Genomic DNA, 71,228 nt, shown 5'->3' with positions numbered 1-71,228 from the left:
GATTCTGGATCATGTGCCATAAAACAAACAATATACGCAGTGCAAAGAGTACAATATAATAAGAAAGGAGAAAGAAAGGAAGAAGAGAACAAAAATAGATGGCCAGTCCAGAAAGCAACACCCATACTCACACCTCTGAACAAAATAATAACAAAATAATAACAACAACAACAACAAAATTATTAACAAAATAATAAAATTCTTTGAACTGTACCCAATATCCTGTATGTCAACTCACCCAAGTCAGCTCAAATCAAAACTTCGTTATGGCCATTGACCAGAAGCATCCATCAGATACATTTATAGGCAGAATCAAACTTCCTAAATCTGGTGTCTACCAGATGCTTTATATCCCAAATCCCATCATCCACAACTACAACGACTGCAGTTCCAACAGTTTGGTAGCAGATGCAGAGGCTAGCTAGAGGTATCATGACTGTATTTACTTTTTAATAACAATCAGGTTCACCTAGGTTCAAATTCAGCCTCTGACATGGCAGCTTACTCAGGCAAGATAGGTGAGAGATATCACTAAGGAAATAATAGCAAAGAAATGAATAAATGTGGTGGAAACAGCAAGGACCATCTTGTTGTGGTGTTTGGAACACACGTGCTTGGTTATCCACCACTCCATAGCCTCCCATTCGAGGCTCCAATCATTAACACACAGAGGAAATGTCAGGAGGGCCTGATGTGTCTCATTTAAACACAGATATACATAAATAGTCTGACTCTTCCCTATCTAAATCTACCATCCTGTCCCCAAACCCTCTTATATCTACAGCCATCTCCACCCAAGCAAAATGATATTTTCATTTCAGGTGGTTTTCTTTTCACTTAATCTTGTACCTTTCTGATAGGGCACTGTTGCAAGCCAGACCCTTTAAAATATCTTGTTAATTTTCAGGTGTAGAACTGGAAATCCAGTGAATACGATCCAATGAGGAAGTCAAAAGACCATGAGAATCCATTCAACTTTCCTGTCAGGGCTCTGCGTTCACCTTTGGCAAGGACCCCATGCATTGGGTGAGCCAGATCATAGGAAAGGGACTGGAATGGATTACCTGGATCTACAGACATGGGAGCCAACAACCTTATGCCACCTTAGTGAAAGAACGTTTCTCCATCTTCAGAGATAACCTGTCAAGCCAGCTGTACCTGCGAATGACTAGCTTGACCCTCAGTAATATTGCAGTATATTATTATGCACGCAGCTTCATGGAGCATCCCAGTGGTCAGGCATCAAGCCAGAAGTTTTAGGTAGCTAAAAAAAAAGAAAAAAGAAAAAAGAAAAAAGAAAAAAGAAAAAAGAAAGAAAAGAAGAAAGAAGAAGAAGAAGAAGAAGAAGAAGAAGAAGAAGAAGAAGAAGAAGAAGAAGAAGAAGAAGAAGAAGAAGAAGAAGAAGAAGAAGAAGAAGAAGAAGGGAATAGAAAGAAATCAGCAAAGTGTTTTGTTAGCTTCAATGCTAAATGTCAGAATGCACGAAAGCATGAGAACACCTCTCTCTATGTCTTCCAAACTGATACGAAAGAATAATAGGCATGATCCAGAATGAATTACACTTCAGATCAACAAGGCTGAAGTTATTCTATTCATTGATTTAATTATTGGTAATGTATATCGACTGCCTCCAACCCAAGAGTGTCTAGATGGTATATAAGAGAAGATGTAATCAACAAGTTAATATATCATGAGAATACAAAAAATAAAGTCAATAAAGAGTCTCCAAAGGCTTCCAGAACAGCCAAGCTAACACTGCATTTGGGATCAGCTGAAGCTAAGTTTCACTTGCCCCATTGATTTCACTGGATCTATTCTAAGCATGACACAAAGTCTCCAACTCTCTTCAGGGGCAGGACTTTGTCTAAATACATAGAAGTTGGGGACTTAGGAGATCTCTGCCATGGAATGTTTTGGTATAAATGGGGCTTTCCTCCACCAGATTTGCAGCAGTATGAATGCTAGTCAGGATGAAACCTGGCTAAAGCTTCTTCTTGTTCTGCTTCTGTCACTTGAGGTAGGAATGCCAAGATGGGAAAATATCCATTTGTAACAGAGTCTCTCTGAATCTGCTCACTTGGGTTCCAAAAGTTATCCTTGGTTCCTGACCAGGAATGGTGTATAATAGCTTCCATAGATCTATCTCTGTAGAAACAAGATGAGGACCACAAACCAGTGAAGACTGTATACTCACTTCTCTTTATATATGAACACAAAAATATCTGCCGGAGGAAAAAAAATGAGACAAAGAGTTAAGACTGAGACTCTGTCTGTCTGTCTGTCTATTATCTATCTATCTATCTATCTATCTATCTATCTATCTATCTATCTATCTATCTATCTATCTATCTATCTATCTATCTATTTTACATGACCACTGTGAGACTAGGCTGAAGCTGCCATAACCTAAAGATGAAGCAGGCACGTAAGCAGAGAGGACAAAAGCCAGGAAACTTATCTATGAGATCCCTTCAGGGAGGTAGATAAGAAGGAAGCAAGTCGTTAAGGAAAATTAAGGAAAAAACAAAGGACCTGAACCAGAAAGAGGAAGTTGGGCCTGAGCACATGACCTGAACCAGAAAGAGGAGGTTGGGCCTGAGCACATGGAGGCCCTTGCCCCAATCCCATCAACTTGTACTTTTGGGGATAAAAGGGGTCCCAAAGCCCGCCCACTCTGAGTCGTCTGAGTCATCTGAGTCTTCTTGGTCATCTGAGTCATCCAGACTTGGCGGCTTCCGTCCCTCTAGCTAGTGCCTGGCAGCCTAGTTGGGAAGGACGTGGGTAAGTGTGTGTGTGTGTGTATTGTGAGATTTGCCCCGTTCGACAGAGAAACTCTCGTGACACGTGTGGTTCACAAAGAAGGTTTACTCATGCGTAACGTAGTAGTCACAAGCAAAGCCAGGACTGGCTTGGTACAATTGCATCACTTGTTATATTCCCCCCTTCCCGCGCTTTTTTCCGCCCCGCGATCACGTTGCTGCTGCGGATTATTGGCCCCCCCAATGATCCCCCTTGATTGTCCATGATGGCAGGTTCGGTCAGGGTCCATTGTCCTTGATGGGCAGTCCCCCCCCGGCTTGGGTTGGTCCCTCCCCGTTACGTGCAAGCCCGAGGGTTCTGTGCTGCGCGCGATCTTGTTTCGCTGCCTGCGGCCCCGTTCATTGTTGGCTCGCGCCGTTATCAGTTTATAGTTAAACGCTTCCGCTGCGGTTTTCCTGTTTGGCTGGGCGCAGGTGGCCCGTTAATTAGCGGCGCTTTCAGTTCCTCTTTTCCTCGCTAGCTACCGCCAGTGGAGTTCGCTGGCTACGAGCTTCCCCGAAGCCCCGTGCTGACCGAACCTGACATACCGCCCCCCTGAAGACAAGTCCCCCTCTTAATTGGGCTACTAGGGTGTTGCCCCCCCATCTGCCATAACGGTGTGCCTTTCCTTGGCTAAGTCACTTATAGGATGGGTCCCCGAAGGTTCTCCTTCCCCTCCTTCCCTTCCTTCGCCACTGTGCACGTCGAGCAGCTGGCCACGTACTCCCTCGTATCCCTCCGAAGAGACGGCCACCAGAACTGTTCACGCAGGAGGTGGAAAGTCCTAACAAACCCACAGTGTCCCGTAGCGTCCTCGGTGTGCCCTCTCCGGAGCACATCCACCCGGCAAGCTTCTGGAACGTAGAGCCTCCCCTTGTGCTCCCAGCCGGTCCCTTGTTTCGTCAGGGAGTCCTTGTTGTTTACTAACCAGGGGTCTCCCTCGCTCGCCTCTGCACAGCGCCGCCTCAGCTCCGGCTCGGCTCCCTTTCCCTGCTTCTCCCTTGGCGGTTGGGCTCCGCCTTTCGCCTCCAGCTGGGTCGTCCTTGTTGGGTCCCTGGATTCGAGCGGCGGCTCCCTCAGTGTCCTACAACCTTCCACGTTCCCCTGGCCGCGGCCAGGTCCCGGTCTATCGCCGGTTGCTTCACTCACGCTTGGCGCGGACCAGTCGGCTCCCGGCGCCGCTCCTGCCCCCGCTCTTGATGCCCGTGTGATCGCCGCCTGCTTTGCCACGGGGCCCTCGGGTCCCGCTGCCACCGTCTCTGCTGTAGCCGACCCCTGCGTTGCTGCAGGGCCCTTCGTCGTCGATGCCACCACCACCTTGGCGGTCTCTGACCCCTCTCGGTTGTTGGTCGCCCTCGGCGCCGTCCTCGTATTCGCCTGACGGGCGGTTGATCGCCCGGGCCCCGCTGCTGTCGCTGCTGCGGCTTGCCGGCCCTCGGCTCTCCGTCGCGCAGTCGCCACCTCGCCTAGCTCCGTGGGGTCCTCAGCTCCCGCGCCGCCTCCGCGGCTCGACCTGGCTTCCCCGGTGGTGCCTTCAAATCGCACCGTCTCTGCTGCCACACTCTCTCGTGCACTTGCCGCCTCGGCTCCTCTGCCGGTCTCCCTCGGCGCCGCCCTCTCCGCGTGTGCAGTTGGTTTCCCGGGCTCTATTGCCGCCGCTGCCGCAGCTCGCCGGCCCTCGGCTCGCTGTCGCCCAGCCGCCACCTTGCCGGGTTCTGTGGGGCCCCCTGTTCTCGTGCCACGTCCGCAGCTCGACCCCGTCTGCTCGGTGGTGCCGCCGAAACGCACCGTCTTGGCCACCCAATCGATGTGCGGGTTCTGGCGCGTAAGCCATGCCAGCCCCAGCACTAGTGCATGGCCGGCCCCCGGGGCAACTACTAAGCCTAGCTCCTCCCGGCTTGTCCCCACTGTCAAACCGACCGGCTCAGTGCGATACTGCGCCGGTTCCCCCCCTGCCGTCGATCCATCCAACTGGCTGAGTGCGAGGGGCTTCCTGAGTCTCCTCACGCTGAGCCCCAGCGCGGATGCCAGTACCGGGTGGATCAGGCAGTAGGTGCATCCCGAATCCAGCAAGGCATCGACTTTCGCCTCTGCTTCTGATCTCACCCCCTTGAGGTGGACCCTGATCCTCATGGGTGAGTAGCTTCTTCTGTCCCGCCCTTCCTCATGCTGCCACTCCGTTGGCTGCTCTGGGGTGCGCCTCAGCGTCGCCGGCCATCGCCTCCCGCTGGCTCGCTCTCCCTCCTCGCAGAGCCGGGCTTCCTCGTGAGCCAGCCGGCTCCGCTGCACACCGCTCCACTAGCTGCTGTCTCCTCCCAGGATCGGTCGGGGTCCCTTATAGCCGGGAATCGCCGGCCCCCGTCCTTTGTGCAGCTCGCCAAGACCCCCTGCCTCGAGGGGCACTGCACCATCCGATGCCCCTTGCCTCCACACCGGTAGCAGGTCCCTGCAGTCTGCCGGGCGTTTCCAACCTCGATCCTCTGCCGTCGGTTCCTGCGCCTCGCCTCCGGTGCCGCCTCACTTTGGTCCGCTGTGGCTGGTATCGGGGCTCGCGCCTCTCGCTTCCCTGGGTCTCCGGCATCCCCCGCCGTCTCCACCAGCCAGCTCCACTTCACTAGAGCCTCCAGGTCGTCCCTACTGGGTGCTCCCCCCTGGATCTCTGAGTGGAGCCTGTCCTGCACAGGGAGATAGGTTAGTGGCTTGGGGCGCCCTGAGAGCTCGCTCCTTGAGCTCCTGAATCGGGGCGCTTCTGCTGGCCGCCGACCCCCCTTCGCGCTCCCCGTCAGGCTGACCACTTCTGCTAGCCTGGTCTCCACGCCGCCCTCTGCGGCTGCCCCAGCCGGGGCCCTGGGTCCGCCACTCCATGCCTCCCGCATGCCCGGTACAGCTGTCGTCTGCTGCTGGAGGTCGCCCTCCAGCCCGTCCAGCCTCTCCTCCGGCTCCTGGCTCCCGGACCCTGCGCCGCTGCTCCCGGGAACCGCACGTCCCGTCAAGCCCTCTGGCTCCGTCCCGCTGCTGAGCGCCCGCTTGGCGCCCCGCGAACTGGCCGTGGTTGTGGGTCCCCTCTTCCTCACGCTAGGGACTGGAGTCATCTGCGCAACCTCTGGTCTAGGCTCCGTGCAGTTTCTTGAGGTCATATCCTCACTGCTGCCGTTATCGCCCGATTCCTTCTTCGCCTGCGACTCTGCCCCTGGGGCCTTGCCCCGCCGGAAGATGGTCTGCAACATCACTTGGACAGCATCCATCCGCTGCTCGATCTTGGCCTCCAGTTGGGTGAATCGTTCCTCAAGCTCTCGGGCCTCGGGTTCCGAGTCACTACTCGTCGCGACCCCCCATGCTGGCGACCCGTTGGGGCTCCTGCCCCCGCCGAACGACCACCCGTCCTCTGGCGCCCTCTTGGCTGTGTCCGTGCGCCATTCGCCCCGGACTGGTCCCGCCATCACGCCTTCGGATCTGGGCTCCTGGTAGCCCAGCTGGCACGTGGTTTCCCCATCGCTTGCCATCTCCTGGTGCCGTTAATCAATTCCTCTCCGGTCTTGGCTGCAGGGAAAGAAAGGTGAGCGCTCCTCGGTGTGTACCGGGTAGCGCTGACGGTGAGTCCTGGCTTTATGTGAGATTTGCCCCGTTCGACAGAGAAACTCTCGTGACACGTGTGGTTCACAAAGAAGGTTTACTCATGCGTAACGTAGTAGTCACAAGCAAAGCCAGGACTGGCTTGGTACAATTGCATCACTTGTTATATTCCCCCCTTCCCGCGCTTTTTTCCGCCCCGCGATCATGTTGCTGCTGCGGATTATTGGCCCCCCCAATGATCCCCCTTGATTGTCCATGATGGCAGGTTCGGTCAGGGTCCATTGTCCTTGATGGGCAGTCCCCCCCCGGCTTGGGTTGGTCCCTCCCCGTTACGTGCAAGCCCGAGGGTTCTGTGCTGCGCGCGATCTTGTTTCGCTGCCTGCGGCCCCGTTCATTGTTGGCTCGCGCCGTTATCAGTTTATAGTTAAACGCTTCCGCTGCGGTTTTCCTGTTTGGCTGGGCGCAGGTGGCCCGTTAATTAGCGGCGCTTTCAGTTCCTCTTTTCCTCGCTAGCTACCGCCGGTGGAGTTCGCTGGCTACGAGCTTCCCCGAAGCCCCGTGCTGACCGAACCTGACATGTATGAGGAAGAGCAAATATACCTTGCAACCAGTAAAGTTTTGCAGTTACTTTAAATTCACTGGGTCTCCGTGTATTACAAAGAACCTCTCGTGCCCCAGTGTTCGGTTGGAAGTGATTTGTGTGTATCTCCAATTATTTCCCGGCTGTTGACCAGGGCTGTGTGTCTGTCTGCTCCAGCCGCACCTATCTGGAAACCCAGGTAGAAAGCAAGGGGGGCTGGCAAGATCCGCGTGCCTCAACAGGCTGTGAGTGTGTGAGTGAGTGACCATAAGCTGAACCTGGGAGCAGCGTCTGTAACACCACCCATATCACAATATTAAAAAAAAAAAATGCAAGAAACCAACCAAAGTACAAAATAAATAGACAATTGGCAGGCAAGATAAAAGCAGCAGCAGCAACAACAGCAAAACAAGCATCAATACAAGAAGAACACAAATATTTCAACAAGACTAATTCACAGGTTCCAACAAACACTGTTACTTCCAAGCCCAGGAAAATAGGCATGTCTTCAGTCCCTTGTGAAAGGTCAACAGGGTCAAACCCAGTACGATCTGTGGAGGATGATGTTCCACAGGGCAGGCGCAGCAACAGAAAAGGCTTTCTTCCTGAGTCAGGTGGCACTCTTTAATGGACAAGATCCATAACATTCCTCTCCTGCCAGATCTGATGGGATGGGTAACCTGGCCCCATGGCATGAAGAGCTTTATAAATAACCATCAGCACATTGAATTGAACCCAGAAGCATATTGGCAAACAACACAGTTCATGGACCAGAGGTATAACATGTTGATTGAGAAACACCCATTGCCCACACTACTGTATATTGTACCAATTGCAGCTTTCAGATGTTCTTCAATAGCAACCCCACATATGGCACATTGTAAACAGTCCATCCAGCAGTTACTAAAGCATAAGCAACCATGAGCAGAGCCCCCAGTTCCAGGAAAGAACATAATTGGTGCATAATGAGAAGACATGCAAAGGCTGTCTTTGTCACAGTCACTACGTATTCCTCAAATAGGAGCCATGAGTTGAGGAGGACCCCAAAACTGTGCACAGGTTCTGTTTGGATCAATGCAACTCCATCCAGAGCAAAAGAAGGAGGATCCTTGGAACCACCCACTGCCAAAAATCCAGGCCATAAACTACCATTCTTTATCTGTCCCACTGTTGTCCCCAGACCAGGAAATCAACTCCACAGGAAGGCTAAAACTACTTTTCTTGAAATTAGCTATAATAACAGAATCTTGCAAGTTTGATTGTGCTGTACCTCCTTTTGCTTCATATACTGCAGTGAATCGGGGTGGTATCTGCCTGAGTTGCTTCCACATGTTATCCCATTTCTATGGACTTATGTTTACCTGATTGCAGTTCAGAAGATTACCTCCAGAAACAAGTACTGTAAGCTACACCATCACCACCACTACCCCCCAGATGTTTTTATTTATTTATTTATTTATTTATTTATTTATTTATTTATTTATTTAACTTGTCCCCGCCCATCTCCCCACAATGGGGGACTCTGGGAGGCTTACAACACACTAAAAACATAAATACAATTAAAAGTTATAAAAACCAAGCATTAAAAAATAAAAAAGCTAAAAAATCCAAGAGGGCGATGGGGGCCACACCAGGCCACTAAGGGGCCAGCCAACCCCATTTCTGATATCCTCCCTCCCCGCCCCAGGCCAGATTGCAGAGTCAGGTCTTCAAATCCCTCCGAAAGGCCTGGAGTGAGGGGGCCTGTCTCACCTCCGGGGGCAAGATGCTCCAAAGGGCGGGGGTCACAACAGAGAAGGCCCGCCTTCTGGATCCCGCTAAACGAAGTTCTTTTACCGCGGGGATCCAAAGCATGCCCTCTCTGTGAGATCGGGTGGGACGGGTTGAGATCGTGGGGGCAAGGCGGTCCTTCAGGTAGCCTGGCCCCATGCCATGTAGGGCTTTAAAGGTGTTAAGCAACACCTTGAATTGGACCCAGAAGCAAACCAGTACCCAATGCAGCTCACGGAGCAAAGGTGTTATATGGGTCCTTCTTCGGGCCCCAAAAATTGCTCGTGCGGCCGCATTCTGGACCAGCTGGAGCTTCCAGATATTCTTCAAGGGTAGCCCCATGTAGAGTGCATTGCAGTAGTCTATCTGGGAGATAACGAGGGCATGAGTGACTGTTCTTAGGGCATCCCGATCCAGGAAAGGGCGTAACTGGTGGACAACCCAAAGCTGTGCAAAAGCCCTCCTGGCCACGGCTGCCACCTGCTCTTCGAGCAGGAGTCGTGAGTCCAGGAGGACCCCCAAATTACGCACTGGGTCTGTCTGGGGCAGTGCTACCCCATCCAGAACCAATGATGACAACGTCCCGGATACAGGGGAGCCATTAACCCACAGCCACTCCATTTTGCCAGGGTTCAGCTGGAGCCTGTTGTTCCCCATCCAGAGGGCAAGAGGGTGGACACGGCATCACTTACCTCACCAGGGATGGAGATGTATAGTTGAGTATCATCAGCATACTGATGATACCTCATCCCATGGTGAGGGATGATCTCACCCAGTGGCTTCATATAGATGTTGAAAAGGAGCAAAGATGTTGAAAAGATGTTCAGGATGATATTTGGCATAGGCCAAATAGAAGCAGAACGTTCCAGAATTCAAAAAAAAAAAAGTGTATTCATGGATCATGAATTTTACATATTGTGACACAGTATTATTATCATCATTACTATCATCAACACTACTATTATGAAATATAGCACAGCCTATACCAGTGTGGCAACTAATGGGATAAATTTTATTATAAGATAGGAAATTCAAAAATAACCCTATCAACTGCACTGTGAATCTCTCTCTATTTCTCTTAATTCTTTCTCTTCATTAGTTGCTCTTTTGTGTTCAGCTCAGGCCTTAGTAAAATAATGTCACATTTAGGAAAAAAGATACTACCAAGTAGCCCAGGACTAGAGGCTAAGATGGAAAGATCTCCACAGCTACCACATATTTCCCTTTGGTGCTCAAGTAGGATGGAACAAAAGATAGCCAAACACTGCAAAATATCAGCTTGCTGAAGGTGATGAATCTGGCTTCATCATAAATGTCTGGCAACTTCCTGGCTGGGAAGGCCACCATAAAACTGATGATGGACAGAAGTCCCAGGTAGCCCAAGACGAGATAAAACATCATGGTAGATCCTTCATTGCATTTTGCTATGATCTCTCTGATTTCTGACTGCATGTCCAAATCTGGGAATGGAGGAAAAGTTCCTTGCCATGTGGCACAAATAACTACTTGAATGAGAGAGCAGAAAAGGACAATGGAATTGGCCAATCTTTTCCCCACCCATTTCCTCATGTTGGACCCTGGTTTGGTGGCCATGAAAGCCACAACCAGTGTGATGGTTTTGGCTAACACACAAGACACAGCCACAGACAAAATGATACCAAAAGTTGATTGTTGCAGAAGGCTGGTCATTTCTCCAGGTTGTCAAAGGAAGAGCAGAGAACAGATGAAGCAAAGCAGAAGTGAAATAAGGAGAATATAGGAAAGTTCCCGGTTATTGGCTTTAATTATGGGGGTATCTCTGTATTTAATAAAACTGCTTTATTATCTCAGGTGGACATGGATTCGGATTTTTGCTGTTGATAACAACAATGGAGAACATTTCTTACAGAAAATCCAGCCCTTAATTTCATGGAATGGAGTATGCTTATTGTTCATAAAAAGGCTTTCACCACTATGCCACATGGAAGACCTCACAGAACCTTATGACACAATCTCAAGAATATCTATTAATTTGATGAAGGGCAAAACAAATACATTTCTTGTCTATGGAGAATCTTTGACAATCATGGGGCTCAGAGCTGTCACGTTTATAGCAGATCCTGAAAACAAGCAAACTACATTATTTAGAACGGTGTGGATCATGAACATCTCCAGATGTTCCATAGGGCTATTTCCTTTACCATTCATTCAAGAGCAGTTGTAGGGTTCAAGGAATTTCTTCAAACCATAAAACCTTATTCAGGCTACAGACACAGGTTTCTGCAGGATAATAGATAATAGATGATAGATAGATAGATAGATAGATAGATAGATAGATAGATAGATAGATAGATAGATAGATAGATAGATAGATAGATAGAGAGCGAGAGAGACAGAGAGAGACAGAGAGAGAGACAGAGAGACAGAGAGAGAGAGATGATGATGATGATGATGATGATGATGATGATGATGATGATGATAGATAGATAGATAGATAGATAGATAGACAGACAGACAGACAGACAGACAGACAGACAGACAGATAGATAGATAGATAGATAGATTTTTTTTTTTTTAATCAACTTATAGATGCTGGAGCAGCACAGATATGAGTTTCTTATTTTTCCCTTTGGGGATCAATAATTTTCTGTTTCCACTTTCTCTTTTTGCTAGTTTCTAAAGGATTTTCACACCAAACCACCCAATCTCTACCAAACACTGGATTTTTGACCACATCCCCAACAATTTTACAGGGAGATAGTGTTCCCTGATCCTTTGATAAAATTAAACATTGGTCCTGATTTCTCAAATTAGGGCAATTTTGTAGTCTCCATGTTCCCAATTCTATTTTTCCAGGTATTTTGAAAACAAATTAAACATCAGTCACATATTATGTCACCCAAAATAGAGAGAGATGTTGATCACTTATAAGAAGAAAAATTGCCAGGTTGCCAATGGTTCAATCATAGTTATGTCCCTGATGAATTACTGAAATCACTCTATTATTCTAGTAGGCCAAAACAGCAAAGGTTCTGTGCAGAAGGGTCTAGGAAGTCAAAAACAATCTATATAAATATTTCTAGAGCCACAGAGAGGCAGGAAGGGGGAATGCTGACTCTGTGAGGTTGATCTCCACAAGTTCTCTCCCTCCTGTCTCATCTGCCAGATCCTGTCTTTGAATGATAGACCCAGATCTTGTCTTTATAAGCAGAGAGCCATGATGTTGCTGCTCCTGGTGTTCCTGGTGAACAAAAGAGCTACTCTGAGCTGTCCTGCAAGTGATGCCTTCCCTGTCCCTCATGAGTGGTACCAGCCAGGTGACCTTGTCATTGGTGGGATGGTGTCTCACCTGGCTTACCATTTTTATGAACTTCCATTCGAACAGCATCCTTTTCTAAATCTTTATGATTCACCAATGTAAGGCACTTTCTTTGAATCATGTGACCTTACCCCCCCCCCAAAGAATTGCTTATATGATTAATAACTGTTTGCATAGAAAATGTAGAGTTGTATATGAAACGGTAAGAGTTGTTTGCGTTTTGAAAGTTTTCTAATGGTGAAAGAAGATGGAATTTTCTTTATGTTTCATTATTGGATTTCTTGTAAGAAAGTACATTTGGGAAAATATGATTATCAAAAGAAGAGTGCTAAGTCTACACTACTCTTCTTCATAAAACATAAATAAAGATGAGAGTTTAGCTAAATCTATTGGCATACTATTTTTACAAAATAGATAGGGAAAGTTTGTGATAGAGTAAATGTACCTTATCATTTCTGTCTGTTGCCACTTATACTGGACACAAATCACAGAGGTTGACTCTGAGGAGCTTAGAATGAGGAATACTGGTGGGATGTTCCTTCAGAACTGAAAAGATGGAGAGGAGCAAAACTCTCTAGGGTTAGAGAGAATCTCACCATAAATCTGAAATTCTTTCGAATTCAGTAAATTTCCTAGAAATTGAAATCAAAAGAGAAAAGAATAAACAGAACATTTGCTGCCATCCCAGTCTAGTTTAAAATGAACACTGCAGTTAAAACTTTAGACATTAGCATAATATCCCCTGTGATGAGCAATTTCCTAGAAAAATGTGAAAGAAAATATTGTGTGCAAAGTATATTTTGTCTGTTTACAAAATTATACTCAAAATAGAGATTAAAATTTCTGTTAATCAGTTACAAAGAATGACCACACTGGATGCATCAGCAAAATTATTTTTGTAAAGTATGTGCTTAATGTATTTACAGAGTAATCCCAAAATTCTACCAGCATGTCCTTGCCTTGGTATTTGCTGTGCAGGAGATCAACATGAACCGCCAGGTCTTACGTAACATCACTCTCGGGTTCCACATCTATGACAGCTACTACAACCCAAGGATGACCTACCGCACCACTCTGGATCTTCTCTTCAAATCCAAGACATTTGTCCCCAACTACAAATGTGACATTCAGAAAAATCTCATGGCCATCATTGGAGGATTAGGTTCGGATACATCATTTTATATAGCAGAAATTGTAGATTTCTACAAGATTCCACAAGTAAGCATGCACGGGTGGAAGAGAAAAAATTCTGCAGCTTGTTGTTGTTATGACATAATTAATGAGTACTGTATATTAGGATTAGATTTCTATTAAAACTTTCTGCAGAGTTTAAGGTAGTGTCCTTAATGCACTTTTCTGAAACTCCAATGCCAATCATAGAAGTGACTATTCCAGAGTATCCATTGACATTCCATACCTGATGGAAGATTTGAATGTAGTGTTCCCTGCTCCCATTAAAACATTTTAACTATTATATGTGTTTGAAATAATTCCTAGAAATTCCATTCAATATTAATATTTTGAAAAAAATCCAGGAAAAAAATTCCTTCCCTATATAGTTTTTACATGAAAACTACATCACAAAAAGTCAGGTTTGATGTAAGAACTCAAGAGAATAATACTCCACTTTCTTTTAGCTGACATATGGCTCATTAGTCCAAGAGGAATTTCAGAAGAATAAACTATCATCACTTTATTTCATGGTCCCCAATGAGGACCATCAGTACATTGGGATTATCCAACTGCTTCATCATTTCAGGTGGACATGGATTGGGATTTTTGCTGTTGATAACAACAATGAAGAACATTTCTTACAGAAAATGCAACCCTTACTTTTACAGAACAGAATCTGCTCATCGTTCATACAAAGACTTTCACCACTAGTCCACTTCGAAGACTACAGAGAACTTTATGACACAGTCACAAGAATTTCTATTAATCTGATGAATAGCAAAGCAAATACATTTCTTGTCTATGGAGATTCAGGGACAATCATGTGGCTCAGAGCTGTCATGTTTTTATTAGATCTTAAAAACAAGCAAACTTCATTATTCAGAAAGGTGTGGATCATGACTAGCCAGATTGATTTCATACTACCAGCCCTTCAAATTGCATTGGATCTCAACATGTACCATGGGGCTATTTCCTTTACTGTTCATTCACGAGCCGTTGTAGGGTTCAAAGAATTTCTTCAGAGCATAAACCCTTATTCAGGCTCCAGAGATGGGTTTCTGCAGGATGTTTGGGAACAATCCTTTGATTGTTCATTTCCAAAACCAGAGTTCCAACAAATGCCCAGTAGGCAGTGCACTGGAGAGAGGAAGCTGGAGGATCTTCCTGGGCCTTTGTTTGAAATGGAAATGACTGGCCAAAGCTACAGTATCTACAATGCTGTTTATGGTGTGGCTCACACTTTGCATACACTACTCATGTTGGGGTTCAGTAAGAAAAAAAGGATGATGGGTAAAAAAACTGACTTTGCAGATCTGCAGGCTTGGCAGGTATTTCCTCTGCATTGGACATTTATTTTATTTCAATGAGCAGTTTAGTGTACAACTACCCTTTGCACCAATATTTTCTGCCAGTGGAATAAAGTTATGTATGGACATTGTGAAGCTACTATATAAATCACGATTTAGATGTCAGTATGATTTATGTAAGTAAGCATCATAGCTTGCATAGTAAGAGACAGCTAAGATGAAGTATCACTTTATACAATCACTTACCTAAATTTCCATTGTCCTGTCCATTAATCAGCAATTCTCCAAGAGACTTCTGCTTGGCTAATGAATATTTCAGGCTGAGCATTGTGTCCCTGTCAGGTTCAAGACGAATAGACTGACACATGTCCCCCTCAGCTGTGGCCTCAACACTTTGGAACAACCCTATTTTTGAAAGAATATCTATCACCTCTGTCTCCCTCTCTCATCTATCTATCTATCTATCTATCTATCTATCTATCTATCTATCTATCTATCTATCTATCTATCTATCTATCTATCCATCCATCCATCCATCCATCCATCCATCCATCCATCCATCCATCCACCCATCCATCCAGGAACATAAGTCATTTCAGAATCCTGTTTTCATTTTGCTTTTGTTTATTGACATCATTTACTATCTTTCCTGGAAATCACATCAAATTCATACTAGAACAGATCTGTACACTTCCATAGAATATATATGTAATATATGATCAATTTTTTAGGGGGCATTGTTCGATATTTGTTATAGGAATGGGAAAAATGAATGAATGAAACATAAATATACTGGTCCATTTCCCATTATTTTCCTTTCAACTTCCACTATTTCATTCTCTTTCAAGTAGCTCCATCCATTTCTCCAAGGCATTTCCTTTAACAATTCAGCTGGAGAGAGAGTCTTCCTGAATGAGAAGTGGGAAGGAACAGTTGGGTTCGACCTCATCAACTTGATCACTTTTCCAAACAGATCCCTTCAGAAAGTTAGACTTGGAAAGTTAGATCCCAGTGCTCCAAAAGGGAAAGAATTATTCATTGATGAAAACTTGATTGTCTGGCACCCAGCTTTTAACCAGGTATAGACTCATTGAAAGCACTATATCATGTCCATTATGATCCCATGAAGATTACTTTGTCTATTAAAACATGTTGAACACAGTCTGTGTAGAATCTAATTCTCTTTTTGAAAGAAAAAAATGGCATATACTGTACAAAGATTTACCATGAAGGGGCATTTACCAAATTGACAAAATGACATTATAATAAAAAAGCCAGTTTTTCATATTTGGCTTGGAATTCCATATGAAATCACCAAATTTGCAATGTTTACATAACATTCTTATAATGCACATTACTCACCCTGCCATTCTTCAAGCATGCGTTTTTGCACATCCTTGTAATTTCAATATCTTTTTAAGGTATAATATAAATCCAACTAGATAAAATGCATTATCTCTTTGGGAAGCAAAGAATTCTTTGCCCCCATAAAGGGAAGAATTAGGAACTGTTTAAAAAATCTCCCTTTGCAAAACCTTTCATGTCTATGACCAGGTTCTTCCACTTTCTCTGTGTAATGACCATTGTTCCCCTGGATACTGGAAAAAGGGGGCTGAAGGAAAAGAATTCTGTTGCTATGACTGTCTTCCGTGCCCAGAAGGGAAGATCTCAGATCAAAATGGTAGGTTAGATATTCCACCAATTTTTCATTCCACAGACTTAAGCAAACTGTAATACACGATTTTAGGATGCGTGTAATTACTAATTGTACTAGTTCTTCACGGTGAATATTCAATTCTATACCTGTGGATCCCAATCTGTGGTTCAGGTGTCACAATTTTTCCATAAGATTCCTGAAGGTAGTGTTTCCTGTACAGACACAATATATATATGCATTGAGCCATAGGTCTTATATGATCACATGATCCATATCTATTTATATATGTTTCACATTTTCAACCTCATTTGTTTTTGGTGTTCTTTCCAAAGATTAGAAAGAACACCAAAAGATTGTTCACTCAGATTGTTCACTCAGTGAACAAAATACCATGAATTTTTGTAAACTCAGGATATAGTAAATATTTTTTTTTAAAAAAAATTGTATATTGCTGTCTCTTACTTTATGATCTGACCTTCATAACTTGTGATGACAACAAACTAATCAAAACTCTACCTGAGGAATATCTGACTTAATAAGTATTTGGATGGGAGATGAGCAGCCAGACAATACTGTATTTGTAGAGCAGGCTGGGAATTAAAGAAAAAGTGTGCTGGAAAAAGACAAGGACAAACTGTTTTCTTTTTTACAATCTCTCTCTCTCTCTCTCTCTCTCTCTCTCTCTTATATATATATATATATATATATATATATATATATATGTGTGTGTGTGTGTGTGTGTGTGTGTGTGCGTGCGTGTGTGTGTGTGTGTGTATATGTAATCGTTTGAGTCAGTGGGCATTGGCATAATACAAAACTCTTTTTTTATATTTCCTTTTTCTTTTCTGCCGAAATTACAGTATAATTTGAGAACCTCTAATCTCCTATTTTATAGAGCATATAGAATTAAGAAGAATCAAGTTGAAGTTCTAATTAAAACTTAAACCAACAATGATATGTTTTACAAATGATAGTGTAACACTCAAGAACCAACCTTTTAATTGGCTCAGGTCAATGTAGCTGTGAATAAATGTAGACATTTTTTCCACTTAATCTGCTATATTCCGGGCCTTACCTTCCATGAAAACCTGAAAGTAAGTGTAAGCTTCAGCAGAAACAGGAAATTTTGTGAATGGATCAGATATTCTACCATCAAAGCAACAAAAAGTGGGTGCTTATAAAATTGACTAATGTAATCCACATAGAACACAGAAACATAATAAAAGTCAGAATAAAATACAGATTCCAGTAATATACATGCCTTATTGTGACACTAACATTAGAAGATTATTTTTGCTTCTTTGACCCCTACTCCATTTCTTTTCAAAATAAAAATACTGATCTTTCCTTAGTTTACATGCCCTATAGAAAGGCATTAACCTAAAAGAGTTTAAATGAATTATCTTGGTTTGCACTTCAGAGTCAGTACATCTGCTTCTGTTACTAAAGTTTTATATCAATCATCACAGTTTTCACCTCCATGTTTAGGAAAAATGGGAAAAGTCCAAATTGTCCATATTGTAACACATTTGAACTTTTTAGAAAGGGCTGCATTTCAAAGAATAATTTCCCTTCCCTTTGTACTTTCTTTATGCCAATCCTAAATGATACCATTGAGGAAAAACTGCATTTTCATATCAACATGATTAAACTGCTAAACAGTGGAGAGAGCTCAGAATGAATAACAACTGGCACTCACTCAGAAAGTAATTTTCCAAAATGTAGAATGCATAGATGACAAATTCCTTGACTTTTCTTCCAGATATGGATGACTGTTTTGAATGTTCAGAAGATCATTATCCAAATAAAGAAAAGAAAGGATGTATCCTGAAACCAGTGGTCTTTCTAACTTTTGAAGAAACATTAGGAATTGGGTTAGCCTCAACTGCTTTTTCTTTCTGCTTCTTGACCTCCTGGCTACTTGGAACTTTTATTAAGCACAGGAATACTCCCATTGTTAAAGCCAACAACCGCGCCCTCACCTACACCCTTCTTGTCTTTCTTCTGCTCTGTTTCCTCTCTTCTTTCTTCTTCCTCAGCCAACCTGGCCAAGTGACCTGCCTTCTCCGACAATCGACTTTTGGCATCACCTTCTCAGTGGCCATCTCTAGTGTCCTGGCCAAAACCATCACTGTGGTGGTTGCTTTCATGGCCACTAAACCAGGATCTCCAATGAAGAAATGGGTGGGGAAAAGATTGGCCTTTTCTACAGTCCTTTCCTGCTCTCTTGTCCAAGTATGTATTTGTGCTCTTTGGTTGTCAACGTCGCCCCCATTCCCCGAGTTAGACATGGACTCAGAAGCTGAAGAAATGATTTTGCAGTGCAATGAGGGCTCATCCTCCTGCTTCTACTGTGTCTTGGGCTACATGGGGATCTTGGCCATCGCCAGCTTTATTGTGGCCTTTCTTGCCCGTAAATTGCCTGACAGCTTTAATGAAGCCAAGTTCATCACCTTCAGCATGTTGGCCTTCTGCAGTGTGTGGGTCTCCTTTTTTCCAGCCTATCTGAGCACGAGAGGAAAAGCCATGGTAGCTGTGGAGGTCTTCTCCATCCTGTCCTCCAGTGCTGCATTAGTGGGATGCATATTTTTGCCAAAATGCTTCATCATTGTTTTCAGGCCTGAGCTCAATCACAGGGAGCAACTCTTAAAGAGGAATTAGTACATCACATGATCTTTCTTATTCTCAGAAAAAAAAAATTGAAAGACTGCTGTCTACAGGAAACATATAGAAGTTGTTATTTCTGTCAAAGTATTATTTATGGAGGATATAATTCCCTCAAGTGCCCCAGGCAAAGCAAACTGCAGTGGCTCAGAAGCGCAGCGATCAGCGAGCAATCAAGAATTCCCGGCTTAGCCTGCAGAAGTAAAGCCCAACGAACACAAGAACCCCATAAACAAAGGACAGCAATCAAGGGGGACAAAGAAACAGGCTGAATCTGCCATTTAGGTGAGGGGGAGAATACCGCGGACAATCAGTAACCCAGGCAATGGGGAGAAGTGCTGGAACGGGAAACCTATAAAATGCTATGTAATCTGTGCCAAGCCAACCCTGGCTTTGTTTGTATCTACCTGCATTACACCCGAGTAAACTTCTTTTGCTGAACCTGTGTTTTGTGAGAGTTTCATTCGGCGCTAAATGTGGTAACTCCTACACTGTGTATATATGAATGTATATGCAAGTTTGTATGTGTAATGAGAAGTACCTCTTCAAAATTCAGGGAGACTTTTGTTTTGCTTTCAGGAATTAGTATGACCTTTCTGAATCCAGTCAAGGTGAAGGCTTCACATGAGGTTCCAATGTTACCATTTTTTTTCCCCTGGGAAGCATGAGACTATGATTTTCCAAACATAGCTGGTAGTTTCAAATGTAGTCAGAAGCAGAGAAAACAGGTTTATTTTATTTATTTATTTATTTATTTATTTATTTATTTATTTATTTATTTTACTGATAGTAATTCAGGATGATTAAAACTCAGAAGTAATTATCTCCCCCAGCAATTACCCAAATCAGTATAATTGGCTCATGTTGACCAAGATCATAACCATAGATAGATTTTCTTCATGATGATGTATCTATAACATGTTCTTTCAAGTCTCCTAATGATGCATTGTGTCAGGTTCAGTCAGCACGGGGCTTCGGGGAAGCTCGCAGCCAGACCACGCGAACCCCACCGGCGGCAGCTAGCGAGGGGAAGAGGAACTGAAAGCGCCGCTAATTAATGGGCCACCTGCGCCCAGCCAAACAGGAAAACCGCAGCGGAAGTTTTAACTCTACACTGATAACGGCGCGAGCCAACAATGAACGGGGCCGCAGGCAGCGAAACAAGATCGCCGCGCAACACAGAACCCTCGGGCTTGCACGTAACAGGGGGGGGACCAACCCAAGCCGGGGGGGGACTGTCAATCAAGGACAATGGACCCTGACCGAACCTGCCATCATGGACAATTAAGAGGGATTATTGGGGGGCCGATAATCCGCAGCAGTAATGCGATCGCGGGGCGGAAAAAGCGCGGGAAGGGGGGAATATAACGAGTGATGCAATTGTACCAAGCCAGTCCTGGCTTTGCTTGTGACTGCTACGTTACGCATAAGTAACCCTCTTTTGTGAACCACACGTGTCACGGGAGTTTCTCTGTCGAATGGGGCAAACCTTACATAAAGCCAGGACTGAGTTGTTGCACGACCTACTCTACCGGGGCGTCCTGGTCTACCTGGACGACATCCTCATCTACACCAAAACCCTGGCGGAGCACTTGAGCCTGGTGCGCACGGTGCTCCAGAGACTGCTGAAGGCGCAGCTGTACGCGAAGCTATCAAAATGTGAGTTTCATCGGGAGCAGCTGGACTACCTCGGCTACCGGATATCCAGTCAGGGAATTGAGATGGACCCGGCGAAAGTAAAAGATGTTCTGGGCTGGGAAGCGCCGCAAACCCGGAGGCAACTTCAAAGCTTCTTGGGGTTTGCGAACTTCTACAGACAGTTCATCCTGAACTTCGCCCAAATCGCCCTTCCCCTGACAGACTTACTAAAAACCAAGGGCAGCAGAAAGCCCCCCAAGCCCAGCATGGCACTCGCGTGAACTGCGGAATGCCAGGGGGCATTTGAGGAGCTAAAACTGCGGTTCACAGCGGAGCTGATCCTGCGCCATCCCAACCCAGATCAGCGGTTTATCATACAAGTAGATGCGTCAGACGTGGCAACGGGGGCAGTCCTGCTCCAGCCCAGCCCGGAGGGGGCCATCCACCCATGCGCCTACGCCTCCCGCAAATTCACGGAGACAGAGAGAAGGTGGATGGTGTGGGAGAAAGAGGCGTACATGGTCAAGTGGGCGCTAGCCACGTGGAGGCATCTATTGGAGGGGGCAGCCAAACCATTCGAGGTGTGGACGGACCACAAGAACCTCGAGGCCCTGAAGGCCCTGCGTAAGCTATCCCCCAAACAGGCGCGGTGGTCCCAATACTTCGGGAGGTTCAGGTTCACCCTAAAACACATCCCCGGGAAGCGCAACTTCCTAGCAGACGGGTTGTCTCGCATGCTCCAGCACGCCAGCCTACGAGAGGAGATCATGGACTCCATCATCCCTGCCAGCAGGCTGGCTGCAAAGGCGGTGACCCGGAGCCAGACCAAGGGGGAGCGATGGGACGCGGCGCCTGAGGTAAAGCAAGGGTTTGCGGAGGGGGCGGAGCGGGATGCTTGGCTCAAGCAAAACTGAGAAGTGCTAACCAGCCAAGAGGGTTTGTGGTGGCATGAAGGGAAGTTGTACATGCCTGAGGGGTGCCGACGGGGGGTCATGGAAAGAGCCCACGACAGCCGGAACACGGGGCATTACGGCTTCGTGAAGACGCTCCACTTAATTCAGTGGCAGTTCTGGTGGCCAACACTTCAGAAGGACGTGGAGGCATACTCGGGGGGTTGCCCGGTGTGTGCGACAGCGAAAGGGGCCAAAGGCAAGCCTAGGGGGTTACTCCAGTCGGTAGCAGACCCCGACGGCCCATGGCAAGAGATCGCCATAGACTTCATAGTAGAGCTCCCGGAGAGTAAGGGGAAGACCGCCATTTGGGTGGTTATGGACTTATTCTCCAAACAAGCGCACTTTGTAGCATGCTGGCGAGTCCCCATGGCAGAGAGGTTGGCAAGGCTGTTCATGCAGCATGTTTACCGGCTGCACGGCATGCCCCGGCGGGTCGTCAGCGATCGGGGCGGCAACTTCATCGCGCGGTTCTGTAGGGAGTTCCTGAAGCGGGTGGGGACGAAGCAAGCCCTTTCCTCCGTGGTGCACCCGCAGACGGACGGAGCCACGGAACGCCTGAACGGGGGGCTCGAACAGTACCTGCGCTGCTACATGGGACACCAACAGGACGATTGGGTGGAGCTACTGCCATTCGCGGAAGTAGCATACAATAACGCCGTCCACAAAAGTACCGGCTTTTCTCCATTCAAAGTAGCCACTGGGAGAGACTTCGTCCCCATGCCAGAGTTGCCTCAGCCAGAATCCCAAATCAACTCCCTGGACGCCTGGTTCGCCCAAATCGATGCCACCCAGGGAGCGGCGCATGCGGCATTGCAAAGAGCCAAAGCCGACTACAAAAAACACGCGGACCGCAAGAGACTCCCCGAGGGGCAGTGGAAAGTGGGGGACCAGGTGTATTTGTCAACCAAAAACCTAAAGACACACCAGACATCGAAGAAACTCTGCCCGAGGTTTGTGGGGCCGTTCCCCATTGCAGAGGTCATCAATCCAGTAACCGTCAGGCTGACGCTCCCGAAAAGCCTCGGGAAGATCCACCCGGTGTTCCACTGCAGCCTACTAAAGCTGCACCAGCCGGGGAACGCCTGGCACAAGGCAGAGGGGGTGCCACCACCCATCATGGTCGGTGGGGAGCAGCATTTCAAGATCAACCAGATACTGGATGCCAGGAGGCACAAGGGGCAGGTCCAGCTCCTAGTGCAATGGAAACATTTTCCCAAGTCCCACAGCGAATGGGTAAGCAAAACCCACATAAGAGCGCCGGACCTAGTGCGGGACTTTTACAACAAATACCCTGGGAAACCGAAATAAAGTCAGGGGGGGATTTGTTTTCAGGGGGCGGTATGTCAGGTTCAGTCAGCACAGGGCTTCGGGGAAGCTCGCAGCCAGACCACGCGAACTCCACCGGCGGCAGCTAGCGAGGGAAAGAGGAACTGAAAGCGCTGCTAATTAATGGGCCACCTGCGCCCAGCCAAACAGGAAAACGGCAGCGGAAGTTTTAACTCTACACTGATAACGGTGTGAGCCAACAATGAACGGGGCCGCAGGCAGCGAAACAAGATCGCCGTGCAACGCAGAACCCTCGGGCTTGCACGTAACGGGGGGTACCAACCCAAGCCAGGGGGGGACTGTCAATCAAGGACAATGGACCCTGACCGAACCTGCCATCATGGACAATTAAGAGGGATTATTGGGGGGCCGATAATCCGCAGTGGTAACGTGATCGCGGGGTGGAAAAAGCGCAGGAAGGGGGGAATATAATGAGTGATGCAATTGTACCAAGCCAGTCCTGGCTTTGCTTGTGACTGCTACGTTACGCATGAGTAAACCTCTTTTGTGAACCACACGTGTCACGGGAGTTTCTCTGTCGAACGGGGCAAACCTTACACATTGATTGCCACTGTAAATGAGTCCATCAATCTTTCTGCTGGTCATCGTCTTTCTCTCTTTCCTTCCACCTTTCCAAGCATTAGAGCCTTTTCCAGAGAGCTGGTTTTTCACATAAGGTGTCCAAAGTTGGATAATTTGAGCTTGGTCATTTGTGCTTCGAGTAAGAACTCTTGGTTGAATTGTTTGAAGATCCATTGGTTTGTATTCTTGGCTCTCTACAGTATTCTCAGGAATCTTCTCCAACACCAGTGTTCAAAGGACTCAATACTGTTCCTGTCCTGCTTCTTTGAAGTCCAACTTTCACTTCCATAGAGTGTCAAAGGGAATACCATGGTTTTCCTGATTCTGATCTTTGTACATATAGACACATCACACCATTTGAATATCTTTTCCAAGGCCAATCATGGCTGCTCTACCAAGTGTTAGTCTGTGGCATATTTCTTGACTGCTTCTTCCTTTAGTGTTGACGGTTGATCTCAAAACTCAGAAGTTATCCATTTAACTTTATTTCAATGAACCAGTGAAGAAAAACTGCTTGTTTTCCCTATCACTGGAGGATATCTGGAACTTCTTTAAATGATGCCCATGGAACCATAAAATTAAAGATAGATTAGATAGATAGATAGATAGATAGATAGATAGATAGATAGATAGATAGATAGATTAAAAAAAAGTCGAAGTGGCACAGACATGAGTTCCGGGGGGGGGGGGAATTCCCCTTTACTTATTATAAAAACTACATACAAGATAAACATAAAAAAAATATTTTACTTTGCTTTTTCAAACATCCCTGTCTCCTCTAATGTTCTTAACAAGTATTTCTTCTTTTTCCCTTTGAGGATCAATGATTTTCTATTACAACTTTCTCTTTTAGCTAGTTTCTAAAGGATTCTCAAACCAAGACCTGCTAATCTATACCAGAAAGTAGATGTTTCAGCATTTCCCCAGACATTTTACAGGGAATCAGAGTTCCCTGCTTCATTGATCAAATTAAACATTGGTCCTGATTTCTAGAATTAAGGCAATTTTGTCATCTCAACCTTCCCAGTTGTATTTTTCCAGGTATTTTCAAAACCAGTTAATTGTCACTTATTATGTCACTCAAAATAGAGAAAGATGTTGATCAGATATATCAAGAAAAATTGCCCTGTTGCCAATGGTTTAATGATAATTATGTCCCTTACGAATGATTGAAATCACTCTATTATTTTAGTAAGCCAAAACATCAAAGGTTCTGTGCAGAAGGGAATCAATGTAAAATTTCTAGAGGCACAGAAAGGCAGGAAGGGGGAATGCTGACTCAGTGAGGTTCATTTCCCTCCTGTCCAGTCTGCCAGAACCTATCTTTGAATGATAGACCCAGAGCTTTTCTCCATAAGCAGAGAGTCATGCTATCACTTGTCCTGGTGTTCCTGGTGAACAAAAGAGCTCCTCTGAGCTGTCTTGCAATTGATGCCTTCCCTGTCCCTCATGAGTGGTACCAGCCAGGTGACCTTGTCATTGGTGGAATGGTGTCTCACATTGGTTACCAGGTTAATAATATTCCATTTAAGGACAATCCTTCTCAAAAACCTTATGACTTACCACAGTAAGTATTTTATTTCCTTCCCATGCATTTTCTTATCTTAGCCAGAATCCCTAAAATTGCTTATATGACTAAAAGCTTTATGAGCAGAAATGCAGGTTTTGTATATAATCTTAGCCTTCTTTGTGTTTCACATCTACATGGTTGTAAGAGAAGAAATCATTTTCTTTACATTATGTTAAAGTTTTTCAAATGAAATGTATGAAACTATAGTGTAATAAATCTTTTGAAGAACATTTTCTGAACTTAAAGCAAATTTTTACAAAAGTTCTGTGTTGTCACTCCTCACAAAACAAACACATATCAAATGAGTGATACTTGCTTAATTTGTTCATATTCTATTTTGTGCTAAATTGATAGAAAATAAATGTGGTAGCTTGAAAAAAAACTACTTTTATTTGTTGTAGTACATATTTTTTTTCAAATCATGGAAATACTTAATAAAAAGTATATTTGAACTCTGTACAAATTATCAAGTATTTTAGAAAAGCTATCATATTCCTATGTCCATAAGAGACTAAAATGTTTGTTATTCTCATAAAAATGATGCCACATTACAAGAATTAATGTAGAAAAAAGTAAAATTACTTTTTCAATGGGTGTATTTAACCAACTGGCAGGATAATCCCAAAATTCTACCAGCACGTCCTTGCCTTGGCCTTTGGTGTGAAGGAGATCAATGAGGACCCCCAGATCTTACCTAACATCACTCTCGGGTTCCACATCTATGACAGTTACTATAGTCCAAGGATGACCTATCGCACCACTCTGGACCTGCTCTTCAAATCCAAGGAATTTGTCCCAAACTACAAATGTGACAGTCAGAAAAATCTCATGGCCATCATTGGAGCACTTTTGTCTGATACTTCATCCTATATGGCAGAAAGTATAAATGTCTATAAGATTCCACAGGTAATTTGGGCAAGGGGGTGAGAGAAATGTTGACTTCTTTTGTAATTAATATCAGATATTAGTATTTTGCCATGCCTTTCTGTGGGACTTCAATTTTATCCACTTTGCTTTCCCTTCTGAAAATCTTTCCACAACTCAATAAATTGGCTAAGGTAATCCAATTAAAAAAATAAAAATAATTTATTAGATCAGAAAATTAACTTAAAACATAAATTACAGAACAACAAACTTAATCTTATTTGAAGGGGTCAGCTGACTTCATGTTTTGACTGCCACCTGACAATACGTGGTAAGTCTCCTTGGTTAGTGTCTGATAATAATTTAGTATGAAACTCAAGTGTTTTGCTTGGGAATTTTTGGAGGATTGGTGCTATGGTTCTTTTGGAGATCTGTAAATATTTGCAATAAAGGAAGACATGCTTGAATGTTTCTATTTCTCCAGAATTTCATGGAGATAGTCTTTTAAGGATAGGTATTTTATTATATCAACCATAGAAAAGGACAGAAGGTAATCCAAAATGTCTAGCTCTGAAAAATTATTTTCTTAGGCTGGGAAGAGTTAAGATGCTCAGATAGTTAGCGGGTTTCCAAGTACTCATAGTGATTACCATTCTGGAACTCTATATTAGGAAGCTTATTTTGGCTTGTAATCCAGTTATACTCCACTGGTGAAAAAAATATTTTACCTTTAGGTTTTAGTTGTTTGTATTGTTCATCAGAACTGCCATAACGTAGTAGAATTGGAAAAGTTTTCAGTGTAGAAACACCTACAATCAGTTTCCATCCAGCAGTCATTTTTACATACATGTTCCCCTGATCCTCAGGAATAATGACACCACTACTCCTTCTTCTCCTTCTCCTTCTCCTTCTCCTTCTCCTTCTCCTTCTCCTTCTCCTTCTCCTTCTCCTTCTCCTTCTCCTTCTCCTTCTCCTTCTCCTTCTCCTTCTAGTTGACTTATGGCTCTTTTCCTCAAGAAGAGTTTCAGACTACTAGGTTATCTTCACTTTATTGCATGGTCCCAAATGAGGACCATCAGTACCCTGCAGTTATACGACTTCTTCTCCATTTTCAGTGGATGTGGATTGGAGTATTTGTTTCTGATAATGATAAGGGAGAATATTTTTTTCAGAAACTGCCACCATTGCTTTCCCAGAATGGCATCTGTTTAGCTTTCACACAAATAATTCCACGACGTCCCAACTTGGAAGACTTGTCAGAATTGCTGGATTCAATATCAATTATTTCTAATAAATTGATAGATCAGAAAGCAAATGCTTTTCTTGTCTATGGGGAATCATTCACCATTGTGTGGCTCAGAATTGTCATGTTTCTATGTGATCCTGAAAACAAAGAGAGTGCATCTTTTGGAAAGGTTTGGATCCTGATGAACCCAATTGATTTGATTCTTACAGGAAGTCAAAGGGGTTGGGATCTCCAGTTGTTCCATGGGTCTCTTTCCTTTACAGTTCATTCAAGAGAGATTCAAGGGTTCAGAGAATTTCTTCAAGTCATCAAACCTTCAATGCACAAAGATGGATTTATTCAAGACATTTGGGAACAATTGTTTGACTGTTCATTTCCAAATGCAGAGTCACCCTCAATGGCCAATGACACTTGCAATGGAGAAGAGAATTTGGAGAACCTGCCTGGGTCTCTGTTTGAGTTGCAGATGACTGGCCAAAGCTACAGTATTTACAATGCTGTTTATGCGGTGGCACATTCTTTGCAGGAGATAGTGAGATCAAGATCCAAACAGAGAGAAATTGAAAGGTTTGAATTTCCAGATCTGCAGCCTTGGCAGGTAATCTTTCCCAATTCGAACCTATCTTTTGTTTCAATGAATAGTCATTCTCATCTACATCTGAACAGGGTTTTTTTGCCCTGGCCTATCACCACATATCAATATAGATATTGAAGCAACAAAGTTAGTAGCTTAAAAAGTCTTGAGAAGTTATAGAATAAGAGGATGAAAATGAACTCTGCCTTTGCAAATTTCAGTCCAGTCAATGAGAGTTTTGTATCACCCCTGGTTCAATAAATAATCATTTCATCTCCACCTAGAATTTTCCTATCTTGTTAATTAATCCAGCCTGGTTCTCAGAAGAATTCAGTGGTGATGTGTCTGAAGGCAGTCTTTTTTTGCTTTATGCCCAACACACTTTTACGAAATGTGAGCATTTTTATACTTATGGTAAACTTCCAGGAGAATTGCTGAGCTTGGTGCATTAAAGTACTTGTAATCATTAATTAGTAAAATAAGAGTGTGTTCTAGATTCTTAATAGTTCTTTCTGAGTTGACATTTTCTTCTGCCTTATTTCAAGCCAGGAACTGTTCTTTGGTATCTTGTAAAACAGTAGTAAAAGAAAGGGAAGCATTAATACTTTGATCCCTGATGCTTTTTGACTCCTGTTACAAATAGCTCCACAAGTTTCTTCAAGGGATTTCTTTTAACAACTCAGCTGGAGAAAGAGTCTTCTTTAAAGACAAAAAAGAAGGTCACGGTGGCTTTGACATCATCAATTTGATCACTTTTCCAAACAGATCCTTTCAGAGACTTAAAGTTGGAAATTTAGATCCCAGTGCTCCAAAAGGGAAAGAATTGCTTATTGATGAAAACTTGATTGTCTGGCACCCAGCTTTTAACCAGGTAGGGACTCACTGAATGGAATATCTCTTGATCCAATAGGATCCCATGAAGATGTCTTTGTCTGTTAAACCATATTGAACATAGTCTCTTTAGAAATATAATTTCTGTTTTTGAAAGAAAAAATTTGTATATTCCATACAAATGTTGTCCATGAGCAAGCAGATACCAGACTGACAAAATGACATTACAATATAAAAGCCAGGTTTCCGTATTTGAGTTGCAATTCTATTTGAAATCACAGGAGTCACATTGTTTCCATAACATTGTCATAATGCACATTGATTTACTCACCCATCCTTTCTTCAAGCAGTCCCTTTTGCACATCCATGTAATTTGAACTTCTTTTTAATGTATAGTATAAATCCAAATGGATAAAATTCATTATCCCTTTGGCAAGTCAATAATTATTTCCCCCAAGAAAGGAGAAAAATTAGAAACTATTTTACAAATCCCTCTTTGCAAAACCTTCACTGTTTATGAACAGGTCCTTCCACTTTCTCTGTGTAATGACCACTGTTCCCCCGGATCCTGGAAAAGAAGTGTTGAAGGAAAACAATTCTGTTGCTATGACTGTGTTCCATGCCCAGAAGGGAAGATTTCAAATCAAAATGGTAGGTTAGACATTCCACCAGTTTTTCATTCTACAGACTTAACCAAACTGTAATACGCTATTTTAGGATGCATATACAGGTAGTCCTTGACTTACAACCACAATAGGCAACAGAAAATTCATTGTTAAGTGGCATGGTCCTTAAGCGAGAGAACACTTGACCGCAGCCAATTTTATGACAATTTGAGGCCACTGTTAAATGAATCATATGGTTCCCAATTGACTTTGCTTGCAGGAAGATGGCTGGGAATGTGTTAAGTGGTGATCATGTGACCCTAGAAACCTGCAGCCATCATAAATACATGCCGGTTGCCAAGCATCTTAATTTTGACTACATGACACTGCAACAGTTGTAAGTGCAAGGACTGGTCATGACTTTTTTCAGTGTGATTGTAACTCTGAACAATTGCAGAATGAATGGTCATAAGTTCATGACTATCTGTAATGAGTTGTTTTACTAGTCCTAGGTTAGACATTCTACCAGTTTTTCATTCTATCGACTTAAACAGTAAGTTATACTAGTTCTTCAGGGAGAATATTTATTTCTATACTTGTGGATCACAATTTATTGTTCAGGAGTCAAAGTTTGCCCATAAGATTCCTGCATTTAGTGTTCCCTATACTGGTGCAAAATATATTAGCATTGACCCATAGATCCTGTCTGATCACATGATCTATCTCTATTTATTGATTTGTCCCATGTTCCACCTCATTTGCATTTGATGTTCGTTTCACTAAGTTTGTTCACTCAGTAAACCAAATATGAATTTTTGTAAACTCAGGATATATTTTTAACAAAAATGTTTATTGGTGTCTCCTACGTTATAACATCATCTTCATAACTTGTGATGATGTTAAGCTCGACTAAGCAATGTCTGACCTAATAAATGTTTGAATGGGAGATTACCAGCCAATTATAACTTGTAGAGCCGATTGGGAATTAAAGAAAATGTGTGCTGGAAAAATATAAGGAAAAAGTACTTTCTTCTTACCAAAAAAAAAAAAAAAACCCCTCAGATTCAGTACTTGTGTTTCTGTTACTGAAGTCTTATATCCATCATCACAATTTTCACATTGGAGTCTACGTGCATTGACTTAACTTAAAACTTCTTTATCTTTTTTTCTTTCTTTCTTTTTGGCCAAAGTTAAAGTATGTTTTGAGGTCCAGTAATCTCCTCTTTTAAAAACAGTATAGAAATAAAGAAAATTGAGTTAAAGTTAAAGTTCTTAAACTTTAAAAAAGAAATAACAGTTTTTACAAATGATAGTGTAACTATGATTATAACTATCATAGTGTAACTATGTGTATGTATCATAGTGTAACTATCATAGTGTAACTTTAATTGGCTCAGGTCAGTTTACATATAAATGAACGCAGAATTTTTTTTTTTACTTGATCTACCATCTTCTGGGCATTATCTTCCATGAAAACCAGAAAGTAAGTGAAAGCAAAGAAGCTTCAGCAGACAAAGGAAGATTTGTAAATCGATCATATATTCTCCCATCAAAGGGACATAGGGTGTGTATTCGTAGAAGCAACTAATGTTCTCCACAGAACACAGAAGCATCAAAAAGGTGAGGATAAAATACAGATTTCAGACTAATATATCCTTCTTATCTTGACAGTAAAATTAGGTGATCGGTTTTTGCTTGTTGGGCCCCACCTGTTTTTTTCCCAAATAAAAAGACTGATGTTTCCTTAGTTTACTCAGTCTTTAGGAAAGAGGAAACATAAAGGAGTTTAAAAGAATTATCTTAGTTTGCACCAAAGAGTCAGTACAACTGCTTCTATTACTAAAGATTTGTATCTATCATCAAAGTTTTATTCTCCATGTTTTGTAAAAATTGGAAAAGTCCAAATTGGCTATACTGTAATAATTCTGAATAATTTAGAAAGGGTTGCATTTCAAAGGATAATTGCCCTTCCCATTGTACTTTCTTTTATGCCAATCCAAAATGGTACAAGTGAGGAAAAAGTACATTTTCATATAAACATTCTCAAACTGGTGTACAGTGGAAAGAAATAAAAAAGAATAAGAGCTGGCACCCACTCAGAAAGTAATTTTCAAAAATATGGAATACATAGATGACAAATTCCTTGGCTTTTCTTCCAGATACGGATGACTGTTTTAAATGCTCAGAAGATCATTATCCAAATAAAGAAAAGAAAGGATGTATCCTTAAACTGGTGGTCTTTTTAACTTTGGAAGAAACATTAGGAATTGGGTTAGCCTCCACTGCTCTTTCTTTCTCCTTCTTGACCTCCTGGCTACTTGGAACTTTTATTAAGCACAGGGATACTCCCATTGTTAAAGCCAACAACCGTGCCCTTACCTACACCCTCCTTGTCTCTCTTCTATTCTGTTTCCTCTCCTCTTTCTTCTTCCTCAGCCAACCTGGCAAAGTGACCTGCCTTTTCCGACAATTGACTTTTGGCATCACCTTCTCAGTGGCCATTTCTAGTGTCCTGGCCAAAACCATAACTGTGGTGGTCGCTTTCATGGCAACTAAACCAGGATCTCCAATGAGGAAATGGGTGGGGAAAAGATTGGCCTTTTCTATTGTCCTTTCCTGCTCTCTCTTCCAAGTCTGTATTTGTACTCTTTGGTTGTCAACATCTCCCCCATTCCCTGAGTTAGACATGCACTCGGAAGCCAAAGAAATGATTTTGCAATGCAATGAGGGGTCAGCATCCTTCTTATACTGTGTCTTGGGCTACATGGGGATCTTGGCCATCGCCAGCTTTATTGTGGCCTTTCTTGCCCGTAAATTGCCTGACAGCTTTAATGAAGCCAAGTTCATCACCTTCAGCATGCTGGCCTTCTGCAGTGTGTGGGTCTCCTTTTTTCCAGCCTATCTGAGCACAAGAGGAAAAGCCATGGTAGCCGTGGAGGTCTTCTCCATCCTGTCCTCCAGCGCTGCATTAGTGGGATGCATCTTTTTGCCAAAATGCTTCATCATTGTTTTCAGGCCTGAGCTCAACCACAGGGAGCAACTAACAAAGAGAAATTAGTACATCATGTGGCCTTTCATGCTATGAGAATTGCTGAAAAAATCATAGAATGTTTTCTGTTTACGGGAAGCATATAGAAGTTGTTATTTCTGTCAAAGGAGGATTTATGGAGAATTATTGTTATCATTAATATTTATTACAGTCACCCATTGCAAAAGAAGTGCTCATGCTGCTGCATTTTCAACCAGTTTGCAAGTATCTTTGACCTAAGCCTTTCTCCATTTCAACCCACCAAGTTAAAAAGACTTGGAGAATCTAGCTTTCTTGGTTACTGTTAGGAGATTTGATACAGTATATTCTCTCAAAGGATGTCCAGTGTTTGCAGCTGCCACTTTCATGGCTTTTATACTTTGCATTCATAAATCGCTGGATAAGTATAGTAAAAAGGTAATTAACATTTTATGGACATGTGTTTAACACGTTATCATTGTCAGATCCAGCCTAGGACAGCCAGTGCCACCACTAGTCAATTTCACCCCCTCAGGCATAGGCAGTCAGGGAAGGGAAACAAGGCAAACTGCAAGCTAATTGCCGGGCAATGCGTATTTCAATTCTTCAGGAATACAGCGATCTGGAGGCAATCAGCGATCAGTTGGAACCCGACTTAAGAAACCCCATTTCATCTGCATGAGAAAAGCCCCACGAGCACATTGACAACGCAGACAAACGATGACGATCATGAGGACAATGAAACCTGACTGAATCTGCCATTACAGAGAGGGGAGGGGGATCACGACAAGCAGAGGGGTGACCCGGGACAAGGGCAGGGGCGGGACCCAGGGGTATTACGGGTCAAGGGGGACCCTATAAAACACTAAGAAATGCACCAAGCCAAACCTGGCTTTGTCTGTAACCGCTACGCATTACGCCTGAGTAAACTAGCTTTCATTCAAGTCCATGTCTCGCGAGGGTTATTTCCAGTGCCGAATGCAGCGAACCTTACAATCATAGGGTATCAGTGTTGGATTGGTTAGGGTTCTTTGAAATGTAAAATTTACACAGCTTCTGAAACCTGTAGATATAAATGTATTGTAAAGAAGGTTTCATGCTGAGTCATAACCATTCACTTCTGTCTGTCATTCTATTTCTCCTGTAACCTATTATCAGTTTTTAATCATATTGAAAATTTAGTGAAATGAAATGAAATGTATCCTTCCTTCTGCCTCATCCTTTATTAGAAGTGTATGTTGGCCAATGACCATAATAAAGATGGATTTCATTTGGTTTGATGTTAGAGTTGTGGGATTTGGCCCAAATCATAATAAAATATATACAATCCTCTCTTATACAGAGTATGTCCACTAAGATGAAATTACCTAGGGAAAAAATTGTGAGTGTTCCTCTGGGTGTATATATACCCTGACTGAAGTTTAGTTTTCTCTTTGTGGGAGTGGGCATAGAATCTTTTCTTGGAACAGTGGAGAAACATGGGCCAAGCAGGTATAGGATCCTGTCTATCGGTTCTTCAGAAGAACATCCCTGAAAGCTCAAAAGAACAGAAGGAGTTCAAGGTTGCTGTGATGGGAAAGTGATGAAAGATTGAGTAGGACAATGGGCTGCCATCCCTATGCCAGCCAGTGAGCATGTGCACCCAGATATGCAAGATGAGGGGAAAGGAGAAACTCACACAGATGCAATATTTCACTTCCTTGAAGAGAGGAAAATGCAGACTCTTCTTGTGGACACCACTGGTAAAGAGACTGTTATGTCACACCAATGCAAGGCCAGCTCCATACCTCAAATCATTTGTACAACACTCCGCTGAGCATCAAGAGTCAGAATGCCATGAACAAAAAGGCAGAGATTGCATTGAGTAAATCTTTCTTTCTTTCTTTTTTCTTTTTTTTAAGCTGAATTTGTCTTCCTTCAAGCTCACCTCTCTGTGTAATCATTGCAACAAGCAAAAGTGGATTTAGTTTTATGTAAATGCTTATGCTTCTTGGGATAAGGGAGACCTTTGAAGGAGGCATATAGCAAAACATGAAACCTGAATAAAATCTAATTAAAATCCAATTAACTGCATTCAGGCACCGATATATTACGACTGGTATTAAACTATGGTAAGCACAATGCAACCACAGAGGAAGGAAAAAATATTTGTTGCACCTATTCATCTTTTTCTTTTCATTGGGAAGTGTAATGTTTAAAATAGATTTATCTGTCATGCTCAACCAGTGAAGGAAAATCTCCATGTAAGGCTCAGTTATTTATTTGTTTATTTATTTGTTTGTTTGTTTGCCAATAAATGATGGACCCAAGTTTAAATTAACAGTCCATTTTGAGAGCTCTCTGCATAACTTTGGGGCAGGGGGCTAGCTCCTAATTTAAGCTAAGTTAAAGAGTCATTTCAGTGGGAAGAAAATGAAGGCCTGATTATTATATATGCCTGATCTGTAACCTGGCAATTTCTTTTAGAAACGGGGTTCTGATTAAATATGTAAAGAAGACCAAATTAATCACAACACATGAAGCACCCAGCCTTAGAATCGATAAACCTGATATCAAAGTGGTGGATAGATTTTGCCTTTTAGGAGCTGAAATGCCACCACCTTCTCAACCATCTTCCCTAAAACAATTAAGTAAAGTTCTGAGAGTCTCTTTCCTGATTTAGCCTACGCTAAAAGGCTGATATCCATCTGTTTCTCTATTTGAATGTCTGATCTATCTATCTATCTATCTATCTATCTATCTATCTATCTTCATCATCATCATCATCATCATCATCATCATCTCTCAACTATCCATTTACATATTTAGAGACCCTTTAAACCACTTGACACTTATTATTTCCATGAAGCATGGAAGACTGGAAGTTAGGTGGACCAACTTTCACTCTGGATAAAAAAGTAGAAAGGATAATTTAATCTTCCGGGATTTGGGCAAATCACTATAATCGGTAGTCCTGCTCAAACCTCTGAAGGCTTTACAGAAAGATGTGAAAAATACAAAGCAAGTCTGAAATGAGTTAAAAGATAAACCCAGTTCTGTGGAGATCTGGGATAGTAAGAAGAGAAAAACAATGCTATTCAGCTTCATTTCTTCTGCTTTCTTTTGTTGTTCAGATTTCAGTTTCTTAGTCAGCATTGAAATATACATTTCTCTCCTTGCTGAAGTTGAAATTTAGATAGATTCTTTTCACTCAAGAGGTGCATTTGGACTAGTCCATGTTTGAAATCCAGTGGACGGTCTCAGGTTTTACACGTTGTGCTGCAAATATGTTCTTTCTTCTGATGTTTCCAGTGATCAAAGGGAATCCGCTGAATTGCTTGGTGATGAATCCGTTTCCTGTTGAGCATGAATGGTACCAGCCAGGTGATCTCTCAGTTGGAGCGATGGTTTCTCTGATTGTATATGTTTTCAATGAACACTGGTTTGATGAATATCCATCACATAGATTATTCAAGATTAACAAGTAAGCAAATCTCCATCCTCATCTAATGGGACTTTGCCTCTTCTTGGCGTTTGCAGATCACATCTCTTGTTTGTGTGAAGAAGAAGAGGAGGACCTTATCCACCCTATTTCCTCAGTTTCTGCATTGGTCCTAATGCTATACCAAGTGAGGATGCTGTTCTCCCACTATAAATGATCATTTTACTTTTAAAAGACGTCATGAAACTGTGACGAACAATTTAAAAAGCTGCTTTAGCATTGCTAATGGCTAGATTATGAGGACATTGTTGAAGGTTTCACTTCAGACACAAAGCTCACAGACAACAGGCTATAGAAAGGACATCTGGAATTCATGTGTGTTTTGTATTGATCTCTTCTATCCTCTGATTGCTAATTAGTTTTCATAAGATCTTAAGTTCTTCCTTTCTGTTTGTTCCATAAGCATATACCCACAGGAAAACTCTCTTCTTGGTCTTTTTATCAGTGAATGCTCACATATCATGGAAGGAAAATAGAATGGCTAATTCCCACAACATACTTACAGTTTAGTGTTATGTTTAATTTAGTTTAATTAAATTACTTACAGTTTATTTCCATTTCCAATCACAGGTAAAAAATATTTTTTTATCTGACACTAATTTATTCACTGCAGACTTGCTTTCTCAAAGGCTTTCTTTCTTTCTTTGCAGTATGATCACAAAATTCTACCAACATGTCCTTTCCTTAGAATTTGCTGTAAAGGAGATCAATGGGAATCCACAACTCTTGTCCAATGTCACACTTGGTCTCCATGTATCAGACAGCTACTATGATCCACGAATCACCTATCGAACCACCCTGGACCTGCTTTTCAAATCAAATAGATTTTTCCCCAACTATGAATGTGGTACCCCTAAAAACCTCATAGCTATCCTTGGAGGACTTGGTTCTGATACTTCCTCCCATATTGCAGGCATTATAGATTTCTACAAGATTCCTCAGGTTGGTCTATGGATGGAGAAAATTAACCAAGTCTTCTGTTTATCCTTAAAGCCCAAAGAATGTACATGGGGTTCTGTATTTTATCCCCCATACAGTTGCTAAAAAGAGAACCAGTTTGGTGTAGTGGTTAAGGCATCAGGCTAGATCAGGAGATTGGGAGTTCGAGTCCCACCTTGGGCACAAAGCCAGTGGGATAATCGTGGGCAGGTGACTCTCTCCCAGCCCTAGAAAGAAGAAGGCAATGGCAAACCACTTCTGCAATTTCGCCAAGAAAAATCCAAGGACTTGTCCAGGCAGTCTCCAGGAGTCAATATTGACTCGGAGGCATACACGCATACACATTCTCCAAAACAAGAAGCTAACAAGAAATTTATAGCTAAGACTTAGGGAGAAACTGAAAATCATTCAACCAGCATGAGCAATGATAGATTTGAATCCTACTTTCCTTGTTCCTAATCAAACATCTTCCCTAATTAATTCTCTGAATGAATGAGTACCCCAGTAATTGCATTATCTTCTGATAAACAGTGGAACTGGTAGTACAGGAGCAGTTTTATTGACTTCAACTGTACCCTAAAGACCTACAGAGAAAAGGATAGCATAACTTATCATTTTGACTTTCTTTCAGCTTTCATATGGTTCATATCCTGCAGAAGAGTTTTACACCACTCAGTTGTCATCACTTTACTTTATGGCCCCAAACGAGGCTCCTCTACACACTGGGATTATCCGATTGCTACAACATTTTGGATGGAAGTGGGTTGGGCTTCTTGTTTCTGAGAATGAAAGCGGAGAACAATTTTTGAAGAAACTACAACTTTTGCTTTCAAAGAATGGAATCTGTTCAGCCTTCCTACAACAGGTCCCCAGAATACCTGCCTATGAAGACTTGGATAAATTTACAGGTATATTGTTTACTCTTTATGGACATTACACAGACAGCAAGACAAACACATTTATCATCTATGGAGAATCTCTGTTGCTTGTATGGCTTACAAATGTCATATATTTCCTGGATCCCACGCTGAAAGAAAATACATCATTTCGAAAGGTTTGGATCATGACTAGTCAATTTGATTTTATATTAACAGGAGCTCAAAGGTCTTGGGATCTGCAATTGTTCAATGGGGCCATTTCCTTTCAAATTAAATCAGATGAGGTCCTGGGATTCAGGGAGTTTGTTCAGTCCATAAAAAGTTATTTGAGGCCCAAAGATGGATTTATAAAGGATTTTTGGGAGCAAGCATTTGACTGCTTCTTTCCTAATTCAGGATTGCCAACAATGGACATTGGAAAATGCACTGGGGAGGAGAACCTGGACAGTCTTCCTAGACCTCTCTTTGAAATGGAAATGACTGGTCATAGTTATAGTATCTATAATGGTGTCTACGCTGTGGCTCATTCTTTGCAAGCCTTACTATCAAAGGGACCACATCAGGACAAAAGGATGGTGGGAAAAATGGTTCAAATCACAAATCTCCAGGCTTGGCAGGTAATGTCTCTACACTTTCCTTTCAATGAAGTATTTAGTACAACTTGATCAGGATGGCAACATGGGTTAAGATTTAAGCACTAGATACTGTACGTATGCTTCAGGTAGCTCAGGTGAAAAAATGTTCTTACCCAATTTGTTCACCCAGCCAGATGAATTCAGAGCCACCTCTACTCACTGGTTTCCTCCTAGTATTACCATTTCACCTTCTTCTCTGTCTCCATCCACCCCTTTTTTTTTTCCCAAACAGCTCCACCCATTTCTTCAAGGCATCTCTTTTAACAACTCAGCTGGAGAGAAAGTCTTCTTTAATGACAAAAGGGAAGTTACAGGAGGATTTGATGTTATCAACCTGATCACTTTTCCTAACCGCTCCTTTCAGAGAGTGAAAGTTGGGAGGTTAGATCCTAATGCTGCAAAAGGAGAAGAATTGGTCATTGATGAAAATAGTGTTGTCTGGCACCCAGGTTTCAACCAGGTATGGTCAACAAAATATCATGAATTTTGGGATAGATGGTCTCAGTGGTGACTTTTCAGTGGGCATTCTATAACACTGTATTACTGTTTTGAAAATAATCTGATATATAACTGTACTTGAACATATGTCCTACTTATATTTCCTTTAAAAACAGTTATTCATTCAATTTCCCCCCAAACGTTTCTACTTGCCATGTCACTTTTTATGGCATAAATAGTTAAAGATCTTTTAATGGTTAACCTTGTCCTCATGTCCATAAAACAATGAACTTGGGATCTCCTTCTGAGTTCTCTTTCATGTTGTGGGCAGGTTCTTCCCATTTCTCTGTGTAATGAGCCCTGTTACCCTGGATCTTGGAAGAGAAGGATGGAAGGGAAACAATTCTGCTGCTATGACTGTGTGCCTTGTCCAGAAGAAAAGATTTCAGATAAGATGGGTCAGTTCTGAAGTCCTCCATTTGATCAGGATATGGGCTTAAAAGAAATGTTTCCCTCAGAACTAAGGAACTCCTATGGTGGGCATGTAACTAGAGTAGTGGTAAGGGCCTATTTCCTCAGATGAAGTCCAAGGAACTATGTGAATCTCAATGACAAATGATCTTAATATATATATAAATATCATGTCTACTTGCAGAATTATGGCATTCTGAGAAGGAATTCCTTATGAAATTGGCATTTGTGCCCAACATTTCAGAAGAAGCCTTCTGGAAGCCTTGTTTATAATTCAGAGATGGACATACTCAGTGAGATTACTAAAAATGATAAATTTTGGTCTGAGGTGAGGAAAACATTAGAAAATGAACACGAGGTGGACATCTTCTTTGAATAGCTTATATCTGAGAGGGGTCCTCCTATGTTCAATGCTTTATGCTAACGTACTCTTCCAGAAGTAGAAAATTCAAAGTCTTGTGATGAAAGATACTGGTTTGTTCCCTCACAGTCAGTGCTATCATCTTCTGCTGCTGCTCCTAAATCCCACATTTCCATCTGTCAATTCCATTTTTTTTTAATTCTGCACTTTCAGTGTCCTGTCAAAATTTTGAAATCTGAAGACTCTATTTCTTTTTTAAAATAAATTTTAGAAAAAGTTTTACAAAGAACATAAAAACGTAAGACAACTAATAGAGAAGAAAGAAAGAAAGAAAGAAAGAAAGAAAGAAAGAAAGAAAGAAAGAAAGAAAGAAGGAAGGAAGGAAGGAAGGAAGGAAGGAAGGAAGGAAGGAAGGAAGGAAGGAAGGAAAAAAATGCAGAAAGAGAAAATAGAAAGAAAAGAAAAGAAAAGAAAAGAAAAGAAAAGAAAAGAAAAGAAGAAACTTCTGATTTCTTTTGCAGAAACTATAAGTAGAATTACAAAATTATCTCTTACTTTATGATTACCAAAAAAATATATTTTTTTTCTATTACCCATTTTTTTTTCTAATCTTCTAACCACAAGTGATTAGTGCAATTTTCTCTTTTTCATGCAGAAAGTCTGTATGGGGTTTCCAGTCAGCCATAAATGTAGATATCACTTTTTCTCTGATCAAAGAAGTCAATTTAACCATCCCTGCAAGTTCCATCATCTTTACCAACCATTCTTCCATTGTGCGTAGGGTCAGATCTTTCCACTTTCAAGCATATAATAATCTGGCTGCAGTTGTTATATAAAAAAAACAAAGTTCCATGAATTTTTTCTAGTTGCCTTGTCCTTTAGGAAAGGACAAAAGGAAACTCTCTGGATTCAGATGTCCTTTAATCTTTCAAATCTTTTGAATTAATGTAGCATTTGTGTCCAAAATGTCCCTTTATATTGTTCACATTTCCTGCAAAGATTCAAAGTAACTTTATACATTTTAGACAATTTCTCTGGTGACAAATATCAATGATATATCATTTTATAAAAAGTTCTCTTTAAGGATAAAACGTAATGTAAATTTCAATAATTTCAGCCACATATTTTCCCATGGTTCCATTTGCATATTGTAACAAAAGTTTTTAATCCATTAATCCAGAACAATTAATGTTCTTCTTCTGTCTCATATTTCAAGCAAAGTTTATATGTTTCAGCAATAACATATTCATCATCAGTACATAATGTTGTTTCAATTTCAGTCTTACATTGCTGAAAACCATAAAATCTTTTATCCAGTTTAAACCTTTCCAACAATTGTATGTAGGAAAACCATTGACAAGGATATCCTTCTACTGTCAAATCTTCTCATGATGTTATCTTACAATCCCCTTGAGAAAATTCATCATAGAACTTAACCATTTATGTTTACTTATCATTTCTTGTCTATAAAATGCTTCTCGCAACGAAGGCCACAACAGTCTGCATTTCAATGTCTCACTGTCCTTAAAATCTCAAATCCACTTGAGATTTTGAATGTGGGTTGAATCATAATGTTCATCCCACATTATGATATTGAATAAATGTTATATTCCAGTATAATATTGCAATATGGGGATAGACTTAAGTCAGAATGAGGACCAATTAGAGTAGAATTTGACTTTGTTAGTCAATGACTCAATTTTCTTCTGACTTTTTCATCTAGACATGGAAGATTGTTACAAATGTCCTGAAGATCAGTATCCAAGCAAGGAACAAGATCATTGCATCACCAAGAGAACAACTTTCCTATCTTATGGGGAACCTTTAGGGATCTCTTTGACCTCAGCTGCTGTTGCTTTTGGCTTGATAACAGCCTGGATACTTGGAACTTTTATTAAGTACAAGGATACTCCCCTAGTTAAAGCCAACAACCGGGACCTCACTTACACTCTCCTTGGGTCTCTTTTGCTCTGCTTCCTCTCTTCCTTTTTATTCCTCAGCCAACCTGGGAAAGTCACCTGCCTTCTGCGTCAACCAACTTTTGCCATCATTTTCTCAGTGGCTGTTTCTTGTGTCTTGGCCAAAACCACCACTGTGGTTGTGGCTTTCATGGCCACCAGGCCAGGATCTCAGATGAGGAAATGGGTTGGAAAAAGACTGGCCCTTTTTATTGTTCTTTCCTGCTTTCTTTTCCAAGCCAACATTTGTACTGCATGGTTGGCAACTTTTCCTCCCTTCCCTGACTTAGACATGCACTCCCTTATGGAAAACATGATTTTGCAATGAAATGAAGGCTCCGTCCTCATGTTCTATTGTGTTCTGGGATACCTGGGTTTCTTGGCTATTGCCAGCTTCCTTGTGGCATACCTCGCCCGTAATTTACCTGACAGCTTTAATGAAGCCAAATTTATTACTTTCAGCATGTTGGCCTTCTGCAGTGTGTGGCTGTCCTTTGTGCCGACCTACCTGAGCACTGTAGGGAAAGCCATGGTGGCTGTGGAGATCTTCTCCATCCTGTCCTCCAGCGCTGCCTTACTGGGATGTATCTTCTTCCCCAAATGCTTCATCATTGTGCTGAGGCCAGAACTGAACAACAGGGAGCAATTAATCAAAAGAATTTAAATCATGTCAATATCTTTTTCTGTTCCAATGATATTGTCAAGTTCAGATGAAGAATATGAGTATCCAAGTAATACATGTAGAATTATTTAAATTTAATCAAACTTTAACTATATGCATTGAAACATCATTCTTCATGTACAGATTGTCCATTCTTCTGTATCCAAGAAGCAGAAGTGATTTTAATGAAATTTACTTACATATATGCTCTGAAGAGAAACCAGTGCATAAATATAATTGAAATCAATCCACATTTAGTTTCTGTCTTAGCTCCACCCATTATTTGGAATCCAACCTCCAGCATTTCACTAAGTTACCAAAGCTATAAAACAGAGCACAGAATTAATTGAACTATTTCAGTATTCTCCTTCTCCTTCTCCTTCTTCCAATGATGCCATCAGGTGTATATAAGGAAGGTATTAACAGAGAGGAGAAGACTATAGGGTCAGTCCAGTAGGAAGAACTTCAATAAAAGAAAGTTAAAAAGGGGTTATGCCAAGTTGGTATCTATACACTGCATGTATCTTCTAGGTTGTAGGTTACAGACTTTATTTATTTATTTATTTATTTATTTATTTATTTATTTATTTATCAAATTTATCAAATTTATATAGCTGCCCATCTCATGAAAGAGTGATTCTGGGCAGCACACAATAAAACTATAAAACAGATTTTTAAAAATTCCCCTCTCACCCCTATGGGTGTTACGTGTCTTCCTCAGTCTCGGGTCCTCTACCAGAGCCCTTGGAGTTTGAGGGTTCTGCGCAGTATCTTAGCTGTTCCTAGCACTGCAGTCTTCTGCACAGAGAGCTCTGATATAATTCCTGGGATCTGTTGGAGCCATTCTCCCAGTTTAGGAGTCATGGTCCTGAGTGCTCCTACCACCACTGGGACCACTTTGGCCTTTACTTTCCATATCCTCTCTATTTCCTCCTTCAGGCCCTGGTACTTCTCCAGCTTCTCATGCTCCTTCTTCTTGATGTTGCTGTCACTTGGCACTGCTACATCTATCACTACCACTGTCTTCTGGTCCTTGTCTACTACCATGATGTCTGGTTGATTAGCCAGTACCTGCCTGACCGTCTGGATCTGGAAGTCCCACAGGAACTTAGCTCTGTTATTCTCCACGACCTTCTGTGGAATCTCCCATCTGGACTTGGGGGGGGGGGTCTAGCCCATACGCTGTGCAGATGTTCCTGTACACAATGCCAGCTATTTGGTTGTGTCGTTCAGTGTATGCTGTTCCTGCCTGCATCTTACACCCTTCCACTATGTGTTGGACTGTCTCTGAGGCCTCTTTGCACAATCTCCACCTTGGGTCCTGTCTAGTGTGGTAGACCCTGCTTCTATGGATCTGGTGCTTAGTGCCTGTTCTTGTGCTGCCATGATTAGTGTCTCAGTGCTGTCTTTTAGTCTGGCCCTTTCCAGCCACTGATAGGATTTCCCAATGTCAGCCACCTCAGCTATCTGTCGATGGTACATCCCATGCAGGGGCTTGTCCTGCCATGGTATTTCCTCCGCTTGAACTTCCTCCCATGTCTGCTGCTGCCTCAGGCATTCTGTCAGCAGCAGCCCATCTTTGGGTGCCATCTTACTGATGTACTCCTGGATGCTCTGGGTTTCATCCAGGACAGTGGCTTTGACATTCACCAGACCCTGCCTGCCCTCTTTGCGCCTGGTGTACAATCTCTGAGTGTTGGAGTTGTGGTGGAAACCTCTGTACATTGTGAGAAGCTTCTGGGTCTTCACATCGGCAGCCTCCATGTCTTCCTTTGGCCAGCTCACTATACCGGCAGGGCATCCGATGACTGGCAGGGCATACATGTTGATGGCATGGATCTTGCTCTTCCCATTGAGCTGGCTCTTCAGGACCTGTCTTATCCTTTGGTGGTACTTGGATGTTGCTGTCTTCCTTGCCTCCTCCTCATGGTTCCCATGTGACGGTGGCATGCAAAGGTATTTATAGCTGGTCTCTATGTCTGCTATGTGGCCCACTGGTAGTTCCACTCCATCAGTCTTAACTATCTTCCCTCTCTTTACTATCATCCTGCCACATGTCTTCAATCCGAATGACATCCCAATGTCCTCACTGTAGATCTGTGTCAGGTGGATCAGTAAGTCGATGTCTCGTTCACTCTAAGCATACAGCTTGATGTCATCCATGTAGAGGAGGTGGCTGATGGTGATTCCACTCTTGAACTTGTACCCATATCCAGACCTTGTGATTATCTGGCTGAGGGGGTTCAAGCCTATGCAGAACATCAGTGGGGATAGTGCATCACCTTGGTATATGCTGCACTTGATGGCCACTTGTGTGAGGTGTCTTGAGTTCACTTCCAGTGTTGTCTTCCACAGTCCCATTGAGTTCTTGAGGAAGGTCCTTAGTGTCCTGTTGACTTTATATACCGCCAGGCATTCACAGATCCATGTGTGCAGCATTGAGTCATAGGCTTTCCTTTAGTCAATCAGGCTGTGCTCAGATTGGTTTTCCTGGACCTTGAGCCTCGGGCGACTGCTCTATCTATGAGTAACTGGTGTTTTGAGCCTCTGGTGTTGTTCCCAATGCCCTTCTGAGCTGTGCTCATGAACTGACCCATATGGTCTTATAGCTTGGTGAGTAGGATGCCTGCTAGAACTTTCCATGTTGTGGGGAGGCAGGTTATTGGCCGGTAGTTGGATGGTGCTGTTTCTTTGTGAGGGTCTTTCATGATCAGCACTGTCCTTCCTTGTTTTAGCCAGTCTGGGTGGGAGCCTGCTGCTAGCAGTTGGTTCAGTGCAGCCACTTTGCACTGTGTTGCCACTTTGCAAGGTGTTATGCGTCTTCTCTTTCTCCAATATGTTCTTCCAGTACTGTTCAGTTTCCGGTGCTGGTGGCTCACCTGTTACTCTGTGGTTGCACTGCAGTTGGGAGTACACTTTGGATGGTTCTTTGGAGAACAGGGCATTTATCTTCTTGGCCTCTGCTTCTCTAGTGTATCTCCTTAGCCTGGTAGCCAGGGCTGTGAGCCTTTGTTTAGCAGTCTGTAGGGCTTCAGATGGAGTCTTGCCCATGTATTTTTTCAGTAGCTGAGTCTTATCCTTAATCTCCACATGCTTCTGTAGTTCCACCAGCTGACTGACTTCTCTCCGAGTTGCCTTGATCTTAGCCTCCAATCTCATTTTCCAGGGTGGGTATGTACTGTTATTCTTCTTGATCATGTAGCCAAGCACTTCCAGGATTACAGTGGCTGTAGCATATACCAATTCATTGGTTTCAGTTACGGTGGTAGTAGGGATTGTCTAGAGGGCTCTGTTGGCATCTTCTAGCATACTATCTGATGGTACTTCTCCACTGAGCCTTGGTAATTGGACTCGAGGGTTGACTGTAGCTAGTTTATCCATGATCTTATGCCTCATATCAGCTGCTGTGCTCTGTAATGGAAGGGGTGGCAGTGACATTTCAGCTTCAGGTGTTGGCTGCACATCTGCTTGTTCTTCCAGGTCTCCTTGAGTCCGGGTTGTAATGTGGAGTTAGTCTATCTCAAGTTGTGAGAGCAGCTTCCTCTTCACTATGTTGAAGCGCTGGGTAACTAGTTGTTTCTCAGTTAGTGTGGATATAGGCCTTCTGTCTATCCATAGTTCCCTCATATGTTCCATATATCCCCTCTCATTAGGTCTGCTGTTGTAGTAGCATTCCATCATTTCCAAATTCTCTTGTCTCATCCATGTATGGTTTGTTCCAGTAGCCCACTTAACATCAGATTGTTCTGGTTCCCCAACATCTGACGCGGACCTTGTTAATCTGGGTGACGTCTGAGCCAGCATGACTCTCTTAGTTCGTGTCACTCTCATAATTGAGGTAGGCAGGTGAAGCATTAGGGGGTCTTTGCCCAAGGACCCCTACTGGTAAAGTAGGTACCAGCCAGGATTTGAACCCCAGTCTCCTGCATCAAAGGCAGTGTTCTAACCACTACCCTATCCAGCCGCTCCACGCTATCCAGCCACTCTATCCTATCCAGCCGCTATGCATACAATAAAATTATAAAACTATCCAACACTACGCATACAATAAAACTATAAAGCAGATATATATATATATATATATATATATATATATATATATATATTTATAGCAGATACACACACACACACACACACACACACATACATACTATTATTATCCAGAACATTTAAAAAATTGTAATTAAAGTCTAAGATAGGGCTCTAGATGTCAACAACGAAGGAACCACCTTAGTACCTTGCTAGTACCATGGGGCCCCCAGGCCTGATGGCACAACCAAGTTTTGTGGGAATTCTAGAAAATCAACAGGGATAGAGCCAGCCTCACTTTGGGGGGGAGGAGGTTCCATAAGGCTGGTGCCATGGCAGAAAAGGCCTGCCTCCTGGGTCCCACCAAGTGTAGCTCCCTAACAGATGGGACCCATATCATACCTCTTATTCCAGAACTGATGAGATGGGCATATGTATTGGGTGGGTTGGTCCCTCAAATAACCCAGCCCCATGTCACGAAGGCTTGAAAGATCAAAACCAGCACCTTGACTTGGACCTGGAAGCAAACTGGCAACCAATGTGGCTCCAGAGTTTTCCCAACACCAAAGTTCAAAGACGTCAATATTCTTCCTATCCATTGAAGCCAGAACTTTTCCTTTTACGACCAATAATAAACTGTTAGAAAAAAAAACATGGAATATTATTTCAATGTATGATTACAGGGGCAAGATTACTATATGCACAGAGATGGAAAGATTTGACATTGTCCATTGTGGAGGAATGGTTGGTGAAGTTGACAGATTTTACTGAAATGGATAAATTGACTAGTCTGATTAGAGAAAACACATTATCTGCTTATTGATGACTGGAAACCTCTTATGGAATTTTTGCATTAAAAAAATGAACTTGTGATTTATGTTTTTGAAGATTAGATAGGATAGATTATAGAAAGAAGTGTAACATGATGTAACTTTAGAGTGAGAGGTTAAAATATATTTGTATTTATTTATCACATTTATATGGCCGCCCATCTCACAAGAAGCAACTGTTGGTGGTGTAAAACAATCAATAAAAATAAAAATTAGATAAAAACAACCATTATAAAATTATAAAAGATCATTATTCAAAATGAAAAAAAAACACTATAAAAATTAAAATATAAAAATCATATGGAGATGGTAAAAAGATCAACCACAATGGAGCCATCTAAGTGTCAGATTCAACCCTACATGGCCAAACAGCAGCACTGTTTCAGTTTCACCTCCGCTAGTCAGTTTCACCACCTCAGGCGTAGGCGGGTGGGAAAGGTAAACAGGCAACCGCAAGTCAATGACCAGCAGGTGGCGGCAATTAACCTGGGGCGAGAACCTTGTAACACAGCTGGCTCCCCCAAATGCAACCACAATACTCAAGGAACTCGGCAATCCAGCAACAATCAACAGCCAATGAAAAACCTCTGATTTTACCTGGAGAAAAGCTCCATGAGCGTGGTGAAGGGAGGGGGAGCTCAACAACGTAGGGGCGACCCAAGTATGGGCAGAGGCGGAAGCCAGGAGTACTGGGGGGTCAAGGGGGAAACTCCATGTAAATACTGTAAGGAACGTGCCAAGCCAATCCTGGCTTTGTCTGTAACCATTATACATTATACCCGAGTAAAGTAACTTTCGTCCAAGCCCGTGTCTCACGAGGTTTTTATTTAGCATTTATGTGGCGATCCTTATACTTTGTATATATAGACACATCCCACCCATTTGAATATCTTTTCCAAGGCCAATCATGGCTGCTCTACCAAGTGCTAGTCTGTGGCATATTTCTTGACTGCTTCTTCCTTCACTTTTCATTGTTGATCCTCAAAGGCATAAGCTATCAATTTAACTTCATTTCAATGAACCAGTCAAGAAAACCTGCTTGCTTTCCTTATCACTGGAGGATATCTGGAACTTCCTTAAATGATGCTCATGGAACCATAAAATTAAAGATAGATTAGATGGATGGATGGATGGATGGATGGATGGATGGATGGATAGATTTTTTTTTTAAAAAAAACAGTCTTGGAGTAGCACAGACATGAGTTCCTAGGGGGGAAAAAATCTCCCCTTTCCTTATTATAAAAACTACATGCAAGATAAACATTAAAAAATGTTTTACTTTGCTTTTTCAAACTTCCCTGTCTCCTCTCTTAACAAGTATTTCTTCTTTTTCCCTTTGAGGGTCAAAGATTTTCTATTACAACTTTCTCTTTTAGCTAGTTTCTAAAGGATTCTCAATCCAAGACCTGCTAATCTATACCAGAAAGTGGATGTTTCAGCATTTCCCCAGACATTTTACAGGGAATCAGAGTTCCCTGGTTCATTGATCAAATTAAACATTGGTTCTGATTTCTAGAATTAGAGCAATTTTGTCATCCCAAGCTTCCCAGTTGTATTTTTCCAAGTATTTTCAAAACCAGTTAATTGTCACTTATTATGTCACCCAAAATAGAGAAAGATGTTGATCAGATATATCAAGAAAAATTGCCCTGTTACCAATGGTTCAATGATAGCTATCTCCCTGATGAATGATTGAAATCACTCTGTTATTTTAGTAAGCCAAAACATCAAAGGTTCTGTGTAGAAGGGAAGAGGAAGTCAAAAACAATCAATGTAAATATTTCTAGAGCTACAGAGAGGCAGGAAGGGGGAATGCTGACTCTGTGAGGTTCATTTCCACAAGTTCTCTCCCTCCTGTCCACTCTGCCAGAACTTATCTTTGAACGATAGACCCAGATCTTCTCTCCATAAGCAGAGAGTCATGATATCGCTTCTCCTGGTGTTCCTGGTGAACAAAAGAGTTACCTTGAGCTGTCCGGCAAGTGATGCCTTCCCTGTCCCTCATGAGTGGTACCAGCCTGGTGACCTCATCATTGGTGGGATGGTGTCTCACATTGGTTACCAGATTAATAATATTCCATTTAAGGACAATCCTTCTCAAAAACCTTATGACTTACCACAGTAAGTATTTTATTTCCTTCCTATGCATTTTCTAATCTTAGCCAGAATCCCTAAAATTGCTTGTATGACTAAAAGCTTTATGAGCATAAATGCAGGTTTTGTATACAATCTTAGCCTTCTTTGTGTTTCACATCTATATGATTGTAAGAGAAGAAATCATTTTCTTTACATTTTGTCTTTCAAATGAAATGTATGAAATTTTAGCGTAATGAGTCTTTTGAAGAACGTTTTGTGAAATTAAAGCAAATTTTTAGAAAAGTTCTGCATTATCATTGCTCACAAAGCAAACACATAGCAAAGGAGTGATACTTGCTGAATTTGTTCATATTCTATTTTGTGCTAAATTGATAGAAAATATATGTGGTAGCTTGAAAAAAAAACTACTTTTATTTGTTGTAGTACATATTTTTTTGCAAATCATGGAAATACTTAATAAAAAGTATATTTGAACTCTGTCCAAATTAACTAGAATTTTAGAAAAGCTATCATATTCCTATGTCCGTAAGAGGCTGAAATGCTTGTTATTTTTATAAAAATGATGCCATATGACAAGAATTGTAAAATTACTTTTTCAATGGGTGTATTTAACCAATTGGCAGGATAATCCCAAAATTCTATCAGCAAGTCCTTGCCTTGGCCTTTGCTGTGAAGGAGATCAATGAGGACTCCCAGATCTTACCTAACATCACTCTTGGGTTCCACATCTATGACAGTTACTATAGTCCAAGGATGACCTATCGCACCACTCTGGACCTGCTCTTCAAATCCAAGGAATTTGTCCCCAACTACAAATGTGACAGCCAGAAAAATCTCATGGCCATCATTGGAGCACTTGTCTCTGATACTTCATCCTATATGGCAGACACCATAAATGTCTACAAGATTCCACAGGTAATTTGGGCAGGGGGGTGAGAGAGAAACATTGACTTCTTTTGTAATTAATATCAGAGATTAATTTTTTACCATGGCTTTCTGCAGGATTTCAATTTTATCCACTTTGCTTTCCATTCTGCAAATTTTTCCCAAACCTCAATAAATTGGCTAAGGTAATCCAATAAAAAAAATAAAAATCATTTATTGTGATCATAGATCAGAAAATTAATTAAAACATAAATTACAGAACAACAAACTTAATCTTATTTGAAAGGGTCAGCTGACTTCATGTTTTGACTGCCACCTGACAATAGGTGGCAAGTCTCCTTGCTAGGTCTTGGTTGGTGTCTGATAATAACTTAGTATGAAACTCACGTGTTTTGCTTGGGAATTTTTGGAAGATTGGTGCTATGGTCCATTTGAAGATCCCTATAATAATTGCAGCAAAGGAGGACATGCTTGACTGTTTCTATTCCTCCAGAATCTCACGGAGGTAGACTTTTATATATCAGTATTATACTATATCTGCCATAGAGAAAAGCAGAAGGTAATCCAATATGTCTAGCTCTGAAGAATTGCTTCCTTAGGCTGGGAAGAGTACAAACGCTCAGAGAGTTAGCAGGTTTCCAGGTATTCATAGTGATGAACATTCTGGAACTCTATATTAAGAAGCTTATTTTTGTTTGTAATCCAGTTATATTCCACAGGTGAAAAAATGTTTTACCTTTAAGTTTTAGTTGTTTGTATTGTTCATCAGAACTGCCATAACGTAGTAGAACTGGAAAAGTTTTCAGTGTAGAAACATCTTCAATCAGTTTCCATCCAGGAGTCATTTTTACTTACATGTTCCCCTGATTCTCAAGAATAATGACTCTTCTTCTTCTTCTTCTTCTTCTTCTTCTTCTTCTTCTTCTTCTTCTTCTTCTTCTTCTTCTTCTTCTTCTTCTTCTTCTTCTTCTTCTTCCTCTTCCTCTTCCTCTTCCTCTTCCTCTTCCTCTTCCTCTTCCTCCTTCTCCTTCTCCTTCTCCTTCTCCTTCTCCTTCTCCTTCTCCTTCTCCTTCTCCTTCTCCTTCTCCTTTTTCTTCTTCCACCTCCTCCTCCTCCTCCTTTTCCTTCTCCTTCTAGTTGACCTATGGCTCTTTTCCTCAAGAAGATTTTCAGACTACTAAGTTATCTTCACTTTACTGCATGGTCCCAAATGAGGACCATCAGTACCCTGCAATTTTACGACTTCTTCTGCATTTTCAGTGGATGTGGATTGGAGTATTTATTTTTGATAATGATAAGGGAGCATATTTTTTTCAGAAACTGCCACCATTGCTTTCCCAGAATGGCATCTGTTTAGCTTTCACACAAATAATTCCACGACGTCCCAACTTGGAAGACTTTTCAAAATTGCTGCATTCAGTATCAATTATTTCTGATAAATTGATAGATCAGAAAGCAAATGTTTTTCTTGTCTATGGGGAATCATTCACCATTGTGTGGCTCAGAATTGTCATGTTTCTATGTGATCCTGAAAACAAAGGCAACACATTATTTGGAAAGATTTGGATCCTGATGAACCCAATTGATCTGATTCTTACAGGAAGCCAAAGGGATTGGGATCTTGAGATGTTCCATGGGGCTCTTTCCTTTTCAGTTCATTCAAGAGAAATTCAAGGGTTCAGAGAATTTCTTCAAGTCATCAAACCTTCAATGCACAAAGATGGATTTATTCAAGATGTTTGGGAACACCTGTTTGACTGTTCATTTTCAAATGCAGAATCAGCCTCAACGATCAATGAAAGTTGTAGCGGAGAAGAGAATTTGGAGACTTTGCCTGGGCCTCTGTTTGAGTTGCAGATGACTGGCCACAGCTACAGTATTTACAATGCTGTTTATGCAGTGGCACATTCTTTGCAGGAGATAGCGAGATCAAGATCCAAACAGAGAGAAATTGAAAGGTTTGAATTTCCATATCTGCAGCCTTGGCAGGTAATCATTCCAATTCAAACCCATCTTTTGTTTCAGTGAATAGTCATTCTCATCACGTCTGAATAGGGTTTCTTTTCCCTGGCTTATCCCCACATATCAATATAGATATTGAGGGAAAAAAGTTTTATTTATTTATTTATTTATTTATTTATTTATTTATTTATTTATTTATTAAATTCTCCCCTGCCCATCTCCCCCCAATGAGGGACTCTGGGCGACTCACATGAAACAATAAAAACCATAAATACATATAAATACATAAAACGTCAAAATTTTAAAACATTACTAAAAAAGAGGAAAAGGAGGGTCCAAGAGGATGAAGTTAGCAGTGTAAGAAGTCTTGAGAAGTTATAGAATAAAAGACGATGAAAATGAATTTGCTTTTGCAAATTTCAGTCAAGTCAATGAGAGTTTTGTATCACCCTTGGTTCCATAAATAACCATTTCATCTCCACGTAGATTTTCCTGTCTTGTAAATTCATCCAGCTTGGTTCCCAGAAGAATTCAGTGGTGATGTGTCTGAAGGCAGCCTTTTTTTTTTTTTGCTTTGAACGCAACATCCATTTATGAAATGAGAGCATTTTTATACTTATAATAAACTTCCAGGAGAAGTGCTGAGTTTGGTGCTTTAAAGTACTTGTAATCATTAATTAGTAAAATAAGAGTGTGTTCTAGATTCTTAATAGTTCTTTCTGAGTTGACATTTTCTTCTTCCTTATTTCAAGCCAGGAACTGTTCTTTGGTATCTTGCAAAGTAGTAGTAAAAGTTGGAGAAACATTAATACTTTGATCCCTGATGCTTTTTGACTCCTGTTACTTATCCTCCTACAAATAGCTCCACAAGTTTCTTCAACGGATTTCTTTTAACAACTCAGCTGGAGAAAGAGTTTTCTTTAAAAACAAAAGAGAAGGTCGAGGTGGTTTTGACATCATCAATTTGATCACTTTTCCAAACAGATCCTTTCAGAGACTTAAAGTTGGAAATTTAGATCCCAGTGCTCCAAAAGGGAAAGAATTTTTCATAGATGAAGACTTGATTGTCTGGCACCCAGCTTTTAACCAGGTATGGACTCATTGAATGGACTATCTCTTGAGCCATTAGGATCCCATGAAGATGTCTTTGTCTATTAAACCATATTGAACATAGTCCCTTTAGAAATATAATTTCTGTTTTTGAAAGAAAAAACGGGCATATTCCATACAAATGTTGTCCATGAACAAGCAAATACCAGATTGACAAAATGACATTACAATATAAAAGCCAGGTTTCCATATTCGGGTTGCAATTCTATTTGAAATCACAGGAGTTGCATCATTTCCATAACATTGTCATAATGCACATTGATTTACTCACCCTGCCCTTCTTCAAGCAGTCCCTTTTGCACATCCATGTAATTTGAACTTCTTTTTAATTTATCTATTAATCTATTAAATAAATTTATTTGGATTTATACTAATTTATAGTTTAAATCCAAATAGATAAAATTCATTATCCCTTTGGCAAGTCAAGAATTATTTCCACCAAGAAAGGAGAAAAATTAGAAACTATTTTACAAATCCCTCTTTGCAAAACCTTCACTGTTTATGAACAGGTCCTTCCACTTTCTCTGTGTAATGACCACTGTTTCCCCGGATCCTGGAAGAGAAGTGTTGAAGGAAAACAATTCTGTTGCTATGACTGTGTTCCCTGCCCAGAAGGGAAGATTTCAAATCAAAATGGTAGGTTAGACATTCCACCAGTTTTTCATTCTACAGACTTAAGCAAACTGTAATACGCTATTTTAGGATGCATATACAGGTAGTCCTTGACTTACAACCACAATAGGCAACAGAAAATTCATTGTTAAGTGGCATGGTCCTTAAGCGAGAGAACACTTGACCGCAGCCAATTTTATAACAGTTTTTGCGGCCACTGTTAAGTGAATCACACAGTTCCCAATTGACTTTGCTTGCAGGAAGATGGCTGGGAATGTCTCAGGTGGCGACCATGTGACTCCAGAAACCTGCAGCCACCATAACAACATGCCAGTTGCCAAGCATCTGAATTTTGACCACATGACACTGCAACAGTCGTAAGTGCAAGGACTGGTCATGACTTTTTTCATCGCCATTATAACTTTGAACAATTGCAAAATGAATGGTCATAAGTTGACGACTATCTGTAATTAGTTGTTTTACTAGTTCTAGGTTAGACATTCTACAAGTTTTTCATTCCATAGACTTAAACAGTAAATTGTACTAGTTCTGCAGGGAGAATATTTATTTCTATACTTGTGGATCACAATTTCTTGTTCAGGAGTCAAAGTTGCCCCATAGGATTCCTGCATTTAGTGTTCCCTATACTGGTGCAAAATATATTAGCATTGACCCATAGATCCTGTCTGATCACATGATCTATCTCTATTTATTGATTTGTCACATGTTCAACATCATTTGCATTTGGTGTTTGTTTCGCTAAGCTTGTTCACTCAGTAAACCAAATATGAATGTTTGTAAACTCAGGATATATTTTTAACAAAAATGTTTATTGGTGTCTCCTACGTTATAACATCATCTTCATAACTTGTAATGATGTTAAGCTCGACTAAGCAATGTCTGACCTAATAAATGTTTGAATGGGAGATTACCAGCCAATTATAACTTGTAGAGCCGATTGGGAATTAAAGAAAATGTGTGCTGGAAAAATATAAGGCCAAAGTCTTTCTTCTTACCAAAAAAAAAAAAAGAGAACACCTCAGAGTCAGTACATCTGTTTCTGTTACTAAAGACTTATATCCGTCATCACAATTTTCACATTGGAATCTATGTGCATTGACTTAACTTAAAACTTCTTTATCTTTTTTTTTTCTTTTTGGCCACTATTAAAGTATGATTTGAGGTCCAGTAATCTCCTCTTTTAAAAACAGTATAGAAATAAGGAGAATTGGGTTAAAGTTAAAGTTCTTAACGTTTAAAGAAGAAATTACAGTTTTTACAAATGATAGTGTAACTATGATTGTAACTTTGGCTCAGGTCAGTTTACATGTGAATGAATGCAGACTTTTTTTTTACTTGATCTACCATCTTCTGGGCCTTATCTTCCAAGAAAACCAGAAAGTAAGTGAAAGCAAGGACGCTTCAGCAGACAAAGGGAGATTTGTAAATGGATCATATATTCTACCATCAAAGGGACATAGGGTGGGTATTTGTAGAACCAACTAATCTTCTCCACATAGAACACAGAACCATCAAAGAGGTGAGGATAAAATACAGATTTCAGACTAATATACCCTTCTTATCTTGACAGTAAAATTAGGTAATTGTTTTTTGCTTGTTAGGCCCCACCTGTTTTTTTTTCCAAATAAAAAGACTGATGTTTCCTTAGTTTACTCCGTCTTTAGGAAGGAGGAAACATAAAAGAGTTTAAAAGAATTATCTTAGTTTGCACCAAAGAGTCAGTATACCTGCTTCTGTTACTAAAGACTTGTATCTATCAACAAAGGTTTCTTCTCCATGTTTTGTAAAAATTGGAAAAGTCCAAATTGGCTATACTGTAATAATTCTGAATAATTTACAAAGGGTTGCATTTCAAAGAATAATTGCCCTTCCCATTGTACTTTCTTTTATGCCAATCCTAAATAGTACAATTGGGGAAAAACTACATTTTCATATAAACATTCTCAAACTGGTGTACAGTGGAAAGAAATAAAAAAGAATAAGAGCTGGCACCCACTCAGAAAGTAATTTTCAAAAATATGGAATACATAGATGACAAATTCCTTGGCTTTTCTTCCAGATATGGACGACTGTTTTAAATGTTCAGAAGATCATTATCCAAACAAAGAAAAGGAAGGATGTGTCCTGAAACCAGTGGCCTTTCTTAATTTTGAAGAAACATTAGGAATCGGTTTAGCTTCAACTGATCTTTGTTTCTTCTTCTTGACATCTTGGGTACTTGGAACTTTTATTAAGCACAGAGATACTCCCATTGTAAAAGCCAACAACCGCACCCTCACCTACATCCTCCTTGTCTCTCTTCTCCTTTGTTTCCTCTCCCCTTTCTTCTTCCTCAGCCAACCTGGCAAAGTCATCTGCCTTCTCCGACAGTCCACTTTTGGCATCACCTTCTCAGTGGCCATCTCTACTGTCTTGGCCAAAACTATCACTGTGGTGGTTGCTTTCATGGCCACGAAACCAGGTTCTCCAATGAGGAAATGGGTGGGGAAAAGATTGGCCTTTTCTACTGTCCTTTCCTGCTCTCTTGTCCAAGTATGTATTTGTGCGCTTTGGTTGTCAACGTTGCCCCCATTCCCTGAGTTAGACATGCACTCAGAAACCACAGAAATGATTTTACAATGCAATGAGGGGTCATCCTCCTTCTTCTACTGTGTCTTGGGCTACATGGGTATCTTGGCCATCGCCAGCTTTATTGTGGCCTTTCTTGCCCGTAAATTACCAGACAGCTTTAATGAAGCCACGTTCATCACCTTCAGCATGTTGGCCTTCTGCAGTGTGTGGGTCTCCTTTTTTCCAGCCTATCTGAGCACAAGAGGAAAAGCCATGGTAGCCGTGGAGATCTTCTCCATCCTGTCCTCCAGTGCTGCATTAGTGGGATGCATATTTTTGCCAAAATGCTACATCATTGTTTTCAGGCCTGAGCTCAACCACAGGAAGCAACTCATAAAGAGGAATTAGTACATCATTTGACCTTTCTCAGTCTGAGAAATTGCTGACCAATAATAAATAAATATATAAAATAGAAATACTGTTTGCTATCTACAGGAAACATATAGAAGTTGTTACTTCTGTCAAAGGAGGATTTATGGAGAATTATTGCTATTATTAATATTTATTACAGTTACCCATTGCAAAGAAGTGCTCATGCTGCTGCATTTTCAACCATTTTCCGAGGAACTTTGACCTAAGCCTTTCTCCGTTTCAACACACCAAGTTAAAAAGACTTGGAGAATCTAGCTTTCTTGGTTACTGTTAGGAGATTTGAAATATTCTCTCAAAGGATGTCCAAAGGGTTTGTTTTTTATTTTTAGTTTTAAACAATTTAACAAGTTGTTCTAGTATCTCATGTATCTCAGAAGTTGAAAATGCTACTGGTCCAAACAATGTTAACAAATGCTGCTACTGTAAATATTGTTATTGGGTTACAAATTATAGATGATATTTATCTCTTAATGCACAGTATGTTAAAAATTCATCTTCATCATCTATCAGTTGGTCCAAAGTGATTCCCCCATTCCCATCCACTTTTTCCACATCACCATCTTTTTCCCAATTTTTAAAGTCGGGTTTCCCCATAAAGTCAATTTAACATGGGAAAAAGGGTCAAAACTTTTTTTTTTTTATTAGACCTTCCATTCCATAGCTTTCCAACTGTTGAAATTAAATCAGTATATTTAAATCATAATACTGTCCACCCAACCAGTGTTGCCCAAATCCAGTGTTGCCCAAATTGGAAAATTAACACTAATTGTTGGCTTCTAGTATTTAATACTTAACAATATGTAAGCATGATGATATAATTCCAGATTTGGAAAACTGAATCCTCCAAATTGTCTATATTTGAATAAACTGGAAATTTTTAGAAAAGACTGAAATTTAAAGAATAATTGTCCTTCACATTGTACTTTCTTTTATGCCAATCCTAAAGGATACCATTCAGGAAAAACTGCATTTTCATATACACATGATCAAACTGGTAATCAGTGGAAAAAACTCAAAGTGAATAACAGCTGGCACCCACTAAGAAAGTAATTTTCAAAAATTTGGAATGCATAGATGAAAATTCCTTGATTTTTCTTCCAGATATGGATGCCTGTTTTGAATGTTCAGAAGATCATTATCCAAATAAAGAAAAGGAAGGATGCATCCTGAAACTGGTGGTCTTCCTTAATTTTGAAAAAATGTTAGGAATTGGTTTAGCTTCAACTGATCTTTGTTTTTTCTTCTTGACATCTTGGGTACTTGGAACTTTTATTAAGCATAGGGACACTCCCATTGTTAAAGTCAACAACCAGGCCCTCACGTACACCCTCCTTGTCTCTCTTCTGCTCTCTACTGTCTTGGTCAAAACCATCACTGTGGTGGTTGCTTTCATGGCCACAAAACCAGGTTCTCCAATGAGGAAATAGGTGGGGAAAAGATTGGCCTTTTCTACTGTCCTTTCCTGTTCTCTCTTCCAATTATGTATTTGTGCTATTTGGTTGTTAACATCTCCCCCATTCCTGAGTTAGACATGCACTCAGAAGGCAAAGAAATTATTTTGCAATGCAATGAGCAGTCAGCCTCCTTCTTCTACTGTGTCTTGGGGTACATGGGGATCTTGGCCCTCGCCAGCTTCATTGTGGCCTTTCTTGCCCGTAAATTGCCTGACAGCTTTAATGAAGCCAAGTTCATCACCTTCAGCATGTTGGCCTTCTGCAGTGAGTGGGTCTTCTTTTTTCCAGCCTATCTGACCACGAGAGGAAAAGCCATGGTAGCCGTGGAGGTCTTCTCCATCCTGTCCCACAGTGCTGCTTTAGTGGAGTGCATCTTTTTGCCAAAATGCTACATCGTTGTTTTCAGGCCTGAGCTCAACCACAGGAAGCAACTCATAAAGAGGAATTAGTACATCATTTGACCTTTCTCAGTCTGAGAAATTGCTGACCAATAATAAATAAATACATAAAATAGAAATACTGTTTGCTATCTACAGGAAACATATAGAAGTTGCTACTTTTGTCAAAGGAGGAGTGCCTGTTTGGAGATTTGATACATTGACTCAAACAATGTTCAATGTTTGCAGCTGCCACTTTCATGGTTTTTATGCTTTCAATTCCTAAACCACTGGATAAATATACTAAAAAGCTATTTAATCTTTTATGGAAATGTATTTAACACAGTATCGTAGAGTATCAGTTTTGGATTTGTTAGGGTTCTTCGAAAAGTTAAATTTATAGAATTTCTGAAACCTGTACATATAACTGTATTTCAAAAAGTTTTCATGCTAGGTCATAACCACTCACTCTCTATCCATCATTTTATTTCCACTTTTATTTGAGATTTTAATAACATTAAAAATTTAGTGAAATGAAATGAAATGAAATGTGCTCTTCCTTCTGCCTCATTTTTCATTAGAAGTATATGCTGACCAATGACCATAATAAAGATTGATTTGATTTGATATTAGAAGTGTGGAATTTGGCATAAAAAGAAAAGGTGAATTTGACCCAAATCATAGCAAAGAAAATACACCCATCTTTTATACAGAGAAGGATCACCAAGATGAAACTACCTAGGGAGAATAGTGTGAGTGTTCCACTGTATGAATATATCCAGACATTAATTTAGATTAATCTTGATTGGAGTTGGCACAGATTTTTTCTGTGGAATAGCAGAGAAGCAGGTATAGGATCCTCTCTGTTGCTCTTCAGAAGAACAACCCTGAAAGCTCAAAAGAGCAGAAGGAGCTCAAGGTTGCAGTGATGGGGAAGTGATGAAAGATAGAGTAGGAATATTGGCTGCCATCCCTATGCCAGCCAGTGAGCATGTGCCCCAGAGATATAAGATGAGGGGAAAGGAGAAACTCAGACAGATGCAACATTTTAATTTCTTGAAGAGAGGAAAATACAGATGCTTCTTGTGGACCCTGCTGGTAAAGAGACTGTTATGTCACACCAATGCAAGGCCAGCTCTGTGTCTGAAATCATTTGTACAACACTCTGTTAGGCTTCAAGAATTGGAATGACATGAGCAAAAAGGCAGATATTGCCATGGGTAAATCATCTTCTTCTTCTTCTTCTTCTTCTTCTTCTTCTTCTTCTTCTTCTTCTTCTTCTTCTTCTTCTTCTTCTTCTTCTTCTTCTTCTTCTTCTTCTTCTTCTTCTTCTAGTTTGTCTTCCTTCAAGCTCACCTCTCTCTGTAATCATTGCAATAGACAAATGTGGATTTAGTTTTACGTAAATGCTTATGTTTCTTTGAAAAAGGGAGACCTTTTAAGGAGGCATATAACAAATCATGAAACCTGAATAGAATTGAATTAAAATTCAACTAATTGAATCCATGTAAGGCTCAGTAATTTTTCTTTTTTCTTTTTTTTTCTTTTTTAGCCAAGAAACGGTGAATGAGAGAGACCCAGATTTAAATTCATGGTTGATTGTAGGAACCCTATCCATAACTTTGGGGAGGCCACTAGCTCATAATTTAAGTCAAAGAGTAGTTTGAAATGAAGACAGGATTATTATATATGCCTGATTTATTATCTGCAAATGCATGAGATAGAGACCTTGCAATTTCCCTTAGAAATGGGGTTATGATTAATTTTAATAAAGAAGACCAAATTAGCCACAATACATGCAGCAACCAGCCTTAAAATTTATAAACAAATATTGAAGTGGTGGATAGATTTTGCCTTTTAGGATTGACTATCAACAACATAGGAACCAGCACTCAAGAAATATGATGCAGAGTATCATTTGGTAGGGTAGCAATTAAAGTTTCTTAGAAGATATTCAAATACAGTCATATGACAATACCTATAAAGATTTCAGCTCTGCTTGATCCAACAATAACACATTAAATCAATGAACTATCGTCAACCCAAGAAACTCCTGCTCCATTCAACTCCCAATATTATATTTTCCCCAAGCTGGGTTAATCATGCTAAGATTCTCACCAATTCCTTCCAGGAGGACCTGTCCCCATCCAGAGTAACTATCAGGACCAATGTTCTGATTTTCCACAACTAAGTATTGGAAGGATCTCTTTTTACCTTATTTTGCCCCATCCCATACTTTATTTTCTAAGAAACATTGATTTGATGAGATTTGAAAGTGAATGTAAACCATGAATAACTACATGTACATCAAGAAACCAAATGTTCAACTAAAACATTTTTTAAAACTCCTTTTTGAATAAACACTCATCCAAGGGCATGATTTGATAGTCTGAGTGCTGAACTCTTTCTGCTGTTAAGAATTGAATCCTTGGATGGAAGAGAAACGTATATTCAGAATCAGTTTCCTGTTTTAAGAATGACAGTAAATTCTCCTACTGTCCATCTCGGGCACAATAATACACAGCAGTGTTGGCAGGTGATAAGGAGTTCATCTGAAGGGACTACTCATTCTTGGGCTGTCTGAAGCAATCATGGTGCAGCTTTGAGGAAGAGGTGAATACCATTTTCTCCCATCATAGGGGTAGATTCTGGCAACCCATTCAAGCCCTTTGCCTGGAGACTGACCAACCTAACAGCACAAATAGATACTACTAGTGATGGAGCCATCTGTAACTTTGCAGAGTAGGTTGAAACTTTCTCCAGGTCTCACTATCTCTGGCCCCAATGATGCAAGTTGGATATAAGAGAAGGACCTTAAAAAAGCAAGAGAAAAATTAAGATTCATAGATACTGCATAAACATAGAGATTCTCAGACTGTAAGTCAGGACCACAAGGATGATGAAAAGTAACTTAGAAAGGGGTTCCATGAATGAATGAATTAATTAATTAATCTAAGGCAAAGTAGTTGAATTCAAACTTTTGAATTTTACTTTATGAGATCTTTATTTTTAACTGATGGGGGAGGGCACAAATTCAGTTATCATGTTAGAAACCCATTTTAATGCAATGTTTCAGAAGGAAACCTTGGAAAGAAAGAAAAGAAAAACTGGGCATCCATTCCAATCGCAATCATTAATCAATTACATTAGTTAGGAATATTTAAGAATGATGTATTTTAAAGGAAACCAAAGGTGAAGAACCCATTTCATGGATCTCTTCTAGTAGAAATGCAGCACATAAATATTGCATCGGTAAGTTTGTATCCTAGGGACTTTTCTAGAACCTAGGAAAAGTAAACATATTTTTCTGTCTTAACATTGCAACATTTTGCAGTTGATGCCTGATGCCCATTCTCTTGATAGAACTGAATTTCTGTTTGTGTTGCTTTCTGCCAGTGTAGAGTCAAACTGACTCTGAGTTACTGGGGTTTCTCTCCCCCTGGGAATAAATGATCCATCTGCCCCAAGGAGCAGAAGGCTCTTGAGGTGAGCTCTGGGGAGAAAACATGATCATTCTCAAAACAGCTGTTTAGGATTCAAAACATGGCATTCAATGATGCAAGTTTTTCTCCCAGGAGGTAGTCAAATAAATCTTATTTCAGCCAACCTATTGTTCAAACGTTTCCCAGGAGAAAGTAAATCTGAACATGTCTATCATACCTCTGATATTCAAAGCTGGGAGGAGGATTTAAAGTAAGTGGGGCTCAGAGGAGGTAATCTTTCAAATCTCTCTTTTTTAATCTTGTAATGGGCATCTGAATTTAGAATGCTGGCAGGCTCAGCTGTTACTCGTGGACTTGCATTTAACTCCTTGTTAAGGGTGAAGCTGTGACCAATCTATTTCTCTCGAGAATGATAATGGCCAGAATCAGGTGCCACTGAAGTTGGCAGTGAAATCACCTAGACTCTGCAGATGCAGAAAGACACATTTTGCCATCAGCTGGTGAAACAATCTATGCTGTTGAGTCTGATCTTCAACATAGGGGGAGATACAGTTGGTCTGCAATGTCGCATGAGTGATCTTATTCCTGTTCCTCATGAATGGTACCAGCCAGGTGACCTGCTCATTGGTGGGATGATCTCTCAGTTTATGTATGCATTCAGAGAAGATTTATTTGAGGAAGTGCCTTCGCAGAAGCCAGCTGAGTATGCTGGGTAAGTGTTTTTGTTTTGGTCATTCTGCATCTGCATTTTACTTGGAAGCCACCTAGAGTCCTTTATACAGTGAGATGGGTGGCAATAAATAAATAAACCTGCAGATATTAGCCAGTTTGCCAAGAAAGGGACAACTGAGTATCTGTGTGTGACAGACAACGTTACATAGGTTTGGATTACTGTAATAGTTTTCTCAGTGTTGGGCATATTGTTAAATAACTAAGGCATTGGTCCATCCTTAAGGTGAATTTATTTTGGAATATTGACCAAAGATTGTGGAGAACAGGAAAGTGCTAGGAAATAGCAGGAAAAAAAAATTGGACAATCTCCTCTATTTTTCATGATGTGCGAACAGGTTATGGTATCTAGCTTGGAAAAGAAAGCAACATTTTATTAGAGATATTGCTTTCTTTTTGCTGGCATATATTATAGCCTGTTGATTTGAGCTGTGATTTTCCCACTCATTTTAAAATTCTTCTATAAACTTGACTTCAGTTACACTTGTCTATCTCTTTGGAACTTTCTGTTCAACATGTCCTTGTCTTCTCCCAAGAATTAAAGTTGTATCTTCTTCTTCACAGCCCCTGTGCTCCATCCTTTGATAATTTTTTTCTTTAATAGCTTCATATGTTGAGCTTTTCAAAATATTTCTTTATTCAATTTGCATGGCAGTCCATCTCACCAAGTGATTCTGGGTGGTGAACAAATTTTTAAAAAAATTACAATTAAAAACTAAACTCAATTAAAAATTAAAATTTCTTATACTGTTGTGTTTAACTGGTTGTTAATGAACAGTAGTTTCATAAACAATAGATGCCTTGTTTCTGCTCATGTGTGAAAAAGAATGAACTTCTATTTGCAGCATGGTAACAAAGTTCTACCAGCATGCACTTGCCCTGGCCTTTGCTGTGAAGGAGATCAATGAGGACCCCCAGATCTTGCCCAACGTTACTCTTGGGTTCCACATCTATGACAGCTATTATGATCCAAGGATGACCTATCGGACCACCCTGGACCTACTTTTCAAATCAACTGGCTTTCTCCCCAACTACAAATGTGCCAAACAGAGGAACCTGATAGCCATCCTTGGAGGACTTGGTTCTGATACCTCTTTTTATATGGCAGACATCCTGAGTCTCTACAAGATTCCACAGGTAGGATTTTTGCATTATAATATATGGAAATTACTTTTTTTTTTCTCACCTTAAAAAGCTGGTGCTTCCAAAGGAGGGAAGGCTGTCAATGGACTAGAAATGATAGCTGACATTCCATTATGCACCAACAATCTGGGGGGAAAAAAATCCCAAAGAATCAGTGACTGTAGTTCTCCATGCATTGACAAATTGCTTTAAAATCATAGCAAGATCAGACATATGGAGATAAAGATGCTCTTGTTTTTAAAAATTAAGATTACATTTGTACATTCCATTTTAGCTTGCATATGGAGCACTAGTCCCTGAGAAGATTTATTACACTCTGGTCCCATCGTTGTATTCCATGGTCCCAAATGAAGCCCGACAATACTTTGGGATCCTTCAGTTGCTGAAATATTTCGGATGGACATGGATAGGGCTCCTTGTTCATGACAATAGCAATGGAGAAAAATTTTTGGAGACCTTGGAAGCTTTCCTTTTCCAGAATGGAATCTGTGTAGCTTACAGAGAAAGAATTCCACAGCGAATCCGTTTGGATAACATTGAAGAAATGATTGATATAGCACCATCTATTCATGCATCTTTAATTGATCACAAAGCCAATGTCTTTATCATCTATGGAGAATCAGTGACAATGGCACAGCTGAGAACCATTCTATTCTTGCTTGACCCCAGAAATAAAGAAAAAGATTCATTTAGAAAGATCTGGGTCATGACAAGTGGAATTGATTTCACACTACCGTGTCTTCAAAGGAGTTGGGATCTTGAGTTATTCCAAGGTGCCATTTCCTTTATATTTCACTCAAGAGAACTTCCAGGATTCAGTAAATTTCTTGAGGTCATAAAACCTTCTGAGACCCAAAGTTGGAGCTTCCTTAAGGAGTTTTGGGAGCGAGCTTTTGACTGTATTTTTCCAAATCCTGATATGGAAACAGAGGATAATGAAATGTGTAGTGGAGAAGAGAAGTTGCAGGATCTCCCTGGGCCTCTGTTTGAAATGAGAACCACTGTATATAGCTACAGTATCTATAATGGTGTTTATGCAGCAGCATATGCGTTGAAGGCCATGTTCTCATCTCAGTCGCACAAGAGATCCATCTTGAGGATTAAAGCTGCTGAACCTTTTGAAGTGCAACCTTGGCAGGTAATGGTAACACAACAGAACATTTTTATTTCAATGAACAGATTGAGTTTTGTCTTCAGCTATTTCCCTGATTAGCTGAACATTTAGCTGGTCTTTTCATAGAAACTTGTGACTACATGCAGTTTCCTGTATTTGGAGCCTGAAATAATGATCTCTTCTGCAAGGTGAAATGATATGCCCATTTTCTATATCAGGTTAGCTCTTGTATTTACTGGGAATTGGAACTCAAGAGAGAGGGAGAAATGAGGATCCTACTGGCTGAACTATGGAACAGTGCAGGAATTGGACATTGTTCTTAGTTCTTGCACATGAAGTAGGGAACAAGATTTTATCAAGATCTATTCCATATTGGGCTTCACCCCTTGAAAAACCTAAAACTACTCTTTAAATAACTTTTGGTAACTTCTAAATATCTTGTCTTCTTTAGAGGCAAGAGAAGGAGAAGAAATTTGCCTGAGACCCATTTGAGTTCTTTGAGGCTCAAGGTCATGATATTTTTTGATAAAATTTAATGATTAGACTGAGTGAAGTAGAACATTGTCACCATAATTTCAAGAACTGAAGTCTAATCCTTTGTTAGCCCCTTTTGTTTTCTTTCTTCTAAGTGATATGTGCTTTTTCCCCTTGTCTTTCTACGAGCTCCACCCATATCTTGTTAGGATTTCTTTCAACAATTCGGCTGGTGAGACAGTGTCCTTCAATGAGCAAAAGGAAAAGAGAGGTGGATTTGACATTGTGAACATGGTCAGCTTTCCAAACAGGTCCTTTGAGAGGGTGAAAATTGGATGGCTAGATCTAGATGCACCCCATGGAGAAGAATTCACAATTAGTGAGAATATGATTTTGTGGCACACAGCTTTCAATCAGGTGGGCATTCTGGTGGATTCTTGGAGGAACCCCTTTCTCCAGATGGGTCCCTTCTCCTTCTCCTTCTCCTTCTCCTTCTCCTTCTCCTTCTCCTTCTCCTTCTCCTTCTCCTTCTCCTTCTCCTTCTCCTTCTCCTTCTCCTTCTCCTTCTCCTCCTCCTCCTCCTCCTCCTCCTCCTCCTCCTCCTCCTCCTCCTCCTTCTCATTATTAATTTTCCCCATTCAATTTTGTCTGATTCTCAGAGACTGCCTGGAGAAATCCCTGAAGTTTTCTTGGCAAGGTTTTTCAGAAGTGGTTTCCCATTGTCTCCTTCCTAGGGCTGGTGGTTTAGTGCCTAGGCAGGACTAGAACTCACAGTCTTCTAGTTTCTAGCCTTATGTCTTAACCATTATACTGAACTGGCTCTCTTCTTGTGTGTAGAGTGATATTTATTGTATTTATATCACTGTACATCACTTGCTGAATGATTATTGATATTTACCTCACATCAAATCAAGTCCAGACTGAGCACAGGTAGCATTGCCATGTTTGAAGGATCTTAGGCGGCAATTCCAGCAGTTCTTCATAAATTCCACTTGCTTCATTGCCTCTACTTTCTCTTTTCCCCAGTTCCAAATTTTGCTTTCTCATTGGCTTTCACCCTTTACCCTAAATAATAATATTTTATGGTATTTACTACAAAACCTTGGCAGTCAGATCAAATATGCCATAAGGCTGAATTTGAGTCACTGCCTGTGACCTCTCAACCTCTCTGTTTTTGTTGGTGCTGGGGGGTGGGGAACAAGTCTAAAACCCATTTGTACCCCATTAAAGTAACAAATGCAAAGGATGGTGCTGTGTTCACCTTCTAGGCTTGTGATCAAGACTCTTGCAGCACCTTTGCTTCTACTTTCAAATATTGGATGGGGGAGATGGGCAGCCTATAAATTTAATGATAAATAAATAAAATAAAATATTGACTGCAAGATTCAAGGATCAGACTGCTGCACCCTATTTCTGAAAATGTTATGATTTCTGTATATAGCCTTTTGTGTCTTGCTCAATCATTGGGAAGCTGTGTAGAGACATCTGGGGTACGTTTTTCTCATGCCAGCTCCTTTCCTATTTATGGTCAGGTCTGTCCCCTTTCAGTATGTAATGAATGGTGCCGTCCTGGAAACCTAAAGGAAAAGAGGGAAGGAGAGAAATTTTGCTGCTATGACTGTGTTCCCTGCCCAGAAGGGGAGATTTCAAACAAGACAGGTACATCCTCCACTGTTGTGACAGTCCCTTCTTTCTCAGTCTTTCACCAATCACTTAAACTCCTGCATCAGTTGGTAACCAGAACTGTGAAATTGACATCTCTGACTATATTTCTAACTATCTGTTAGGATTTTGCATTAATTCCTAAAACAGATAAGCAAAGAATGAAAATCTTTTGTACTCAGTAGATGGTGAAACCTCAGTTTAGATGTCCTCAGCACAATCAACCAAATTCTTGTTGTACTTATATCACCTTACATCACTTGCTGCATGATCATCATGCAAATACAGCAAATGATGTCATTTGCAGGGCGATGCTATGATGCGACTGACACAAATGGATGCAAGTTGCATCATGATATCACTACTGATGATAAACTCCCTTACTCATTCGACAGTCAGAAACACCAATGATCCCACCTACCCATGACTCAAATTGGTCTTGTAAATCAAGTTTTCACTATGTGGTTAGGGATGTGTAGAGAGATAGATTGATAGATAGTAGTAACCATACAAGCATACCTATTAATATCTGTAGTTAATTAGCATCCCTACATTCAAATTTTCCAGTGTGAACATCACAATATAATTCACTATACAGTTTCAAGAGATTTTATTAACAGAACACAAATGAAACCAAGATTGCTTAATATGTAGCACTTTTTTAATTCAAAAAGATGCCACTGCTTTAAGAGTTCCATCAAATTTAATGAATGAGTTCCTTAAAGCAGTGACATTTTTTTCCCCAGGTTTATGTGGGTATTTATCAAATATCAGGGAAAAGGTATTCTTATGGTTTTGTGAGAGTGGAAATATTTCATAGTGATAGTTTTTTAAAGTAACGCAACTCTGCTCAATAAGTTCAGCAAATAGGAAAAATAAATGTATTCCTAAACCATGTAGAAACTAAAGTCTTCATAGTTAGTAGATATATAAATTGTGCAATATTTAGAAATATTTTTGGATGTTTGGGTGGTAGGCAAACTCAGCATGGGAGGGACAGAAATTGGCACTGAAATGAAATCTGCTTCTACTTTATTTTAAGATATGGAAAATTGTGTAGCACTTTTTTAATTCAAAAAGATGCCATTGTTTTCAGAGTTCCATTAAGTTTAATGAATGAATTCCTGAAAGTAGTGACAGTTTTGTGAGAGCGGAAATATTTCATAATGATAATTTTTTAAAGTAATGCAACTCTGGTCAATATGATCAGCAAATATTCTTTATATGTAAATGTGTATGTATGTATGTATGTATGTATATATATATATACATACGTGTGTGTGTGTGTATTCCTAAAACTTGCAGAAGCTAAAGCCTCCATAGTTAGTAGTTATATAATTGCTGGAATATTTTGTAAAAAAATATTTTGGGGTGATTGGGTGGTACATAAATGCTGCATGGGAAGAACAGAAATTGACACTGAAATCCAGTCTGCTTCTACTTTTTTTTAAGACATGGAAAATTGTTTCAAATGCCCAGAAGATCAATATCCTACCAAAGAAAAAGTTGACTGCATCTACAAAATTGTAATATATCTTTCTTACAAGGACCTTCTAGGGATTTCTTTAGCCTCCACTTCTGTTTCACTAGCTTTGACCACTGCTCTCGTATTAGGAATATTTCTTAAGCACAAGGATACCCCTCTGGTCAAAGCCAACAACCGGGACCTCACCTACATTCTCCTTATCACCCTCCTCTTCTGCTTCCTGTGTCCTCTCCTGTTCCTTGGCCAACCCAATGAACTGACCTGCCTTCTCCGACAACCGGCCTTTGGCATCATCTTCTCCATGGCTGTTTCTTGTATCTTGGCCAAAACCTTCACTGTGGTTGTAGCTTTCATGGCTACCAGGCCAGGCTCCAACATGAAGAAATGGGTGGGCAAAAGGATGGCAACCACCATTGTTCTTTTATGCTCTCTCATTCAAGTAGGACTTTGTGCCATCTGGCTAGGATCTTTCCCCCCATTACCACAGCTGAACATGCATTCCATGACTGAGGCCATCATCAAGGAATGTAATGAAGGCTCTCCGGTCATGTTCTCTTGTGTCCTAGGCTACATGGGCTTCCTGGCCCTTGCCAGCTTCTTGGTGGCCTTCTTTGCTCGCAGATTACCAGACAGCTTCAATGAAGCCAAATACATCACCTTTAGCATGCTGGTATTTTGCAGTGTTTGGGTGCTGTTCGTTCCAACGTACCTGAGCTCCACAGGAAAATCCTTAGCGGCTGTGGAGATTTTCTCCATCTTAGCTTCCAGTGTAGGATTACTGGGATGTATCTTTTTCCCTAAATGCTACATCATTATGTTGAGACCTGAGCTGAATATCAAGGAGCAGCTAATAAGAAGAAAGAGTTAAAGCAGTGTTTCTCAGCACGAGCAAGTTCCAGGTATGGGGACCGCCAGAATCCTCAGCAATAGGCATGGTGTCTGGGGAATTCTGGGAGTGGAAGTCCACACTTCTTGGAGTTGAGAAACACTGCATCAAAGGATGTTCTTGTTTTATCTGTTGTTACTATATGCAAATAGTATGAATAAGATGTTGGAATCAAATGTTAATTGTATGATCTCTTATATTTATGGAACTTTACCACAGAGCTGTACAAAGCACTCAAAATTCTCCTCTCAGCGTTGAGGTACCCTTCTCCATCATATGGTTTGGCATTAAGACTTCAAGGATTTTCTCAAGACATGTACATCCTTTCCCCTTCTTGGAGAACTGTATAAATATCAGAGCATCCATTTTGCCTGTAGGGGAGTACCTCCCACTAACTTCTGGTGGGGTCCCCCTGTAGTACGTACTGCTCAATAAACACTGCAGTGAAGCCTTGATTATTCTGTATTGAAATTATTTTGATTTTAGGGATGGTAGGCTGCCATATGGATGCTAACATTTGAAAATGTCTTGTAATTTGTCTCTGAATTTTGTATCGGCAGTTTATTGTCTGCAAATTCAAGTCCTATAAACTTTGACCCATCTTAAGGCATTTAAGCTCAAATCCCACCCTTCAGATGTATATCCAATATCCACATAGCCATCTATGGGAGACTGATATTTGAGATATGGTTCATGTTTTCATCAGTGCTAAATGTCTTATTCCATCCAATTGTAATTGTTTGGGTATTTAAGCTAAAAACCCATTTTCCCTTTTGTTATTTTTAATAAAGCTCACTCTTAAAACAGAGTTGGTCTTAGTTTTTATTATATCACAATCATCATCATCATCATCATCGTTGTTGTTATCATCACCATTATTATGTAAAGGTCAAAGCCCTCTGAATTCAGGCTGACATTATACAAATCACCATTGAAAGTCTAATAAGATGTAATAACGTATTAGTTGGATTACAAACAGAGATTAACGTCCTGGTGTCACAGAGTTGCATATTTCCCCCAACATACCTGGAATATGCCCATTATGTTAGAGCATGTGGGACAGGTAAAAACATCAGGAGAAAGGTGGTCCCACACATAACCCAGCCCCATGCCATGAAGTGCTTATACAGGAGAACCAATATCTTGAATTACACCTGGAAGTCTAATGGCAGCCCTAAATAGCAAGATACATGGGTGTACCAAGGTGCTGTCATCATTACCTGTGCCATTGCATATTTATGTCCCTTTGTTAATATTTTTTTAAACATCTCAGGAAGGAAGGTAGGAAGGAGGAACATCTCAGGAAGGAAGGCAGGAAGGCAGGAAGGCAGGAAAGCAGGAAGGCAGGAAGGACCCATTCCACCCATTTGTGAGGCATGGCTCGACTCAGGTTTGTACCACTGATCCGCTGTCCTCTCCCTCCCAAAAATACTTTGGGGGTTGCAGATACTGAGGTTTCTACTCTTATTTTAGCCTCCCCAACCACGTTAAAAATCATGCCATTGAAAATCAGCCATTTTGCCACCAAATTTCAGTGCCGTGATATGGTGATGTTTTGAAGACCACAAAAAGGAGGTTTGGGCCCAGCTTGATTACCCTTGAACTAAAGTATGAAGGAACACAGATCACTGTAAAGCTGACAAATTTTGCTCATGTGTGGTTACTAGAAGGCTACTGCTACTGCTACTGATGAGCAGAAGGGGGAAGGCGAAACGAACACAGAGCTGCAAGTAAAGGTGTCCTTGCAGACCAACCTTAGCAACAAAGACAATGTTTTCCCCTGCAATCATTATCACTGGTGTCTTTGCTAATGCCTCGGGAGCTTTCCAAAACTCAGGTCACAAACAAACCTTGACGTGTTTATAAGCTGGTTGAAATCCTGTCCCTTCCTCCTATTCAGAGCTGTAATTAAGAGTAAGAGGTGGGCAGGGCTTCACAATCACTGTATCCTGGTCATAATTCACAATCTGTTTTTTTCAACGTTGTTAGTAGCGTTAGAGGACATATTCTTTTTCCTAAGGTAGAAAGAAGAGCATATTTTTGATTAAGACCAACTGATCTATCTACGTTTGCACTAAGAGTGAGAGTAGGCT

The 71,228-nt window shown here is 41.0% G+C and overlaps 4 protein-coding genes and 1 pseudogene across 4 annotated transcripts; all 5 read left to right on the top strand.

The window, feature by feature from the left end:
- The first annotated feature begins 13,007 nt into the window (after positions 1-13,007).
- On the top strand, positions 13,008-18,818 carry LOC148215382 (vomeronasal type-2 receptor 26-like). The gene is made up of 3 exons (XM_088143652.1): positions 13,008-13,238; positions 16,055-16,181; positions 17,920-18,818. The coding sequence occupies exons 1-3, from the start codon at positions 13,008-13,010 to the stop codon at positions 18,816-18,818; spliced, it is 1,257 nt and encodes a 418-aa protein (XP_087999778.1).
- A 5,869-nt stretch (positions 18,819-24,687) lies between these two features.
- On the top strand, positions 24,688-32,068 carry LOC148215381 (vomeronasal type-2 receptor 26-like). Its single transcript, XM_088143651.1, has 4 exons — positions 24,688-24,887; positions 25,505-25,796; positions 28,930-29,056; positions 31,170-32,068. The coding sequence occupies exons 1-4, from the start codon at positions 24,688-24,690 to the stop codon at positions 32,066-32,068; spliced, it is 1,518 nt and encodes a 505-aa protein (XP_087999777.1).
- Positions 32,069-35,400: 3,332 nt separating this feature from the next.
- On the top strand, positions 35,401-41,842 carry LOC103049770 (vomeronasal type-2 receptor 26-like; annotated as a pseudogene).
- Positions 41,843-50,880: 9,038 nt separating this feature from the next.
- LOC148215380 (vomeronasal type-2 receptor 26-like) lies at positions 50,881-56,343 on the top strand. The gene is made up of 4 exons (XM_088143649.1): positions 50,881-51,669; positions 52,505-52,732; positions 53,262-53,388; positions 55,445-56,343. Exons 1-4 carry the CDS (start codon positions 50,881-50,883, stop codon positions 56,341-56,343), a joined length of 2,043 nt encoding a protein of 680 aa, XP_087999775.1.
- Positions 56,344-63,216: 6,873 nt separating this feature from the next.
- On the top strand, positions 63,217-69,117 carry LOC103049286 (vomeronasal type-2 receptor 26-like). The gene is made up of 5 exons (XM_088143686.1): positions 63,217-63,507; positions 63,788-64,651; positions 65,291-65,518; positions 66,634-66,760; positions 68,216-69,117. Exons 1-5 carry the CDS (start codon positions 63,217-63,219, stop codon positions 69,115-69,117), a joined length of 2,412 nt encoding a protein of 803 aa, XP_087999812.1.
- Positions 69,118-71,228: the final 2,111 nt, after the last annotated feature.

Source organism: Python bivittatus, unplaced genomic scaffold (genome assembly GCF_059951505.1).
Source record: "Python bivittatus isolate LINGU-HERP-01145 unplaced genomic scaffold, Pbiv_v1 ctg000360_np1212, whole genome shotgun sequence".
Classification (NCBI taxonomy): domain Eukaryota; kingdom Metazoa; phylum Chordata; class Lepidosauria; order Squamata; family Pythonidae; genus Python; species Python bivittatus.
Note: the sequence above shows the minus strand (reverse complement) of the source record. Positions and strands in the feature narration are given on the sequence as shown.

What these genes read in the sequence shown, in the direction of transcription:
- LOC148215382 (XM_088143652.1), top strand. Translation starts at nt 13,008, where the DNA reads ATGAACCGCCAGGTCTTACGTAACATCACTCTCGGGTTCCACATCTAT. An exon ending in ATTTCTACAAGATTCCACAA is followed by an intron (nt 13,239 to 16,054) that starts GTAAGCATGCAC and finishes GTCTATGACCAG; the next exon opens with GTTCTTCCACTTTCTCTGTG. An exon ending in GAAGATCTCAGATCAAAATG is followed by an intron (nt 16,182 to 17,919) that starts GTAGGTTAGATA and finishes CTTTTCTTCCAG; the next exon opens with ATATGGATGACTGTTTTGAA.
- LOC148215381 (XM_088143651.1), top strand. Translation starts at nt 24,688, where the DNA reads ATGCTATCACTTGTCCTGGTGTTCCTGGTGAACAAAAGAGCTCCTCTG. An exon ending in ATGTCTATAAGATTCCACAG is followed by an intron (nt 25,797 to 28,929) that starts GTAATTTGGGCA and finishes GTTTATGAACAG; the next exon opens with GTCCTTCCACTTTCTCTGTG. An exon ending in GAAGATTTCAAATCAAAATG is followed by an intron (nt 29,057 to 31,169) that starts GTAGGTTAGACA and finishes CTTTTCTTCCAG; the next exon opens with ATACGGATGACTGTTTTAAA.
- LOC148215380 (XM_088143649.1), top strand. Translation starts at nt 50,881, where the DNA reads ATGGTCCCAAATGAGGACCATCAGTACCCTGCAATTTTACGACTTCTT. An exon ending in CATATCTGCAGCCTTGGCAG is followed by an intron (nt 51,670 to 52,504) that starts GTAATCATTCCA and finishes TCCTACAAATAG; the next exon opens with CTCCACAAGTTTCTTCAACG. An exon ending in GAAGATTTCAAATCAAAATG is followed by an intron (nt 53,389 to 55,444) that starts GTAGGTTAGACA and finishes CTTTTCTTCCAG; the next exon opens with ATATGGACGACTGTTTTAAA.
- LOC103049286 (XM_088143686.1), top strand. Translation starts at nt 63,217, where the DNA reads ATGGTAACAAAGTTCTACCAGCATGCACTTGCCCTGGCCTTTGCTGTG. An exon ending in GGCACACAGCTTTCAATCAG is followed by an intron (nt 65,519 to 66,633) that starts GTGGGCATTCTG and finishes ATTTATGGTCAG; the next exon opens with GTCTGTCCCCTTTCAGTATG. An exon ending in GGAGATTTCAAACAAGACAG is followed by an intron (nt 66,761 to 68,215) that starts GTACATCCTCCA and finishes CTTTTTTTTAAG; the next exon opens with ACATGGAAAATTGTTTCAAA.